Source organism: Helianthus annuus, chromosome 17, assembly GCF_002127325.2.
Source record: "Helianthus annuus cultivar XRQ/B chromosome 17, HanXRQr2.0-SUNRISE, whole genome shotgun sequence".
NCBI lineage: Eukaryota > Viridiplantae > Streptophyta > Magnoliopsida > Asterales > Asteraceae > Helianthus > Helianthus annuus.
The window spans coordinates 50,760,833-50,826,910 of record NC_035449.2 but is presented as its reverse complement, the minus strand read 5'-3'; the positions used below and the strand labels follow the sequence as shown (position 1 = coordinate 50,826,910).

Here is a 66,078-nt window from a genome sequence, read left to right as displayed (position 1 = left end):
TTCTCTTTCTCTCTTCCACGCATCGCGTCCTCGCGTACTCTACAATCGATATATGTGTATAAGTGTAAAGTACAACTATCTATAACTAAATACAAACAAGTCATTGTGTGAGAACCTAGGAATCTCGTGTCTCCTATGTGGCTCCTTTGTGAAACCTATTTATATCGCACGCTACAAGTTTTGATCGCGCTCAATCGCATCGCAAACTCAAAATCATTATGATCGAATCTCATTCCAAATTTCTCTCTGTCTAGATGCCTTCCAACAACTCTACCTCGAGACGAACAGCTAGGAGAAGAGCCAGACGAAGCGCCGACAAGAGGATTGCCTCGCTTGTGACCAAGGAAGTGGTCAAGCTCATTCCTCAAATTGTCGCTCAAGTGCACTCTCTCAGCAACTCTCGAACCACGGAAGACGTCAAGACGGAAGCACCGCAATCTGCTTTTCTCTACAAACACTTCAAAGCCTGTGATCCGATGGAATTCACGGGTGAAGGAGGTGTGACCCAACTACTCCAGTGGTTCGATTCTATCGAAGTTACCCTTCGTCAAAGTGGGTGTCCCGATAGTTTCCGTACTACTTGCGCTACCAGAGTATTTCAATCGCGAGCACTCGACTGGTGGACCACCGAACGCAACAAACGTGGGATCTCTGCAGCTTATGCCCTCTCCTGGGATGAGCTGAAGGAACTCATGAAGAAAGAGTACTGTCCCCCTCACGAAGTCCAGAAGCTAGAAAATGAATTTTGGGAAATCAAGCAAGACGAAGGTGACAATGCTGGCTACACCGCCAGGTTCAAACAGCTTAGCATAATCTGCACAAGCCAAGTCAACACTTCAGAAAAAGCCATTCCAAAGTACATCCGCGGCTTGCCTGAGTGTGTGGGTAATTTTGTCGAAGCTGCAAGACCTGCTACCATCGAAGAAACTTATCGCTTGGCTGCAGAGATCAACGACAAACGAGTCTTGGATGGATTCTACTCCAAGAAGCCTGTCAAACAAGCTCATCAAGCAATCATCATCAACTCTTCTGACGATTCTTCCAGTGAATCTACTGATGATCCTTCTGAAGGCTCCACTAACGATGTCTCCAGCAAATCACTAGACGAATCCGCCAACGACACTGCATCATCTCAGGAAGCTCAGCACAGCTGTAAATGAAAGACCGTGAGCCCAGACTCTTCAACAACTGGAATGTCGCAACCAGAACCTCTCTGAGCAGTCCCAGTTTAACTGAAACGTGCTTACAATGGACCCCATCCCCTGTGTCTCAAGTGTACGTATCATCACCCGCCAGAAGCTAACTGTCGTTACTGCACAAATTGCAACTGGTACGGTCATCTTACGCAACACTGCCACACGGGACCGCAGCTTTGAGGAAATTCAGCAACAACCGCAGTCTCCGCAGAAGTCCTCCACAGCAACGTCATTTTGTTTCTAATGTTGTTGTAATAATACGACTTAACGTCATTAATCTCTTTTATGTGTGGAACTTGTTTCATCTATCGTCGCATGTGGATTCTATTTCTCTTATTCTCGCGCACAAACTAAATACTCGCACTAAGTACTATGTAATGTATTTTACCCCTATTATGCGTTCTTGAGATAAAGTACGATAAACGTGCAAGAATCAAATTAATCACGGGTGCACACGAGATTATTTTGGTTAGTGCACGGAGATCGTAGTGAGTCTCAATGATGCCTTAACGTTCAGGGCATGGTTAAGCGTGGTGGATACGCTGCTGGTACTTCCTATATATAAGCGTCTTGACCATGTCTGACGAAATGTGACACCTATTCACGGGACAAAGGCGCATGGTTGAAACATGGCGGTGCTTCGCTGTGCTAAAAGTTTTGTGAAGAAAGTGCCATGTGGAGTTGGAACGTAGGCCTACTATACTATTGTGGTTATTTTCGACACACTAAACTATACATCGCAAGGCGTAACAATCTCAATCGTAAACCAAAGCGTGTACTCGCAAGACTTTTCGTAAGTCAACACGCACGCAATCACATTACCGCATGGAATCTATCTCGCAAAATCGAAATCGTATATTTGGTGTCTCGCGCTAACGCTTATTATGTGTTTAACCTCGAACGCTCATTATGTGACTCGAAATCGCAATCATATATTGCGTGTATCTCGCAATCTCTACCGCTACTAAGAATCGCTTGCTGAGAATTGTGTATTGTGAATCGCTTGACGAGTATCGCACGTCACTCGTCACTTCTCGCTGTAACGCTTCTCGCACCTATCTCATCGCTTCGATATCCCCAACGCTCATCGCTATTTCGTGTTATCTGTGTTAGTTGTGTTATGTTAGCACTCATGACCTCGCTTCACGAGACGAAGCTAATAGAGCTAAGACACGGTGGTGTTTTAGCCGTATCAGCAGACTTTCGTGGAAAAAGGCCATGAGGGTGAATGGTAGTTAAAATTGTGGTGTCATTAAATCTAATCGAATCAAATGTCTCCATCGCTTGCAACGCAATGACTGTCGCTTATCGCTCGACGGTTGTCGTTATCAATCGACGCTATCGCTCATCGCTTTTCGCGTGTCGCTTATCGCTTTTCACTTATCGTCGCCGCTTTCGACTATTGGTTATGTTGTGCTATCAATCGATTATTAACCTCACTTGTATCGCTGGACTGAGTTCGAAAATGACTTCATTGCTCAGTTCGCCCTTTCAAGACTTGATCCAACCCTTCTCGTTTGGATCGAGTCATCGCAATTCTGTCTGTACTATGTCGACACGTATGACACCGCCTCACGAGACGGAAGCCATATGAGTAAAACATGGTGGATACGCCGCTGGTACTTCCTATATATAAGTGTTTTAGCCATATTGTAGAACTTTCGTGGGAAAGCGCCATGCGGGGCCGACCTCCAATTTAAAAATTTTGGGTAAATTTAAAAGGCTTTGCTTACACAAATTTTAAACTTATTTTCTTACAAAGACTTTTCCTATAAAACTTTTCTTTCCAAAACCTTTGTACAAAACGAGATTTTCTTGTGACACCAGTGTGACAATCGACTCAAGTCACCGCCGTGAGGAGAGAAAATTCGTAAAAGTGAGTTTAGTCACTTAAAGATCTTTCAGTAACCTAACAAACCTTTCTCATCGTGCTGGTGTGAACAACGCTATAGCTAACGCCGTACCGTGAGAAGTTTTTTTCATAAGCAAGTTTTTCCTAATTAATCGACTTTTCAAAAATTTTAAAAATCACTTTCGGTGTGTGTTATCATCTTTTGTCCTCCTAATCACCCTACTCGCTGCTATCACCGGTTATCGCACACTCTCGCTCGTCGAATCTTAATCGATCGCTCGCCTATATAGACGCTTTTAATCGCTACTCTCATTCGCATCAACTCTTACAACCCTAATGGTGGATTAATTTCGGGACGCAATTTCCTAAAGCAGGGGAGACTGAAACAACCCGCACTTTCATATGGTGTTACTACTCGATATACTCGTTACGCCTAGCACCAGAGATTCGGATCATAATGTACCCACATCAGTTACATCACTTTATCGCAATTTTTTCGCATATTCTATCACTATCACATCACGTTACACTTGCTGACAACCACGAAGATGTCATGTGAGGACCAATTCTACCCTCCTTGATAGCCGTGATGTGTCGCAGTGCAACTTATTACCTAAAATATATATCTAACGTTCACGATGGCATTGGGAAAAGACCTAATCTACCATCCTCGATGACCGTGAAGCGACGAAGGGAAATCGAATACTCGAAACGAAACTCAGTTACCGTATCGCAAACTTTGGGTAATTAAGTATATAATATATGAATACGTATACACGACCATTTTCGTGATTAATTATAATAAATAAATAAATAATAAATAAGTATATGGAAGCGTATAACCAAAACTATCGCAACGCACAAACACGTGGATCGAAACACCTCCGAACGGACAGGCCGTCCGAACGGATGGGCCAGCCGAATGGCTGGGCTGGCCGAACGGCTGGGCCAGCCGATCGGATGGTCCAACCGATCGGACGGGCCATCCGATCCGGACCAGTTTCCCCTCCTCCCCTTCCTCTCTTGCCTATAAATACCTCACTCACTCACCATTTCCTTTGATGAGAAGCTCTCAGCCGACCAGGACGCTCTTGACCCTTCACCTCTCGATTTCTCGCATTTTTGTAAGTTTTCAACTCGAATCTTGTACTTCTTTGATCTATATGCACTCCTTCACCTTTCTACATTTCAAATATCAACTTTTAACCATGAAATCAACGGATTTAGGGTGTTCTAGAGTGATGTCATCAAGAAGTTCTTATGAACTTCAAGTGTTGGCATCATTCCACCAAGAACAACTCAAATCCGAAGGATTTCCACAAGAATAAACAACATTTCACAACAGACCTACACATAATCATGAATAAAAGGATTGAAAGATGGCTTTCCAACTTTCTTTCAACTCTTTTGCTCTCAAAGCACTCAAGAACGATGGAATCGGAGCTTATACCGAGCTTCTACTCATTTCTAGTGGCGTGTTGGTCCAAGATCTGATTTCTAACAATGAGACGACCAAATTCGGGTTAAACATGGAAAAAACCGCTAAGAACGGCTAGTTCTGATGGAATGGGGTGATTCCCGGCCGTTAGAGCAAGTCGGACTTGACGGAATTTCAGTTGTTTAGCACGTCACAGCAACGTCTCGACCAAAACCACCTAAAAACCTTCAAAATATTGTCGAATACAGCTGGACGGGCCAGCCGATCGGGCAGCCCAGCCGATCGGACAGCCCAACCGATCGGATAGGCTAGCCGATCGGACAGGCTAGCCGCTCGGACAACCCATCCGATCGGACAGCCCATCCGATCGGACAGCCCGTCCGAACGGGCCAGCATTCTAATGGATTATCGTTCGTTCTTGCTCATCCCGTTTTCCCTTTAACGCGCTATCAAATGCTCATGCAATCGGTCTGTAATCAGGGTACTCCCAGACACTTTCCCGTCAGTCCAACCAAGCCGTGATTAGCATAACAAATACGCATTGTGAGTATACTTGAACCCTTTTCGCTTATCCCACTTTTGGGTGTAACATACTTTCTATCGAAAATCACATCAAATGCTAAAACTACTTATCACTTGCGAATGACATACATGCATAGATATACGTGATGCTAGTTGCATATGTTCTAGGACTTATACTCGTGACGTCCCACCACGACTAGTATAGTACTATTGCGCCCGATGGGGTCTAGTTATGCCATCGAAGAATCGAGCATCGAGGACTTAGCTGGTAGTATCAGTTTTGTGAGTATATATGTCGTGTATTACGCTTATGCTTGTGGAAATTCGTAACACTTTTTAGTCTATTATGCTACTACATAACAAACCTGTATACTCGCCAATACTTTTGTATTGACATTATTTTAACGTATGTTGTAGGTTTAGTTGCAGTCTACATCAAATCAAGCTAGGAAGTCTAGAAACTCACTTAAAAGTGTATGTTGTCGGATTGTATTGTTCGAGAGGACAAGAAATATGTGATACCTTATGTGATTGTATTGTTTATTAGTATGGGATAATGAAAACCTTAAATACTGTCGCAATATAGTTGTTGATTCTCTTGAACAATCTGATTCGCATAGTGCCACGCCCCGATGATTCCGCCATCAGTTAGGGTGTGACAAGGAACCAGTTGGAACTTTGATGTGAATTGGTATTCAAAGATACAAGGAGTTAAATTGATACAAATATCCTTCTCCTATAATTCAAAAAAATTTGGCCAGTGTGTGTCTAACATGTAAATAGACTATTGATGAGCTCAATACCATACCAGTTCGGTAAAGAAAATAGTGAAACAGAAAATAACAAATAACATGTACCGATCACCGTACTTATATTGCTGGTTCAGTACCGGTATGGTACTTGCTACTTTACCGTTTTGGTATCACTTCCGTTATTTTCTTTTGCTTTACTTGAAAAGTTCAATCCGAATGTCTACTGCCAATCTATTCGAACGCGATATTCCTAATCGGTACAAGAAGGAATTTAGAAGAAATAAAGAGATAATTGAAGTTTTCTAGTAATTAATTCATATGAATTTTCATACCTAAACTCAACACACAAGCTCATTTATAGGCCTGAAGAGAAAAAGGAAAATAATCGATACTCAAAGCGGGAATACAAAAAAAAGTTGTACCGGTACCATGCTCATCCTATTCTGCACCATTAGAGATGAACATTCCAGTTTTTTTCAGGTTTCTAGATTGGCCGGTTCTTGGTCTAATTGGCTAACGATGTGAAAATAGTTAAGAAGTTTCCTAAGGAATTGATTATCGTGACGAGAGTTGTTAACCTCTTTAGAAACAGGTTAAGTATGGATTACAAGCAAGAAATTGCAAGTTTGTAGGAGGATTATCAGATACATCTACTTATCTCATTATGCTATGCAAACAAACAACTTTTATTATTTAATTCGACTATAACCTAGTTAATTAATATAAACCATAATAATTAATTGGAAAACAAAAGGCTGAACATATTACCATAGAAAATAATAGAGGGCCACAATGGTCGTAGGTGCATGAAACAAGGCTTTGAAAGCGGTTTTGTAAAATAGCCAAAGGAAATCTATATATAGTATCTTAAACCTACGCATTCTCAATATCATTCCATTCACCATCATCATTTTTTAAATCTAACAATCATGTCTTGCTACAAGGGAAAGTACGCTGGTATCATCTTCATTCTCCCTTTATATTCTTTGATTTTTTTTTTTTTTTCAAATGCTATTTGTCGTTTGATTTTTTATTATCATCAATTCATCATCATGATCTGTGTTTTGGCAATTGTTATGGTGTAATATACAGGAATTTGTTTGTTTTCTTGGTTGTTTTTGGGTTAATTTTCTATTTCTAAGCATAGTGATTAAGCCTTAGCGATTAGTTTCATCCACGGACACGGCCTGCCTAAAGGAGGGAAGGGTGGGCGACCGCACAGGCCGCTGTCTCCAAGGGCTAAAAAAGGATATATAATTTTGAATTTTTTATATTTTGTTAAATAAATATTTTTGGGGGCACCACCCCAGATTTTCGGGGGAGGGCCCTGTGCCCAAGGGTGATCATTAACCGTCGAAACCGATCGAACAGTCCAAACCGTAAAAAGTCAGCTAGTTTGCAATACACATAGAGTTGTTTGACAATTTATGGTTTGAAACTTGATACCGCTGTGTAATCCGAACCAGCGGTTTAACATTTATTTTATTATTTTTCATTTCAGGAATAAAAGTTATGATTATGTATTTTATTCATTAACGATCCTTATTTTTATTTTTTTTAATTTAACACAATACAATATCGTGATTTGAAAAAAAAATAATATTATTTCGTCTATAACCATCATCATCATCATCATAGACGGTAAATCCCAACAATAACAAAGCTAAAGTAAGGTCTGAGAAGGGTAAGATGTAGACAGCCTTACCTATACCCCTTAGGAATAAAGATGCTGCAGTGAGACCTCCGACTCTATAGTAGTTTTGAATCAAGCCTTGGATACAAGGCACATAACACTCAATGGGACAAAGGCCGATTAGTGCATGTACCCCCTTGTCTTTCGGCTATCAATGCCACCAGATGATGCATGATTAACCGTCCCCCGCTTTTAACGTTATTTTCACGAAATTAAATAACGTTAAAATTAGTGCACTTTCACTTTTGCCCCTCCCCCCCCCCCTTCCCGAGGGCGCACACATATATACATTATATACGCATACTACAAGCGGGGCGTATTTAGTCTATAACCGTCGATACCAAACTGTCAAACCGTGAAAACGGGCCTGTTCAGTTTGTCATTTTCCAAAACCATTAGCGGTTTAGCCCAAAAATTTGGCTAAAACCAGCCCGAACAGGTCTGTGGGTTTCTCTTGTATCATGGAGGTGCTTGCCATAGATCTGATTTGATACACAAAATCTGGCTTAGTTTTATCTTTTGATGTTTGTTTCATTTGATCTAGTGTTCTTTCTTGAAATTAATCAAGATATTGGTTACAGTTTAATAAATCATAGATCATATTTAGCATGCAAATTCATATGCAAATAAACCATAGATCAAGGTGGTTTGGACCCATCAATGATTTTGAAACCAATATGTAATGAACTAATGGTTGTTGATCAGATGAGCTTATTGCCAATGCTGCCTACATTGGCACACCCGGCAAGGGTATTCTTGCTGCTGATGAGTCCACTGCCACGATCGGAAAGCGCCTTTCCAGCATCAATGTCGAGAACAACGAGTCAAACAGGCGAGCCCTACGTGAGCTTCTTTTCTGCACTCCTGGTGCCCTTCAATACATCAGTGGAATCATCCTCTTTGAGGAGACTCTCTACCAGAAGACTGCTGCAGGTAATCTAACATTCACATATGTTACATACATCAAATTGTCAACGTATTTTTTAACGGGCCAGAACGCGTTCTCAGAAAATGAGTTCGAGTCAAAATGGGTCGCTCTAAAAAATAACAATTTGGTTCGAGTCATTTTAGAAAAAGAAAAGTATCAAAATAAGTTCACGTCATATTATTTTACAGCAGCTAGTCAACAAGTTTTATGATAATAACCCGTTGTCTAATTGGAGTTGATCTAAATAAACCCATATCAACCCATTCTTTGAAAAAACGGACGATGAATGTGACCTCGATATTATTCTAACCTTGATGATATTATTACAGGTAAGCCGTTTGTTGAGCTAATGAAGGAGGCTAAGGTCCTTCCTGGAATCAAGGTTGACAAGGGTGTTGTCGAGCTTGCTGGAACCAACGGCGAGACCACTACCACAGGTCTTGATGGTCTTGGCCAGCGGTGCGCTCAGTACTATGAAGCCGGTGCTAGGTTCGCCAAGTGGCGTGCCGTTCTCAAGATTGGCCCCAACGAGCCATCCCCGCTTTCCATTATGGAAAATGCTTATGGGTTGGCCCGATATGCGATCATATGCCAAGAGAACGGTCTAGTCCCCATTGTCGAGCCAGAGATCCTTGTTGATGGACCTCATGACATCAACAAGTGTGCTGATGTAACCGAACGCGTCCTGGCTGCATGCTACAAGGCTCTTAATGACCATAAAGTGCTTCTTGAGGGTACCCTTTTGAAACCCAACATGGTCACCCCTGGATCTGACGCCAAGAAGGTTGCGCCTGAGGTGGTGGGTGAGTACACTGTCCGTGCCCTTCAACGAACCATGCCTGCAGCGGTCCCAGCCGTTGTGTTCTTGTCTGGTGGTCAAAGCGAGGAGGAGGCCTCGGTCAACCTCAATGCCATTAACCAGTACAAGGGTAAGAAGCCATGGAGCTTAACCTTCTCGTATGGACGGGCCCTACAACAGAGCACCCTCAAGGCCTGGGCCGGTAAGGAAGAGAATGTGAAGAAGGCGCAGGAGGTGTTCCTTGGTCGTTGCAAGGCCAATTCTGAGGCGAGTGAAGGGAAATACAAGGGTGGTGCTGCTGGCGAGGGTGCTAACGAGAGCCTTCACGTCAAGGACTACAAGTACTGATTTGTCACGGGTACAAACATATCTGATATCTCGTGGGCTTAAGCCTCGGGTCATATACGTTTTGGTTTTTTATTTTCTAGTGTTAGTAACGATGCCTAAAAATAAGCCCAAAAAGTGTTGGGCATTGGTCGAGGATAATGATAACCCGACCCGTTTTAAACTTCTTTTTTTATTTTTTTTTTCTTTTTATGGTCTGTACATATTCACAAATTGTTCAACCAACCATGTAATCACAACTTTTTGTGAATTATTGATATCCAAAAGAATTTATTAACAAACAAGAATGTTATGTTAGCTCGTGTCATGTTGGATTCTTATAATCACATAAAACAGAGAGCCCAATAGCATACCACATTTCAAGGCCCAAACACTTTTGGGCCTTCAACTAAAAAGCCCAATATCACTTGCAAGTTAATGTAGAAGTTATACTTTTATGTTGACTTAGTGTAGAAATTATAGTTTTGTAAGTATTGGATGTTTGATGTTACCTCCATGCCTAGTGTGGTTATTAGCAAAACAGCAAGTTTCCACCACAAATTTATGTTTTGGGATTGAGTGACACTAAATATATTTGTGATTTTGGGTAATGTGTTTTGTGTGGAATTTGAAGTGCAGTTTCGCAACCTAACGGCCAAAAGTCTAGAACTCACTTGAATTATTATTCGTACCGATTCGGACGTTCGAATAGACATTCGAATTGAACTTTTCAAGTAAAAGAAAAAAGCGGTATAAAAACGGTAAAGTACCGAGAAAACCCAGTACTGATACCAAACTCATCGTCTATCTACACGTCAGACACACAGAGACCAAAACTTTTTGAGATTTAGGAGAATGGTATTTGTATCAATTTAACTATACATTTTTAATCAACAATATAGCAAAATTAGGCGCAGCTTTGTAATGGACTAATGGGGAAAATGTACATGGACACCTTAACCAGATGTCCATATAGGATTTAACAACAATTCCTAGATTTTTAACGATAAACATATCACAACTACATTTTATAGGATTTAAACTCTCTAACTTTTTTATTATGAGACGCACACCTTAACCAGATGTCCACTAGAGAACACATAGGGGTTGTTTGGCATCCTCTGAATCAGTAAGCGTTAAACTAGTAAGAGGTCTAACCGGGTAAGAGGCTTTGAACCAATAAGTGCTGAGCAAGCAAGTGCTGTTTGGCTAAAGCTCTGAATAACTGTGCAAAATGACTATTTTAGTGGTTGGTGGGTGGTGATAGTGATTGTTAACGGTGGTGGGTGGTGGTGACGGTTGGCGGGTGGTGGAGGTGGAGGTGATGGTTGACAATGGTAGACCTTCTAAAAGGTTGTTGATATGTCCAGTCTCTGTTCCATCACTTGGGGAGAGACCTCCACGTTGGCGGCCACGTCATCGGAGGGCCATCACCCCACCCAAGTGATGGGCCTCGGATGTGGTGATGAGCCCCATCTTCTAATTTGATTGGTCTTCAATATCCACCTCAACATAATTAATTATAGAATGGGCTAGTCACCTGCGGAAATAAAGGGACGAAAGCGACGAGATGCGCATGGGGGCGGTGTGGACGACCCGCGACGGCCCGGTTCGGTCCCCCACCCATACCCAGCAGCCTTCAAACGACCACCAATCACACACGTGGATCTCATGATAAGTCACATGAGAATGCACCCTCAAATTTTATGAAAAAACTTTATGAAAGAGAGCATGACATTGCACCCTCTAAGGATACATATAATTACATAAACACATGTTTCTAATAATAAAGATAGATTTATTAGTTGTTCAACTTTTTTTATATATTAAAGAGTACCACAAACACTATCACATATCTTATCATACAATTGGGTTTAATTCAAATATAATACAAACTTACATAACCGTGAAAATGTCTAGTTGCACTAAGACTCGCCAGTTTCAATAGTTCATAGAGATATACCATTAGACCAAACCCTTTCCAAACTTGTCGCGATCGTCTCTCGGGCTTAAACAGTTGTAAGGTTCCGCATCGGTGAGCATCTTGACAACCTCCCTCATGCTCGGCCTTAGATTCGGAAGCTTCGTGGTGCAAAGCAAAGCAATCTTCAACACCCTTTTCATGTCATCGGCTAAATCATTTGTTTCGTCGGAGATTAACTTAGGATCGAGAAGTTTAAGGATGTTTTCACTGTTGTTAAGGTTGGACAAGGCCCAATACACTATGTCCTTTCCTTCACCGTACTCCTCCTCTATCGCTCTTTTTCCCGTCACCAGTTCTAGTAACACCACTCCAAAACTGTAAACATCGCTCTTTTCAGTCACTTTTAGCGTGTATGCCAACTCTATAAAACAAAAGGAAGTGTAATATGTTAGTACCTTTAAATTTTAAATAAACTAATAAATGACAATATTAACTCACCGGGGGCGATATAACCATGAGTGCCCACGAAACAGTTGGAGTCCGACCCTAAGAATTCCTCGTCCGCGATCCTCGCCACCCCAAAATCGGCAATCTTTGCCTCAAAATCTTTATCGAGCAAAATGTTACTCGACTTGATATCGCGATGCAAAATAGCAGGAGTACAATCATGGTGCAAGTAAGCAATCCCTTTTGCAGCCCCGCATGCGATCTTGTACCTTTGAACCCAATCTAACTCGGGCTGCTCGTTCTTCACAACTCGACCCAACGCCTCGTATAGGTTCCCATTAACCATATGCTCGAAAACCAAAAAGCTCGAATTCCCTTTCATCAAACAAGCGTAAAGTTTCAGTATATTGCGATGACGAATCTTCCCAAGGATCCCGATTTCGGCTGTCATAACTTGCAGCTTGTTCCCCTTCCCGATCTGCTTAACCGCGACCGTTAGCCCGGACCTTTTCGATTCGACCCGGTACACTTTCCCAGTACCTCCAACTCCAATCAACTTCCCTTCATCCAAATTGCATAGTTCATCCACATCGAATTCGATCTGATGGAAATTTTCGAGTTTCCATTTCGGGTTTCCAGTCCCTTTCTCCTCATCAAACCCGTGTTTGGTGTCGCCCTTTTCGCGACGCGTCTGAAGGTTCTTGTAACTAGCATACACTAACCCTCCTAACACTACCATCAAACTAAAGAGCAAGATACAAAACAAAAGTAGTTTGCTTTTGTCGATTTCGCGACGGTGATGTGTACCGTCACAAATGTCCAATCCTGAACTCACTCTCCGCCCCAAATCCTCTTTCGCGCAAAGCTTATCGTTACCGGCGAATGCAGCATCCCCTCCTATGCTTAAAAGATCAGACGGAACGCTTCCAGACAACTGATTAACCGAAAGATCAATCGAGCTTAACCTTAACCGCCTGAGCTTATCCGGGATCCCACCCGTCAACTGATTTTGCGACAAGTTAAGCGCATTTAGCGACGAAACACCCGCCAAACTGGAGGGAATGTTTCCGGTTAAAACATTTCCCGCCAAATTCAAATCAACCAGCTTCTCACATTCACCAATCTCAACCGGAATCGAACCCGAAAACAAGTTATGCTCAAGATGCAAGTAAGATAACTGCTTTAGATCCCGAATTTGCAATGGAATTTCACCGGAAAACTTGTTATTCGACAAATCAACCTTTTCAAGGCGTGTTAATTCCCCGATTTCGGCTGGAACTGAACCCGAAAACCCATTGTTGAACAGTAACAACTGTGTCAAACTGATGGAAACTCCGATGACCGGAGAAATTCGTCCGGTGAAGTTATTACCACTAACATCAATCATCTCAACCAAAGGCAAAGCCCATAACTGATCAGGAACATTTCCAGATAACTGATTCTGATTAACTCGAAACCTCAATAAAGACTTACATTTACCATAACTTTCCGGCAGCTCACCGGAAAAATTATTATCAACAGCCAACAGTTTCTGAAGCTTCCCGGATGCACATAAAAACTCCGGTAACCCACCGGAGAATTTATTTTCCGATATATCGATTTCAACCAACGGAGCAAACTTCGCGAAATTCTCCGGGAACTCACCGGAGAAATTATTCCGGTAAATTGAAAACCCCTTTAGATATTTCATATCTCCGAATCCCACCGGAAGTTCACCGGAGAAATAATTCGTATTACATTGAAACACAGTCAAATTCTGCAAATTCCCCATCTCCACCGGAAACTCTCCATGCATTTCGTTCTTCGAAATATCGAATTCTTGTAACAGGTTTAGATTACCAATCTCCGGCGGGATTACTCCGGTCAACTGGTTTTCAAACAGCTCAATTTTCCAGAGATTTCTCATTCTTGTGATCCCCACCGGAAACTCGCCAGAAATTTTATTTCCGGCGAGATCTAGCGTTCCTAAATTATTCAAATCAAATATCGAATCGGGTATTTCTCCTGTCAATTGACTACCCCTTAAATAAAGGAAATTTAAATTCTTCAAATTCCCAATATTTTCCGGTATACCACTCGGTTCAAAGTTATTATCTCCAAGACTGAGTGCGGTTAACCCGGTCAAACTCCCGGTCCAATTCGGAAACTCTCCGGTGAAGTAGTTATCGGAAATATCCAGAATCTCCAGATTTATTAACTTCGAAAGATCGGGTACCTCACCGGTAATATTATTCGAACTCACATTCAAAACTCTAAGATCCGTACAGTTGGCAATTGTCGCCGGAAGCTCGCCGGAGATGAAATTTGACGGGATCACGAGCGATTTTAAATTCCGAAGAGCTGAAATCGCCGGAGAGATTTTTCCGGTGAGTGATTTGTAATTCAGTGAAATATCAGTGACCCGACCCGTTTCGTTGTTACAGATCACACCATAAAATTGGCATGGGGAATCAGTGATCTTCCATGATTTTAAGTAATTTAACGGGTCTTCGAAGTGGTTTTTGAAGTCAAGCAGTGCGTTGACTTCAGGGTTTGACGATGAACCGGAAGCTGGCCGGAAAAAGATTCCGGCGAGTGAGATTATGAAGATGATTGTGATTTGGCGGGAAGAGGGTGTTAAGGGTAGTTTAGTCATTTTGATGAGTAAGGGTAAAGTGGTCATTTGGAAGGATGAGTTTTGTATAGTAGCTGGCGAGTTGCATTATTGGCCGTATACGTTGTAATGTTCTGAGAAAACAAAACATTAAAAAAGCATGGTTATCATTTCATGTACGATATTATATTTGAATTATTAAAAAAATAAAAGAAAATAAAAAAGAATGTTTCGTTACCGACATGAATTGAATTTCAATTAGTTTAAATTAAAATCGTTCATTTCTTTACATAAAGACTGTTTAACAAGGAATTCATGGTTAAGAAAAGCATGCATCAATTCAAATTTAATTTTTGTCAACAAAGCATATAATCCATTATTATCAAAAGAATAGATAATGGTTTAACTAACATACTTTATTATTCATAAGTAAATTATACTACTTTTCAACATTAACTATTTCTGATGAGCCGAGTTGGCTAGAACCGTGACTCGTTTGAACTTATAAAGCTTTGGACTTAACTTGTTTCAATGTCTATGTTTAAAGATTAATATCAACACACGATTTATCTTGGGGCTCGCTTTGTTTATGATTTATTGTTTTACTAGGTTAGTTCCCCGTGTAACACACGGGTTGAACAATCTAAACTATATAATAAATATTTCTTGTAAATGCAAACCAAAGATGGAGACGTTTATATACCAAATTGACACAAATGAGTTAATATAAAGATGATGTATGTTACTATTATAAAATTGGGAATATGCCACAGAATAGTAATGAAGTTTTAGGAGTGTTCCAATTAGGTCACTGATAAAATTTATTGTTCCAATTAGATCATTTTACTTTATTTTGGTGTTCTAATGCTAGAGATTTTACCTAAATAGCAGATCATAGTCCTACATGGCATTTATTTAACTTTTTTTTAAAACATGATGACATGGAATAAAAAAAAGAAATATAATAAATCAAAACCCGAAAGGATCAAAATTACAAATCGTTGAAATTTTATCGTTAGTTGTTTATCTTAATTTATAACTTTTTAGATTTTTTGAATAAAATATCACATTTTTTAATTTTTTTTTGCATTTGTTTTAACTTTTCTACAATTTTTTAAAAAAAAATTTAAGCCTGTTTCGCATTTTTTTCTAATCCATTTGGCATTTATGTGCCATGTCAACAAATTTTTTAAATAAAAAACCTAAATAAATGCCATGTAAGATGGATGACCTTCTATTTAGATAAAATATCTAAGATTGAAACATCAAATGGAACTTGAATAACCTAATTGGAACAAAAAAAAATTATGAGTGACCTAATTAGAACACTCTTGAAACTTGGTTACTATTGTACAAAGTTAACCCTATAAAATTTATCAAAGAAACATGTAATCTTTGAAAATGATACAAAAATAAATATATTATATTATATAATACTTATTTTTGTATTTACGTATTACATTATATTTAATGAGAAATAAAAAGTTACAATTATAATTCATTCATTACCGAAAATAATTTGAATCCAAAAAATATTTACATAATTATTAGATTTTTAGCTTGATTTTAGTGACGTATTGCAACATTTTGTTTTATATATATATTTAAAGTTAGATAGTAATAAAATATAAAAAATATGTTGAGTAAAGTATATGGATGATCCCTGTGATTTATCAAAATTTTGAATTTAATCTCTATTTTTTAAAAAATAAACGAACACTATAGATGGTTAGTAATAACAATCAAGTTATATATAGTTATAACAATATGACAAACAAATTAAGGACCTAAGTACGAACAATCAAGTTATATATTTAATTTAATAATAATAATACGACAAAACAAATATTGAACCTAACTATGTATAAATTTCTTAAAATAAACTAATAGACGATAATTAAAATCCACATAATAAATAAATAAGATATTTGAGTGTGTTCCCTTTTCATCAAACGAATTTTAAAATTTATGGTTAGATAATTTATTAAAAAAATATGTTTCGTTAATAAATAATTATGAATTTTTTTCTAGAAGAGATTAAATTAAAATTAAAATTAAACTAAATAATAATTATCTATAAGAGATTAAACTAAATAATATATATTTAATAGAAGGGTTATCTATAATTAATTAAAAGAGATTAATTAAACTAAATAATAATTATCCATAATACATGGCCTAATATGATGACAAGTGTCTTAAAATTGGTTTCTTTTATTATATAGTATAGATTTTGCATAAGTGCATATAAATCGTTTTTATACACAATATAGTATTTATTTATCTTGTTTTACTTATATATCGTAATACATGTTTATTTAGATTCACGGGTCTAGTCAAGCTTACTGAATATATAGAGCTTAAGTTCAAGCTTGTTTTTTAAGTTTATCTTGATTCAAACTTTTTATCTCAAATAGCTTGATTGTTTACACCATTTTAGTTATAACGTATGCATAAAAGTTAAATTTTGACATACTAGACTTGTTATGTGTTATTGAAAAATGACCTTTATTTATACCAACTATTAAGATTTATTAATAATTAAAGTTTTAAAATTTAGTTAGGTTGTGTCTGTAAGAGAGAGATGATGACATTGAGAGGTCCAATTTTTATTTATTTATTTTATTTTACTTTTTTTTTTGGGGGGGGGGGGGAGGGTATGTGTATATTATATATTACATTATATACTATAGGACAATGTAGATTGTGACGAGAAAATGAAAGATATCTACTTCAGAATTTGTGCATATCTTCTGTGGGACTTCAATCATTATTTAAGAAAATTAAACCTATTTGACGTATTTTATTATTTACTTAATTCAATTATTTTGTATTTAGCTATATAAAAGAAAAGGAAATTATGTTTTTATTTCGATGGCATTTTCCTTATTCTTGTTTCATTCATCACATATATTAATTGTCTTTTGTACTTCCATTTGTATTATATTTATGCTCGTGATGGTGCTATAACATGTCATAATAAGTTAATTAAATATTTAATTCAATTGATTAAATATTAATTAACTATGATAATAAATCTTGAAAAGCTAGTTATTGTTTTGTAACTATATAATAATATTTTGTAGTTGGCCTTGTTGAAATTCAAATGTTAAGAAACAGGAAAACGATAAACATACCGTCTACGGTTATGATTAGGATGGCTTTGATGATTATTAAACAATAATTTAAGATTAGATGGTTGTTGTTTCTGGATGATTGATGATTTGTAGCTAATATGTATAATAATTTAAGCATGAAAATAATTAAAGTTCACTTTTTTTGTTTTTAACAAAAACCTAAAAGTAAAAGGGTCTTCTTTTACGAATATAATTAGAAATGAGAACATTTCTTATGAAATTAGTAGACACAGGCCGGCCCTGAGAATTCGTGTACTCTGTTCAAGCTTAAAAAAAAACGCGCCCTTAGGTCTTAACGAAATTGGGTATTGGACTCACTAAAGGTCTAAACCTAATGCTAATGGACTAATACCTAATTTAAACCACAAGAATAGTTTTGTAAGTAGGTCTATATCAGTGTTTGTATGGGTAAACCCTATTAAAAAAATTTGTTTACATATACATATCAGGTTTTTTTTTAAATAACGTGCCCTTTGAATTATCGGGTCCTGACGATGATTCTCCCCGCCCACTCGCTTAAAACTATCACTAAAAATATATATTTTAAAGCTACACGAACTAATAAAAACCCTTGTATAACAACTTAAAAACATTGATGGTATTTTTATCAAGTAGAAGATTGTGGAAAGCAATGGTATTATAAGGATCTTAGCATGATATCCTCCTAAAATATATTATGCTACCCTGTGTGAGTAACGCCGCAGCCACCTTAGCCAGCTAGCACCCCCCCCCCCCCACACCGCCTCGGCTCCGCCAAAAAGAGGCGCCATCAGTGCCATCGTCAAGCTCTTAACGGTGCTAGAGGGAGACTTTATTGGGGGCTATGTGTATATACCAATAAAAAAATTGTTTTTTTTTTCTTTTTTTTTTCCTTTTTCTATCAAGTTAAAAGGGCTTTGTTTTATTTCAACCAATGCTAATTAAGGGTGGGGGCTTTAAAGCCCCTCTGTCTACGTGGCATCTTAAAAACCTCTAGGGCTTTATTCCATACTGTCCCTGTAATTATATCAATTTGAAGCGATTTTGTTGCACTCGCTAATTACATGCATATGTACATGCCATTTTCTTCGTTCGAATATAAATGTGAAGTGATTTTGTTGGTCGTTCCTTTAGATGTAAAATATTCATGTGTTTTATTTTATGTATATGCGTATGCTAGTGCGTATCGTGTCGTAAATCAAACTTTTTCACCTTGTATTTGCATTAACAAAATATTCGTTTGTGCAATATGCACGTTTCAAACTCTATAGAAAGAACAATGCATATATTCTTCATCTTATTTTCAACCTTATTATTAATTATGTACTTAAAGGTGTAAACGAACCAGGCAAAAAAAGTTTTAGCTCAATTTCAACTCGTGTTATTAAAGGTTTGAATGAGTCAAGCAGAAAAGTTTTAACTCAATTTCAACTCGAAAATAGTTTTATCAAGCACAAATTAACTTGACTAGGCCTAGGATTGCAAAGAATCGAACGTTCAGCGGATAGCGGATAGTTTGTGAACTGTTCGGCGGGAAGTTCGTTTGTGTTTGTTCGGTTAATAAATTAATGATCACGAACAATAAATTTTGTTCGTTTAGTTAAAGAAACGAATATGAACAGATGTCGCGTTTGTTCATTTTTGTTCGATAACATTCGGTAACATGTTTGTTTCAGTTCGTTTGTATTCGATAGTTCATTAGTATTTTTATTTTTTATATTTTATATAAATACTTCAAAACTTTCATTGATAAAACATTTAACAAATATTCGTATATTACATACCTTTTAATATATGTTTATTTGTGTTAATGAACGATTGTTTGTGTTCGTTTGTGTTTATGATGTTTCTTTTTCATTCGTTTGTGTTCTTTACCTAAAATTGATGAACGAACATGAACACATTCATTTACATAATAAACAAACACGAATATTAAATCTCGATCGGTAAGTGTTCGTGAATAGTTCGTAAACACGTTTACTTCTTAACAAACGAACACGAACGTTTTATTCGTGTTCGTTTGGTTTGTTTGCCGCCCCATGACTACACTCGTTTATTATTTACTTAATCGTAATTGTTATATGACATGATATACTATTTGTTCTATTTATCATAATTATATATCAGCATATTTCTAAAAAATCAATAGCAACATAGTAAACAAGTACAGATCAAATCAATTTTTGACAATTAAGAAAACATGTTGGTTTATCTCCGATTTTTCTATAAATATTCTTAACAACTTACACTTAACACACCTATATAATTATTAAAAATACATAACACTATTCCTCTACTTATAAAAGAAAATAGAATTTTATGCTGAATTTTTATCATAAGATAATAATTCTCATAATTAGTGATGTGTTACCAAATTTACCTTTAACGCACTAGCATTAGCAATCATTTAAATTCATGCTTCGTGTCAACTCCACATATTCAAAATTTAAAAACTCAAAAAACAAAAAAGAAATAAACAAAAATCGAAGCAAAAACAGAAGAAAATTTTCACCTGGAAACAAGGGATATTCATGGTGATTCTTGAAAGCAGAATTCAGAAGCTTATTGACTCCTTTGTAAATCTTGAATTTGAAATCAACCCAATTGAAATCTACTTAGGAAGAAGATGATAATCATTTATGGGAATTGAAGAATGTCGGTTTGAAGATAAAAAAGATGATTATTGGGATGGAAGAGATCAAGTGGATTTCTTGAAAAACAGAGGGAGGGAGAGAGAAAAGATATTATTATTAGTTTATGAATGGAAAAGATGGTGGGTTGGGGGCAGGCCTACTAAGGATTGAAGTGAAAGAGAAGGGATGAAATGAGAATGAAAGAAAAGACAAACAAAGGGCTACTAATAATTTGTTGTTTGAGATTCTTATGTATCAATGGATTTAGACAGGTGCTTCTTCATTCATTTAACTCCTTTTATTTATTTTTAGAGGGGATGTTTTTTTTTTAATCAATTTATGGCTTTTTTTACATCAAGAAAATCATGTTAAATTACATGACCTAGGAATATCATGAATGTAAAGTATTTATAACATAGACGGACCCCTAATAATTATTACATATCTACAATACGATCGAATATATAAACACTTTGATATAAAATGTCATAGAATGTAAACTAATAAACTTGTTCGTTTACATATAACAAAGACTATTACAACTATAAGCATACTACTTTTACAAAAATATGAAACCTAATTGAAATTTTTGTGTACTATCAAAGCACGAGCAATAGAGTGTTGTGGCAGCGTCTTTTTTTACACAACTACTTCCATCCTGTTGCAGGTACATCATAAACAGGGGCTTGATTCTTGGTTACGCTCATCGGTTGATACAATAAAAATACACCGGCTGTCTTGGAATTGCGTGTGCCGGTTCACCTACAAAATTAGTAATTCATTATATGTGAACATAACAAAGGCATGTAATAAATAAAACGATATGTAGTATATCACACCCTAACCGATGACGGAAACATCAGAGTGAAACAAAAATAAGATTGCTTGACACATCATAACACTAATTGTGATAATAATTAAATAAGTTCCAATTGCATAAATACTAACATGAAATACATTGTTTCAAACCAAACACATCAATTGTATCAAACATGAATCATGAAACAAAATAAAAGTTTATTCTTAAGGTGTATATCCAAATCCACCCTGATTGTGTTCTTCGCCATATCAACTAGCGACCTGCAACATGTATAAAATAATGGTCAACAAAAAGTTGGCGAGTATACAAGTTTAATAACATAGCATAATAATGAAAAGTTTAATGGTGCTTATATCCAACAAGATAAAATGTATATCCTGTTACTAACATACTACACAAGTATAAACTATATGTCAAACCAGAGTTTAAAGCAATCATGATTACCAAACAACATCGAAACGGAGATGGTGTAACATAGTTTACTTAACAATACCACTAGAATACGGGCGGGGCGTTAGTCCTATAGCGCTGTAATTGTTAAGGTAGGCTTGCAAAGTTAATGAGCATATAGACACGTGTAAGCATAACATGCGAGATTAACAAGAATAAACAAGTCTCATGTTTAATAGTGGATAAAGTGTGATTTGTAACAAGTTTAATAGTGTTGCGTGTTTTGTATAATTGTACATGTGGCACCCAAAGTGTATAAAATAGAAAATGGGATCGAGTATACTCACGGTTTTGCGTAGATTCCACTAAACCGAGAGCTGATTGGGGGAGGGTTGGTACACCGATGTTACCCTGAAATGGGTAAACGAAGGTGTGAGTATTCTGATGTGATAAGGGTTCGGATCAGACTTTAAAATACAGAAAAAATGTACGAAAAATCAAGTAACAGACCCTTCATGCGAATGGGAAGCCATTCGTGCGACTGGTCTGTTTATGCGTGTATGTATGTGTAAAACTCATTGTAAACTGATTTAATGTTGTACAGTAGTAATAATTGTTATAGAAAGTGAGAACAATAAATAAAGTAGCCAAACAGTCAAATAAGGACAACCCAGGCGTGTCATACGCAACATGGCAAATGTTGGAGGCGAGGCGGGGTTAACTTACTTTGTGACTAGCAAACTGTTTGGTGCTCATCCGTGTGGTACGTAAATGAGGTGGTGGAACTAGATTGGAAAGTCAAGGCTCCCACAGTTCACACTTCGTCACAACTCAGATTCATCCACATTGAAGATGGTGAATCTGATATGACTTCAACACTTGACGTACTAATGAACTTAAATCGAATCAGAAAGAAATCGAAAACGTAAATATGTAAGTCAGTCCCTTCGTGCGAAGGGGACTGCCCATTCGCACGAAGGGTATTGCCATTCGTGCGAAGGGTGCAAGATCCGTTAAATGATTGTTTGATCCATCTAAAACAGAACATTTCTTGGTGGAAATTAACCCTAATGCAAACCCACAACTATGAACTGAGTTGTGAGCCTGGTGAGTACCAGATCCCAACTAAGTTTCGTAACAGAAAATAAAACAAACGATAAGAACAAGTTTTTAAATCAAAGTTTGTAAATCTTAGTTTGAATCTCCTATGTGGTGTGGTTTCACCATCAGTTTGCCATGGCAAACTCGTGAAGACCATCCAAGAGATGAATCAAACAAGATGTTTTTGAAGAAATGATAAAGAAATGAGATGAAAATGTAAGAAATGTAAAGGAAAATGAAAGAAAATAAAAGAAATAGTTACTGAATTGCTTCTGCTCGAAATGAAAGTTCAGAGCGTCTTGGAGAGTGTCTGGGCGACTGGGAAAGTGAAATGAGTGAGGTTAGGCGCTTATTTATAGGCTGAAAGGTGTGTTGGGACAAAAGGGTCTTTCGTGTGAAAGGGACTTGGAGCGACTGGGGAGTTTGGGCGAAGCGCCCATTCGTGCGAAGGGTGTTGTCCATCCTCTCGAAGGTCCAAGTTTGATTATTTTCATACTTTAGCCGGTTTTCAATGTAACAAGCATAATCGTGTAATGTACCAGTATATAACATGCATAATGGTGAACATGTAAACAAGCCTATAACCTAGATATGAATAAATACACGAATTTCATTATGATCAATAGTCTCGGATTACAAAGTTGAACCGAAATAGAGTACAATACAAATACAAGTTTGTAACAACCGTCTAATTTCTACTCGATTTTATTGGAATATATATAAAGAGAAATATTTTTAAATAACATAAGTACAAAACATAAGTTTTAAGGTTATGACCTACTAGTCAACCTCTAGCTAGTTTAAACGTTTACAATATGATTAGTACATTGTTTGAAACCAAAAACATTGTCTAAACAAGATTATATTAACGCGGAAGCATTCAAAAGTTCATGTTCGGTTGTTTAACTTGATGCTTGATCGCCATCCGGAAAGTCTCCTTCGTCACCTAAGGTCAAAACCACTTAAAATATTAGTTTTGACATTAATACGGAGTGTATAAACAAGTTCCAACATTGAATCGTGAAAAATAAAATAAAATTTCAATTTCTGTCCTGTCGCGTGTCGCGGAAGGCCTTCGGGTGGCGCGATGTCCCTCGCGTGTCGCGCCATACCCTAGTGGTCCTGTCGCGTGGCGCGGGGGGGAACGGTTTTCCAGCAGATGCAGGTTTTTGACCTGCATTTTCTGCCAGTTCCGGAAATCCAGTTTTTCGACTTCAATCGACCATAACTTTTGACTCATAAGTCCGTTTTAGGTGATTCTTTTTCCTATACGTCTGTAAATTAATTACTGACGTACCTATTACAATTACCATACCGAAAATTATATTTACGGGCCGAACGACCAAAAATTTCTAAACCATTGTTCGACCCACTCAACCTTTACTCATTTTGCTACCATTTCAATAGTAAGCCTAAGGCGCCTTGTACCCAACATCCGAGGCTTATCATCACCCGCATTTCTTACCAATCTCATGGCTTCATGCTATTGTGATTGTTATCGCCATCGCTAACTATTAAAACGCTAACACTACAATATACACCACTATTCGACCCGTTGGATCATCTTATGGAATCCTCCAATATAATGACTACCAAACGGTTTCTTGTCAATTCTTAACCTACGGATTTCAAGTAACGAACATAGTCGCTATAATCAACGCAACTTCTATTCTACAATATGACTATACATAATTTAATAACAATTCACTTAACGTAACGAGTCAATTTACATACCTTCAAAGTATGCCCTTCAAACGCAAGTCGCCACTGGCTTGCCAACTCGACGCTCCGGTGTCCTTTCCTATAGAGTTCAATCATTACACGTTTAGAACTCTTTTTAAATCATATTTCGCATATTTTGCCGAAACATCGCAATTATGCGTTTTAACTTTAAATTTCAGTTTTAGGCCTTCTTTGCGGCATTTATACAAGCACTTTAAGGGCAGAATTTTACATGATTTATTAACAAGCCCATAACTTGTCATATAGCCCAAATTTTCATCAATCAAACTATCTAACATAAATATTGACCTCTATAATTCTGAAATAACCTCACATATGTCAAATTACACTAGAACAACCCCAAATTTCCTAGTGTTTATCAAGTTCTACATAACCCACTAATCACCTATAATGGTGTCCATGGTTTTTACTAGAATCAAGCATGATTTCAACATGTACTTGTCTAGGGTTTACTCCTAGACATTTCAATGTTCCTATTTCATCTACATATCATTCATGCATCATCAAATTTCGAATTCCCTAAGTCATGAAAATTTCAAGTAGAGAATTTTTATCAAATTTCGCATACCTTATGATCTCGTTGCAATGGGGATCACTAGTGTATGCACGGATTTCGTTTTGGAACAGATTCAGCCCTTCAATTTGATGAATTAAGCAGGAACTAGGGTTTGGGGGTTCTCCTTGGTCGCCCTCTGTGTTCTAATCGACCAGACACACACACCTAAGTGTGTGCGTTTGGTGAAATTTTTGTTTTTATATTACAAGTTCCAATTTTAACAACTTTGGTCCCTTAACTGTTGTTCGATTATTATTTTAGGTGTTTTAACCCACTTATAAGTCACTACAAGACTTTTTGTCTAACTAGGTTAGTTTTATTCCTAGTTAGTTCATTTTGCTTATTTACCGACAACATATTTATAGTAAAGATTTATATTTTTGGGGTGTTACAAGTCCACCCCCCTTAAAAGGGTTTCGTCCTCGAAACCGGAAATACGTACCAAATAATGCCGGGTAGAGACGCCGCATCTCCTCTTCAGACTCCCATGTAGTGTCCGAACCCTTCCTATGCTCCCATTTGATCTTGACTTGATCAATTCTCTTATTTCGCAAGTCTTTAACCTTTCGATCTAGAATCTCTAATGGCTTTACTGCGTAGTTGAGGCTATTATCCACTTCGATATCATCGTAATGGATATAAGTTGTTTCCTCCGCTAGACATTTTCGCAACTGTAATACATGAAACGTGCCATGTATTCCACTCAACTCCTCCGGTAGCTCAAGGCGATAAGCTACCTTGCCAATCCGTTCGATGATTCTAAATGGCCCGATAAACCTCGGGCTTAGTTTCCCTCTCTTTCTGAATCTGATAACGCCCTTCCATGGGGAAACCTTGAGCATAACCATGTCGCCCACCTGGAATTCAATTGGTCTTCGTCTTTTATCGGCATAAGACTTTTGCCTATCTTGGGCTTCCTTCAAATGGGCTCGTACCACTTCAATTTTCTCATTAGTGGCTTGGACAACATCTTTATGGGCCAGTTCACGTGGTCCCACTTCACCCCAACACATCGGGGTTCTGCACATCCTACCATATAGCATCTCGTAAGGTGCCGTGCCGATGCTCGAATGGTAACTATTGTTATACGAAAATTCGGCCAAAGGTAGATAAACATCCCAACTTCCGCCGAAGTCGATGATACATGCCCGTAACATATCCTCTAGCGTCTGTATTGTTCTTTCACTCTGCCCATCCGTCTGAGGATGGTAGGCGGTGCTAATGAAAAGTTTCGTTCCCATTTGTTCTTGAAAATCTCGCCAAAAGTTTGAAGTAAACCGGGTATCTCTGTCCGACACAATGGATACCGGTACTCCGTGACGTGCCACTATTTCATTTGTATATACCTCGGACATCTTTTCCGAAGTATATGTTTCGCGTATAGGAATAAAATGGGCACTCTTCGTCAATCTATCCATGATCACCCATTTAACATCGAATCCCCGAATCGTTTTAGGCAGTTTGGTCAATAGGTCCATAGTGATATGTTCCCATTTCCAAATCGGGATTTCCAAAGGTTGCAGTTTTCCATAAGGTTTCTGGTGTTCGGCCTTGACTTGTAAACAAGTCAAGCACTTCTCCACGAATTTTACTACATCCCTCTTCATTCCGGGCCACCAATAGTTTTGTTTGAGATCGTTGTACATCTTGGTCGCACTCGGATGAATAGAATATCGGGATTTATGAGCTTCATCGAGTAGAAGCGTCTTAACCCTACAAGAATTTGGAACCCATATTCTTCCGGATCGAGTCTTCAACCCGTTCTTTCCATCCGACAAATCTTTTAACTGACCGATTATTCTTTCCTTCTTCCAGTTCTCCTCTTTCACTGCTTCTACTTGCGCTTCTCGGATACGCTCAAGTATACCCGAGGTCATAACAAGCTGCATCGACCTTACTCGTATTGGGACATAGTCCGCTTTCCTGCTCAGGGCATCCGCCACCACATTTGCCTTTCCGGGGTGGTAGTGTATTTCACAGTCAAAATCTTTTACCGTTTCTAACCATCGCCTTTGTCACATATTTAACTTCTTATGATCGAAGAAGTATTTCAAACTCTTGTGGTCAGTAAATATGGTGCACTTTACCCCATATAAATATGTCTCCATATTTTTAATGCAAACACCACCGCTGCCAATTCGAGATCGTGCGTGGGATATTTCTTTTCATGTATTTTCAATTGCCTCGAGGCACAAGCTATAACTTTGCCCCGTTGCATCAAAACACATACGAGCCCCGATAGTGAGGCATCCGAATAAACCACCAAGTTTTCGACCCCGTCCGGTAATGTTAATACCGGAGCTTGAGTTAACTTCTCTTTTGGCGTTTGAAACGCTCTTTCTAGTTCAACACCCCAAATGAACTTCTCCTCCTTCCGGGTTAACTTAGTTAGTGGCGACGCAATCTTGGAAAAATATTGAATGAATCTCCTATAGTATCCCGCAAGCCCTAAGAAGCTTCTAATTTTCGAAGGATTCTTCGGAGGGCTCCTTTTTGACACGGCCTCTATCTTTGAAGGATCTACCAATAATCCATCGGCGCTTATTATGTGGCCGAGGAATTGCACCTCTCGCAACCAGAAGGCGCATTTTGAGAATTTCGCATACAACTTTTCTTACCTGAGTGTCTCTAACACTTCTTGTAAGTGGCGTGCATGTTCTGCTTCATTTTTTGAGTATACCAGAATATCGTCAATAAACACAATTACCGATTTATCCAACCTCGGCTTGCAAACCCGGTTCATGAGGTCCATGAAAGCCGCGGGGCATTTGTCAGCCCGAATGACATCACGAGGAACTCATAATGTCCATATCGCGTGCGGAAAGCCGTCTTCGGCACATCTTCCTCCCTGACCTTTAGTTGGTGATACCCCGATCTAAGGTCAATTTTTGAAAACCAGTTCGCACCTTGTAATTGGTCGAATAGATCGTCTATTCTCGGAAGCGGGTATCGATTCTTTACCGTGAGTTTGTTTAACTCCCGGTAATCGATATACATGCGCATGCTTCCGTCTTTCTTTTTCACGAATAGCACCGGTGCGCCCCAAGTAGACACACTCGGCCTTATGAATCCTTGCTCGAGTAGGTCTTGAATTTGTGACATTAATTCTTGTCATTCCGACGGCGCGAGTCAGTATGGTGCTTTAGCTACGGGTTTCGCGCCCGGAACCAACTCGATTCCGAACTCTACCTCCCGTTCAGGCGGTATCCCCGGTAGATCTTCCGGAAACACATCTTCGAAGTCACGTACCACCGGTACGTCTCCAATCTTCAGTGACTCTTTCTCGGGCTCATTCGCGTAGATTATAAACGCCTTACATCCATGCTTCATGAGCTTGTGAGCTTTCAACATCGAGCATATTATAGGGTTACCTCCTTTTTCGCCATAGATGGTGACGTGTTTTCCGCTCGGAGATGTTAGCTTTATCTCCTTACGAAAACACACGACCTTTGCGTGGTGCTGAGATAGCCAATCCATCCCAACAACTACTTAAAACTCCCCCATCGACATTGGGATTAGATCTATCAAATATTCCTCATCATCGATGCTTAATTTGCAGCCTCGGCAAACATCACAAACTATAAAACTTTTGTTGTCCCCTATTTCAACTTCTAAGGGCACAGATAATTTTGTCAATACAAATGAAGGATGTCGAATAAATCCATGTGAAATAAAGGATTTATTCGCACCCGTATCAAATAATACACGTGCAGGAATCGAATTTATTGCGAATATACCTGAGACCACATCGAGTTCTGTCTTTGCTTCAGCCGTGGTAAGTTGGAAGGACCTAGCCTTCGGGTTTGGAGCTTCTGTTGGAGATTCTTTAATGTCTCTCTTTCCAATTAAGTCTGGGCATTCGGACTTTTTGTGGTCGGGCTGATAACATTTGTAGCAAACCAAGACTTTACCCGGGCATAGAGACGCCGTGTGCCCCGTTTTACCACATATGGGGCACGGTTTGTCTTTGAAACGACACTCACCATTGTGCCCTTTCCCACACACTTTACAACTTGGCGACCCGCCTTTAACATCCACCTTCTTTCCCGATTCCACAGTTCGAGCTTTCTTTGTAGGGCTTGGATTCACATCCTGTGCCCTTCGTTCGCCCCTCTCAATTTGTTTCTTCAACTCGATTTCCCGCTCCCGGGCGGTGTTGATAATTTCTGTGAGGGTTTCATACTTTGAGGGAGTCATGAACTCCCGGTATTCAGCACTCAGCAAGTTGTAATAGTAGTATATCTTCTGCTCTTCAGTGGTGACTAACTCGTCACAGAATCTCAGCTTATCCATGAAGATACCCATGATTTTATCTATTGATTCTCCCTTTTGTCTTAACTGGATAAATTCTTCTTTGATCCTGTTGATAACCGCCTTGGGACTGTGGTGCTTAAGGAATGGCACCTTAAACTCGTCCCATGTCATGACCCTTGCCGCCTCGGCTCCTATCTCCTTCTTTTTATTGTCCCACCAATTGTAATAACTCTCATTAAAATCCATAATTAGGATGATAATTAGTCAATAAGAAAACCCTAATTGAGACACCCAAGTAATTCTGCACTAACCCTAAAATTTTCAGAACAATTGGAATTAGGATCAGGGCCCCTAAAACTCAGGAGGGGGTTAAACCCTAGTGATAATTGTCTCTAAAATACGTTGTACAGATTGAAATTCGTTTTAACATTGAGTCAGCAAGGCTAGTCCCGAACCCAGCTAGCCTATATAATTAGACTGCTTCCCTTACGGACCGTAAAGGGAAATGGCATACGGTCCGTAAGCGTGTCCAAAAATCAGTATAAATAGCAGACATTGGCAATTGAATTCTGTGTTAGAAACGACGGCCAAAAGCTTTCTGTACGTCGAGTTATCATAGTATTATTACAATTAAACACACACGGGTCTCGAATTGCTGCCGCAAAACAGGGTAATAACTCGATCGCTATTACGATTCATTTTCCGACCGATCAATATATCCAATGGATGTTTAAGTGCCGCCCACATTAGGGTTATACTTTGTCGTTCGTCGTTAATTCGATGGATGTTTAAGTATCGCACTTTGTCGTTCGTTGTGAGAATTTGATCTCGTGAGTTATCGTAAATGCTGTATTGATCACTAACCCGGTTTTGTGTGCATTATTATTTAAATTAGGTTAACAAGGCTAAACCATATTCTGTCCGTATTAAATCTGCAATGTGAGTCATTCTCTTTTTATCAACTGTTTTACAATACTCCAAATTATTTTCAGAATTATAATTACAGTGATTAAGTTTATGTAATCACCAAATTACAGCCAGTATGTGGGGTATTATGCACATTACTACTGTTTTTATCACTTTAGGTGGGCGAACCTAAAATTAAGTGATATACGTCATTCATTGGGGCAGCCAATGGTGATATGACCATAGTCACAGATCCGGTCGAGTGACAAATACTGTGGGTAGTTGGTAGATACCAGAAACATATGTAAAAACTCTTAATACTGTAAATTATAATAAACGAGTCATTTTAATAAATAGAATGATTCACTCAGTATTTCCCGCTGACAAAATCTTTTTCAAACATGTTTCAGGTGATCTATTGTAATTCAGGAAAAGTGCTGGGGAGCATTTCAAGCTTAAGAAAGTGGCTCATTATAAAATAAAGAAATATGTTTTGTAAAAATAAAGATTTCTTAGTAAAATCTTGTTATTGTAAATTATCGGGGTTTTATCCCGAGTTGTGAAACAAAATAATCGGGAAAAGTTTTTAGCTTTTAAAAAGATCCTGATGATAAAATTCCGCTGCTAAAATCAAATAAATAAATATCACGGGAAATCTGTCCCGCGGCTCCTGAAACGGATCAAACCGGGGCGGGGGCCGTGACAGAAATAAGGTGGTATCAGAGCCACTGAGTTAAGCTAATTAAGTATTTAGAAATACTTAATTTTTCCTGATTACTATTATGTGATTATGTGTTTTATTAAACTGACTATGTGTTAGTTACAGTATGGGCAAACAAAAGCTGCAAAATATCTATCTTAAATTAGATAGATAAGTTAACGAAGAGGGAAGTTCATCCCAAACTAAATCTTCAAAACTCCCTACAATTCCTGAAGAAGGAATATTTGTGCGAAAAGCACAATATGAGAAACCGCTTTCTCCTAGAAAAAGGAGTATGATTATTAAGAAAAGTAAAGATCAAATCCGAGAAAAGAGGATTAAAAAGGAAACCCAGGAATTAATCAATAAATCACCTTGGGAAGACAAGCTAGATGAAAAATGGGCAAATTTGTATATGCTAGCCACTGTAGCAGAACATGCAGATCTTTAAAAACCCTAAGTCTAGTAATAGCACTTCCCAGTAAATAAATAAATAAATCCGAGTGTGTTCTTTCCTGTTATTTTGTACAAATAGTGTGCAATAAAACTTCAATGTTTATTTGTTAAACTTTGTTCCAAAGTTTTAACTTAGTATTTTTGTGCATTTTGCATATATGCTACACAGCATGAATGAGATATCTGAAGCCTTTCAGAACCTCAATCTTTACCCGGTGAATGTAGAAGTTTCCAAAGATTTTACTGGATACTTTACTGATGTGGAACAACCTATAGAATTCAATGCTCCACCTTTGACAAAGCCAAAACGAAAGAAAAGAAAGAATTATGTATGGGGTAGTCGTATACGTAGGAAAAAGCCAGCTACGAAACTTCCTAAAATAAACAACCCTTTAGAAAAAGGAAAAGAAATTGTACTCAAGGAAAGTTCTAAACAACAAGAGATGGAAACTGAAGTCAAGAAAGATTCTAGGCAAATGGAAATACAGTTTGAGGAATATTCTAAGGAAATAGAAATGGAAGTAGGACAAGGTTCTAGACCAACTCAGATAGAAATTGGAGAGAGCTCCAACCAAAACCAGGGAATAACTTTTCAAGAGGAAATAGCTTTTCTATTGGCAAGCTATGAGACTATTCAGCCTGTCAATACTAATGTTTTTACCTATCCTATTGAAAATCCACTCCCTATGAATCTTGAACCAGCAATCCCAGAACCAATAGTCCACTCCCAACCTGTAGGAATGGATGAATGGTGGACAAATGATTGGCAATTTCAAAATATTGTCAACGATCCTTATTCCTTTCTTCCACAATTCGATCCAGAACCCCTACCTAATCCACCAATGAGTAACGAAAATATGGCAGAACTTCGTCATTATGGTGAAGAATTGATGGATGCAGGAAATAGAATTAGGGAGATAGGGGGACAAATTGCCTGGAAGTATGATGAGAGGGAACTTCGTTTTTAGGATGACAAGTGACGAGAGATAGGAGGATGGTAAAACTATAGTTGTGTAATAATAAAGTAATAGTGAAATCAGTCTGTAACATAACTACGAATAAAACTTTGTAAAATATTTGTGTGTAGTGATGCATACTATAACAGATATAAAATGGAATCGAGAAATCGATAGTTTTGACTATACGTGTATTGTAAATTGTCTGATTGTTTGTGTATAATTGCTATTTATCAGATGGCAAATATTGGTAATGAACCGGTAAATGAGGTTAATCAGTCGGAGCAACATCCAGGGGATCAATATATGACTAGACAAGATATTGAAAATATTGTTGCTCAAGGGATAGCCAATGCTATTCCAGCATTCGTTGCTGCTGTAAAAAGTCCAATCGAACCACAACATATCGTTCCTAGTAAACGTACTTCTGAAGATAACTTCAGTAATAGTATAAACGGGGGCAATAATCATGTTAATCATGATAATGAATCCCAACACACACCGCTCCCTAAGAAACTGAAAGCTGCAACACCTGGTTGCACTTTCAAAGAATTCCTTGCTTGTAAACCCACTGAATTTGCAGGCAATGAAGGGACGACTGCACCACTGCGTTGGTTAGAGAAAACTAAAGCAGTAATTGCAATAAGTAAGTGTGCCAAAGATGATCAGGTCATGTACGCATCAAATCTGTTTAAAGAAGGAGCACTTGAATGGTGGAACACTGTGTTACAAGCTAAAGGAAGGAATAGGGCTTATGCTATGACTTGGGAAGAATTTAAGAATTTTGTAGAAAGAAAATTCTGTCCTGAGTATGAAAAGGAACAAATGGCAAATAAGTTCCTAAATCATCGAATGATAGGTGTGGATTGTCGTGGTTATACTTCGACATTCTTTGAATATGCTAGAGTGGTACCAACACTGGCTTCGCCAGAACCGGTACTCATTTCTCGCTATATTTGGGGATTAATTAGCGAAATTCGCAATATCGTTAAGGCTGCGAGACCTCGCACTATTGACGATGCCGTAGAATTAGCTAACACTCTGACTGATGAATTGATACGCACAAGAGATGAAGACAGGAAGAAGGAACTAGCTCAGAAAATTACCCAAGGATTTAGGGTGGGTAATAGTAGTAATTTCAAGAAAAGAGGAGCAGGGCAATCTTCAACTTTGGCATTCTGCAAAACTTGCAAAAAGAAACATTTTGGAAAATGTAATAAAATTTGCAATTTTTGCAAAACGATAGGACATCGTGAAGAAAACTGCAGAAAGAAATCCATAATTTGTTACAATTGTGGAGAAGCCGGACATTTCAAAACAGAATGTCCTAAGTTAGTCAAACCAGTAGACAACAAACCCAAGGCGACCGAAGGAGCTACTAAGAAGAATGCCAGAGCATTCCAGCTAACCACTCAAGAAGCAGAGCTCATCCCGGATGTGATAGCCGGTACGTTTTTAGTTCACGACGTTTATACAAAAGTATTGTTTGACTCTAGTGCAAACCAAAGTTTTATAAATACTTCATTCTGCCAAGCTCTTAAGTTACCCTTAACTACCATTAGGCAGATTTTTACAGTCGAAACTGCAGATGGGAATTCAGTAAAAATCAATCAGGTTCTGCAAAAAGTAGAAATAGAACTTTCAGGTCATAAATTTGCTGCAAACCTATTACCTATGAAATTAGCTGAATTTGATGTTGTATTAGGAATGGATTGGTTAATAGCCAACCATGCTCAAATCATTTGTGATAAAAACTCTATAGAAATTCAAGCACCTACTGGAGAAGTAATGATGATTACAGGAGATAAACCTCGAAAGCCACTGAAGTTCATATCAGTAATGAATGTTGCTAATTATGAACGAAAACAAGGAATAGTATATATGATTTCAGTAATCACTAGTACTAAAGGTAAAGAACTTAAGGAAATTCCTGTAGTCTCAGAATACCCAGATATATTCCCGGAAGATTTACCTGGGTTACCACCAGATAGGGAGGTAGAATTTAGGATTCATCTAATTCCAGGAACTACACCGATAGCCAAGGCACCTTATCGATTAGCTCCTACCGAAATGCTAGAATTGAAGAAGCAATTAGATGAATTACTAAGCAAAGGACTTATACAACCTAGTTCATCCCCTTGGGGTGCACCAGTGTTGTTTGTGAAAAAGAAAGATGGATCGATGAGAATGTGTATCGATTATAGAGAGTTGAATAAGGTTACAATTAAGAATCGATACCCATTACCTAGGATTTATGATCTTTCTGATCAATTACAAGGCGCTAAATACTTTTCTAAGATAGACTTGCGCTCCGGATATCATCAATTAAATGTTCAAGAAGAAGACATACCTAAAACTGCTTTTAGAACTGGGTATGGACACTATGAGTTTACAGTCATGCCCTTCGGGTTAACTAATGCACCTGCAGCATTCATGGACATGATGAACGGATCTGTAAACCATATTTAGATAAATTTGTAATTGTTTTCATAGACGATATACTTATTTATTCAAAAAGTCAGGACGAACATTGTCAGCACTTGCATGCACTCTTAACTTTGTTAAGAAAAGAAAAGTTGTACGCCAAATTTTCGAAGTGTAAATTTTGGCTACAAGAAGTGCAATTCTTAGGACACATGGTAAATCATGAAGGTATTTACGTAGATCCTGCTAAGATAGAAGCAATTACCAATTGGAAGGTTCCGCAAACCACAATGGAAATTAGAAGTTTTATAGGTTTAGCCGGGTGTTATAGACGGTTTATTAAGGATTTTTCCAAGATAGCAATACCATTAACTAAGCTAACCTGTAAAGCCATTAAGTTTGAATGGGGACCTAAACAAGAAGAAGCCTTCAGAATCTTAAAGCAGAAATTAACCAATGCTCCAATCTTAGCCTTACCAGAAGGAACAGAAGACTTTGAAGTATATTGTGATGCTTCAAGATTAGGATTCGGATGTGTGTTAATGCAACGCAAGAAGGTAATTGCGTACGCTTCCAGACAATTGAAGAAGCACGAGGAAAACTATACGACTCATGATCTAGAATTAGGAGCTATAGTTTTTGCCCTAAAAATTTGGAGACATTATCTGTATGGAAGTAAGTTTACTGTTTATACAGATAATAAAAGTTTAAGGTATATATTTGGGCAAAAAGAGTTAAATATGAGGCAAAGAAGATGGATGGAAATCCCGAGTGATTACGACTGTGATATCCAATATCACGAAGGAAAGGCAAACGTAGTCGCAGATGCCTTAAGTCGTAAGTATCATGAGAAGCAAAGGCGAGTCCGTGCTCTTAGAATAAATCTACAAGTAGATTTAATAGAACAATTGAAGGAAATTCAGGAAACAGCAATCAAGGATGATAGTGAAGGAATGAAAGGTTACCTAAAAGAATTAGAACAAGGAAATGATGGAATTTGGAAATTCCACAAAAGCAGAATTTGGGTACCTGAACAGGGAAATTTAAGATCAAAGATTTTAGAGGAAGCTCATAAATCTAGGTATACTGTACATCCAGGAAACAATAAGATGTACCAAGATTTAAGAAAGAATTTCTGGTGGATAGGAATGAAGAAGGATATAGCTAGATATGTTTCTAAATGTCTTACTTGTTCACAAGTTAAGGCAGAACATCAGAAACCTTCAGGTCTACTACAACAATTAGAAATGCCTGTATGGAAATGGGAACTCATAACAATGGACTTTGTTACTAAGTTACCCAAAACCAGAAAAGGTAATGATGCTATTTGGGTAATTGTGGATCGATTAACCAAATCTGCTCATTTTCTACCAATAAAGGAAACCTTTAGCATGGAAAGGTTAGCCAAGTTGTACGTAGATGAAATAGTATCCTTACATGGAGTCCCACTCTCCATTGTATCGGATAGAGATAGTCGTTTCACTTCCCGTTTCTGGACAAGCTTCCAAGAAGAAATGGGAACCCGACTCAATCTAAGTACTGCATATCATCCATAAACAGACGGACAAAGTGAAAGGACGATCCAAGCTCTAGAAGACATGCTCCGAGCATGTGTAATTGACTTTGGTGGTAATTGGGATAACCACTTACCATTAATCGAATTCTCCTATAATAATAGTTATCACTCAAGCATCGAAGCCGCTCCATTCGAAGCACTGTATGGACGCAAGTGCAGAACTCCCGTATGTTGGGCAGAAATAGGAGAAAGTCAATTATCAGGTCCAGAAATCATACAAGAAACCACTGACAAGATAACTCGAATCAAGGAAAGATTAAAGACTGTTAGAAATCGTCAGAAAAGCTATGCAGACAATCGCCGCAAGCCACTAGAATTCCAGATAGGAGACAAAGTATTATTGAAAGTTTCTCCTTGGAAAGGAGTAGTACGATTCGGTAAGAAAGGAAAACTGAGTCCAAGATATGTTGGACCATTCCCAGTGATCCAACGAATAGGACCAGTAGCTTATCGCTTACAACTACCAGAAGAACTAGCTGGAGTACATGATGTATTTCATGTATCCAATCTCAAGAAATGTCTATCAGACGAATCCCTGGTAGTACCTCTTCAAGATGTGGAGGTAAATGAAAAGCTGAAATTCATAGAGAAACCTTTACAAATAGAAGACCGGAAGGTCAAGTTTCTCAAACACAAGCGACTAGTACTGGTAAAAGTCAAATGGAATTCAAAGAGGGGACGAGAATATACTTGGGAACTGGAGTCAGAAATGAAGCGGAAATACCCTCATCTATTTCAATGAATCTCGAGGACGAGATTTTTCTTAAGGTGGGGAGGATGTAATAACTCTCATTAAAATCCATAATTAGGATGATAATTAGTCAATAAGAAAACCCTAATTGAGACACCTAAGTAATTCTGCACTAACCCTAAAATTTTCAGAACAATTGGAATTAGGATCAGGGCCCCTAAAACTCAGGAGGGGATTAAACCCTAGTGATAATTATCTCTATAATACGTTGTACAGATTGAAATTCGTTTTAACATTGAGTCAGCAAGGCTAGTCCCGAACCCAGCTAGCCTATATAATTAGACTGCTTCCCTTACGGACCGTAAAGGGAAATGGCATACGGTCCGTAAGCGTGTCCAAAAATCAGTATAAATAGCAGACATTGGCAATTGAATTCTGTGTTAGAAACGACGGCCAAAAGCTTTCTGTACGTCGAGTTATCATAGTATTATTACAATTAAACACACACGGGTCTCGAATTGCTGCCGCAAAACAGGGTAATAACTCGATCGCTATTACGATTCATTTTCCGACCGATCAATATATCCAATGGATGTTTAAGTGCCACCCACATTAGGGTTATACTTTGTCGTTCGTCGTTAATTCGATGGATGTTTAAGTATCGCACTTTGTCGTTCGTTGTGAGAATTTGATCTCGTGAGTTATCGTAAATGCTGTATTGATCACTAACCCGGTTTTGTGTGCATTATTATTTAAATTAGGTTAACAAGGCTAAACCATATTCTGTCCGTATTAAATCTGCAATGTGAGTCATTCTCTTTTTATCAACTGTTTTACAATACTCCAAATTATTTTCAGAATTATAATTACAGTGATTAAGTTTATGTAATCACCAAATTACAGCCAGTATGTGGGGTATTGTGCACATTACTACTGTTTTTATCACTTTAGGTGGGCGAACCTAAAATTAAGTGATATACGTCATTCATTGGGGCAACCAATGGTGATATGACCATAGTCACAGATCCGGTCGAGTGACAAATACTGTGGGTAGTTGGTAGATACCAGAAACATATGTAAAAACTCTTAATACTGTAAATTATAATAAACGAGTCATTTTAATAAATAGAATGATTCACTCAGTATTTCCCGCTGACAAAATCTTTTTCAAACATGTTTCAGGTGATCTATTGTAATTCAGGAAAAGTGCTGGGGAGCATTTCAAGCTTAAGAAAGTGGCTCATTATAAAATAAAGAAATATGTTTTGTAAAAATAAAGATTTCTTAGTAAAATCTTGTTATTGTAAATTATCGGGGTTTTATCCCGAGTTGTGAAACAAAATAATCGGGAAAAGTTTTTAGCTTTTAAAAAGATCCTGATGATAAAATTCCGCTGCTAAAATCAAATAAATAAATATCACGGGATTTCTGTCCCGCGGCTCCTGAAACGGATCAAACCGGGTCGGGGGCCGTGACACCAATCCTTGGCTTGACCCCTTAATTAACCCGTTCCGTAAGCCTCAACTCTTTCATTATCGGGTTAAGACAAAAGGGAGAATAAAACACCCCTTCTACGTCACTTAGCCATCTTTGGCATATTATCGGTTCGACCTCCCCGTTGTAAATTGGCGGTTTACACGCCAAGAACTCCTTATATGAACATCCTTTGCGTTCTCTGGATTTCTCTCTCATGAGGTTGACATTATCTTCCAACCTTTTAACTCGTTCTTCGACCAATGATAACACCGTGTTTTGTATTTTATCTATAAACCTGGATAGACTACCCTCAATTGCCTTTCCCACTTCTTCGGCAATTAACTCTTTCATTTGCTCGGTGCTTGTCAGCACCGGATCATCATCGTTTCTTTCCGTCATCTTTAAACTGAAATGTTTGCATCAATCATTAAACATTTCATTTATAACATAGCTTTATTTGCTTCAGTTTTGCCAAGTTCATAACTTGCTTGAACCGTTCACATTTGGTGCGCTTTCCGGGTTTGAATGTGTTAACACACTCTTCCCATGCACATTAATTCACATCTCATTTAATACATAAGATAAAACCTACTAACATAATTAATTACTTCTTACCGGACGATCGATCAAGCTTGAACCGAACACTTTGTTGACAACCTTGAGCTCTGATTACCAACTTGTAACAACCGTCTAATTTCTACTCAATTTTATTGGAATATGTATAAAGAGAAATATTTTTAAATAACATAAGTACAAAACATAAGTTTTAAGGTTATGACCTACTAGTCAACCTCTAGCTAGTTTAAACGATTACAATATGATTAGTACATTGTTTGAAACCAAAAACATTGTCTAAACAAGATTATATTAACGCGGAAGCATTCAAAAGTTCATGTTCGTTTGTTTAACTTGATGCTTGATCGCCATCCGGAAAGTCTCCTTCGTCACCTAAGGTCAAAACCACTTAAAGTATTAGTTTTGACATTAATACGGAGTGTATAAACAAGTTCCAACATTGAATCGTGAAAAATAAAATAAAATTTCGATTTCTGACATGTCGCGTGTCGTGGAAGGCCTTCGCGTGGCGCGATGTCCCTCGCGTGTCACGCCAGACCCTAGTGGTCCTGTCGCGTGGCGCGGGGGGAACGGTTTTCCAGCAGATGCAGGTTTTTGACCTGCATTTTCTGCCAGCTCCGGAAATCCAGTTTTTCGACTTCAATCGACCATAACTTTTGACTCGTAAGTCCGTTTTAGGTGATTCTTTTTCCTATACCTTTGTAAATTCATTACCGACGTACCTATTACAATTACCATACCGGAAATTATATTTACGGGCCGAACGACCAAAAATTTCTAAACCATTGTTCGACCCACTCAACCTTTACTCATTTTGCTACTATTTCAATAGTAAGCCTAAGGCCCCTTGTACCCAACATCCGGGGCTTATCATCACCCGCATTTCTTACCAATCTCATGGCTTCATGCTATTGTTATTGTTATCGCCATCGCTAACTATTAAAACACTAACACTACAATATACACCACTATTCGACCCGTTGGATCATCTTATGGAATCCTCCAATATAATGACTACCAAACGGTTTCTTGTCAATTCTTAACCTATGGATTTCAATTAAAGAACATAGTCGCTACAATCAACGCAACTTCTATTCTACAATATGAGTACATATAATTTAATAACAATTCACTTAACGTAACGAGTTAAGTTACATACCTTCACAGTACGCCCTTCAAACGCAAGTCGCCACCGGCTTGTCCACTCGACGCTCCGGTGTCCTTTCCTAGAGAGTTCAATCATGACACGTTTAGAACTCTTTTTAAATCGTATTTCGCATATTTTGCCGAAACATCGTAATTATGCGTTTTAACTTTAAATTTCAGTTTTAGGCCTTCTTTGCGGCATTTATACAAACACTTTAAGGGCGGAATTTTACATGATTTATTAACAAGCTCATAGCTGGTCATATAGTCTAAATTTTCATCAATCAAACTATCTAACATAAATATTAACCTCTATAATTCTGAAATGACCTCACATATGTCAAATTACACTAGAACAACCCCAAATTTCCTCGTGTTTATCAAGTTCTACATAACCCACTAATCACCTATAATGGTGTCCATGGTTTTTACTAGAATCAAGCATGATTTCAACATGTACTTGTCTAGGGTTTACTCCTAGACATTTCAATGTTCCTATTTCATCTACATATCATTCATGCATCATCAAATTTGGAATTCCCTAAGTTCATGAAAATTTCAAGTAGAGAATTTTTATCAAATTTCGCATACCTTATGATCTCGTTGCAATGGGGATCAATAGTCTATGCTCGGATTTCGTTTTGGAACAGATTCAACCCTTTAATTTGATGAATTAAGCAGGAACTAGGGTTTGGGGGTTCTCCTTGGTCGCCCTCTGTGTTCTAATTGACCAGACATACACACCTAAGTGTGTGTGTTTGCTGAAATTTTTGTTTTTATATTACAAGTTCCAATTTTAACAACTTTGGTCTCCTAACTGTTGTTCGATTGTTATTTTAGGTGTTTTAACCCACTTGTAAGTCACTACAAGACTTTTTTTGTCTAACTAGGTTAGTTTTATTCCTAGTTAGTTCATTTTGCTTAATTACTGACAACATATTTATAGTAAAGATTTATATTTTCGGGGTGTTACAAAGTTTCCAAAAATAGAATTACAACAATACTTTCTAAATAAGGAAAGTACAGAAATGCGAAGGGTTACATAGTACACTTACCATGATGTAATCAACTCTGGCACACGCATCCTAGCTTGAAATATGAATCTGAAATACACACCCAACTGGGCGGACAATAAGGAAATAATGAATCGACGAAGTAAATACAGTTCTGCATAAGGTGTAATAACCAATTATACAAAATAATAAAAATGTATAAGGTACACACCAATGTAACTCCTACCAAACTAAACAGCTTATCAACCATTTTTTTTTGTCATGAGCGACCATAGGCTCAGATTAAATTAGGTGTGGTTGCTTATTAAAAGTCACTTCAAACTCCTAAAGTAAACAACCTAATCAAGAATGCGTAATATTAGCTATGCCAATAACATTAAACACACAAAACATATAAAAGATTGCTATGAAACATATCACACAGGGGGTTATGGCTCCATCCCTACTCGTAGGAGGACTTTGCCAATTGTGACACCCCGATAATTATGGATCGAATCCTGAAGTGACACGTGTCTAGACATCCTCCACATAATGCAGAATGATGAAGGAGAGGGGTTAAAATCATAAAAAATCGAAAAGATTCGAGTTGAGGGGCTGAAAATATCAAAAACCAAAATTTTTGGTTCCACTGAGGTCATTTGCGACGTAAGGGGTATTCAAATATTTAGCGCACTAAAGTTCCTTGTGGACCGTATGGGGTATCCTTTGCGGTCCACAAGGAATCCCTTGATAGTCAGAAAATTGTTGGCAGCCTCCTTTGCTGCATTTTTTACACATGATCTCGCCATTGCCACCTTTCTATCCGGTTGTGCCACCTCCTTAACACTAATCCACCTTTAAGGACCTCAAGGGACACTTATCTAGACTTCATAAGCTCACGTTGGCTATAAGTACCAAGCTTGGGTCTCATTTTTACTCACACCAAAAACTCAAAACACTTAAAGTCTTGAGCGAGTTCATCTCTTCTGCTTTCAAGCCTCTCTTTGGGTTATTTTAAGAAGTCCTTTAAAGCAGGTAAGTTGTCCTTCCTTAGCTCTTTCCATAGAAGTCAGTTTCATAGTTTAGTTGTCCGAAAGTCCAGAATTGTCAACAGTTTGACTTTTCCAGTTGACTTTCGATTCTGACCACTTTGGGTCAAGTCAATTTCAAATTAAATTCACCCAAGTGATTATCATAATGTAGGGTATAATGCCCTGCAATTATATCACATGATCATCACGTCTAAATGGGTCAAAATGGCAAGTCAAATGAATTTATAAAAAGTCAAATTGTGCTTTATGCAAATATCAAAAAATGGACTTTTTAATTTATGTGATGTAATATTTGACAACAAAGTAGATTATTCAACATAAAAAAATATGTTCTAACATATTTGACTTGCCGCAAACCCATTTGACCATCCGAACGCAGACTTACACGCACGACTCGTTGAAATGGCATAAACCATATAAACGAGTCGTAACTGGTCAAAACCCTTTTCAAACATTTTTAAATCAGAATGTAGGGTTAAATAAACCATATTACACGAGACTCTTCACTTGTATGGTTATAAACCAAATTCTATTCGGTCAAAGCTTAATCTAGCGGAACCGAGCTTAAATCCATATTAACCGGTCAAGTCCAAAGGACTCATTGTGACCAGTAAACAATTCTAATGGAGTAGGTGAGTGTCTTATTAAATAGTTTTCTTATAAGCACCTTAATGAGGGCATAAATAAATAATGAAAAACGAAACTATGCAAGCACCTTAGTGAGGGCAATGGCATCCACTTGCTACACAGACACCACCATGCCTGAATACATAATATATATATATATATATATATATATTCAATGAACAATTTGACGAATTATCATTGAAGATTTATATTTGAAAGCATTAAGGAATCAAACTACTGATGTTTACAATAGTTTACATGCTTGTCATACATTCGCTACGGACTATGACAAGCATGTAAATTATTGTAAACATCAGTACTTTGAGTCCTTAATGCTTTCAAATATAAATCATCTGTGATAATTCATCAAATTATTCATTGAGTATATATATTTTATGTATTCAGGCATGGTGGTGTCTGTGTAGCAAGTGGATGTCATTGCCCTCACTAAGGTGCTTGTATAGTTTTGGTTTTCATTATTTATATGTGCCCTCACTAAGTTGCTTATAATTGAAACCTGTTTAATTATCATTTAGTTTGTTTTTTCTCTGATAAATTATGTGTGTTACCATTCTTAACAACAATTGAATACGTGAATGTCTTTAATTTTGTTTATCGGCACCCCGGTATAGGTTTTGTTGTATACGGAGTTGTATAAAAAAGACTATACTTTGGCATCATAAGCTATAGCGAACGATAGTACCGTACCGTACCGTTATCGTAACGCACCGAACCAATACCGACGTCGGTACCGGTATCGGGTATTACTGAAACGTGTACCGATATTCGTATTTATAATTTTCGATCGATGTAAAATGCGTATCGATATTTATTGGGCATATTACAACTTTATTTTTCGGTTTTCACACCAAGTGTTGATATCGTAACGTACCGAATCAATACCGGGTTTCCGCCGCGTCACGCGGAAGAAGCCCCCTAGTTAATATTAATTGTACAGTTGACAATGAGAAGCTTGTTCGTGTTAAAGAGTAGGGGTGTTAAAATATGTTAATAATCATAACATGGAAACCAATTGTAAGTATAGTAGCATCTACATTTTTTTATTTTTTATTAAAAAAATAAATTTATAAGAAATATTTCCTTTATACAACCCTTGTAACACATGAGAACTTAAACTAGTACATATATACATAATTTGTTGGGTTGTGGAGGATTTGACTAGCAGGGGTGTTCTTAGTTACACTCCTTCTGCATCTAGCAGGGGTGTTCTGTGTTACACTCCTTCTACAGCTAGCAGGAGTGTTCTCTGTTAGTGTAGTTTAAAGTCAACAACCTTAATTGTTCCCGTTATATATACTTCTCATTCATGTCTGTAAAATTTTTTGGGCACCTAATAAAGAGGAGAACTAGTTGTGGGAGTGGATGTAGGTCAGATTAGACCGAACCACTATAAATCTTGTGTTCTTGTTCTTGTGATTTAGAGTGTGTGAGTGTGTGTTTGCTTCCTGCAGATAGTTCCAGTGTTCGTGTGATTCGTGTTCTGGTCCTAACAACTGGTATCAGAGCTCAGGCTCTTGATCGATTCACACAAACTAGGTAAGAGGTGAAGAAGAACACTTACCTGTCGAAGAACAAGTCGTGATCTCGGGTTTCAGTCACAGTCGCAGACATAACATCTAGGGTTTATGAACCAGCCACCGCTAGCACAGTCGTGATGCGTGCGTAGCGTTATAGGTTTTTATGTATATTTTAAGCCCTTTTTAACACTTTAGTCAAGTTTTAAATTTATAAAACACCATATTTTACTAACACTAAACACACATATGGGCAAGTGCACCTATCGTGAGCGTACTATAGCATTGGTAAGATACCGAGGTCGTCCAAGGACACAAGAGCTTTTAGTACCGGTTTATCCTCAACGTCTAATCAAATCAAAATTTTAGAAAAAGATTTAAACATGAAAATAAAAACTAAAAATTCTGAAAATAAAAATAAAATAAAAAATAGATAGACAAGATGAATCACTTGGATCCGATTCGCCTTTAGTGTAACCTTTGATTATTTCCGCACTTTTGCACTTTTTAAGAGATTATCTTAGTTATAGTAGTAGGCCCCTCTTTTGAAGGTGGCGTTACCCTTAACCCAGTAGTTTGAGTCAGCAAGGATACAATCCTAAAGGGTTGGATTATTGAAAGATAATTAATTAAGTTATTAATGCGTAATGTGGTAGGCCCCTCTTTTGAAGGTGTCGTTACCCTCGGCTAAGTAGTTTGAGTCAGCAGAGATACAATCCTAAGTAGCTGGGTTAATGTTTTAATAGTAGTTTACATATGAGGGGATCAAGAAATTCGAACCCCCGCCATCCAATACAAGTGGGTATTGGAGGAGGTCCTACTAAGCTTTACCCAGGTCTTTGCAGGATCTATACACTGAACAAGGCAAGACGCTTACCAAACCATTCCCTTAACCCCCGACCAGGTAGCCAACACATCTCCATATAGACCGTGGAGATATGAATGGTGTAAATATTTTATTTTATATAGACTAAAAATAACGCCAAGACACCACGGACAAATGATAAGGAAGTTTCGCCTTCAACATAAGAAACTAGTTATTAAAGTCATTAATACATAACCAAATAAAAAGTGCAAAAAGATTAAAAATAAAAAGTATTACACTAAATGTTTGTCTTCACCAAGTGATGTAAGAGACTTAGGCAAACATGGCATTTGATTGTCAAGAACTCTTACTATCAATCTTGGATCCCGAGACTACTACACACACTCTATGATGGATGATGGATGATGGTGGTGGTGGGTGGGTGAAGTGTGAGAGAGGTAGTTTGCCAAGGTATGCCTTTGAAGTGAACCAAGCACTTCTATTTATAGCCTGCACAGAAGCCCCAGACATGGCCCCGTGTCCATTGGGCACGGCCCCGTGTCCATCCATCCTCTCTTTCTTCATTAAATGCAGTTTGTCTACATTAGTTGACCACGCCCTCGTGTCTGCTGGGCACGGCCCCGTATGCAGAAGCGTATCTGGACTATCAAGATTTGCTTGGATTCTGCGAATCTTAGCGTTGACCACGACCCCGTGTCCGGTGGGCACGCCCCCGTGTTGGGAAATAGATGCTTCTACAACTTTGTCTTTTCTGAAGACACTTGGGCACGCCCCCGTGCTCATTGAGCACGGGGCGTGTTCAGCCTTCTATTATCTTGTTTTTGCTTGGGAAGATGTTGTCGAGGGGTCGGGCATGTCACGTTTATCCCTTTTCTTGTATTATTGTTATATTTGGCTGCATTTTTGCTTCTTTTGTTCATTTAAGCTCATTTATCCCTGAAAATACAAAAGGAAGACAGAAGCACACTTTTTCCAACATTAGTACTAAAAAAGGTTAGTTTTATGCCTCATTTGATGTAATTTATATGTTGCATTTTACACACATCAGCCGCCACTGCCGTCAGTCTCTAACTCTAATTAGGGCTCCGATTTGAAGACATCTTCTACAGAAATCGCGACTAGGGTTTGTCAATCCAGTAGCCGCTGCCGCCTAGGGTTACAAAATTGAAGACCATTGTTGCTAGATATCACATCTAGGGTTCCAAAATCGAAGATTAGGGCTTTTGATTTTGCACTTTGGTGACTGATTTGTGGAGTGCAGAGAGCTGAGCACAGGAAGAAGAAAGAACTGGGCGTTCTTTTTTTTTATTTCTTTAAGGGAAAATTAAGTTCCCTTATTTGCAAAAAGACCCCTCAACCTTTGGCAAGGATCTTATCAACCCAAGAACTTAGAGAAACAGAATAGTACGCCAGTGATTAGGTGTCATTTGTTTCAGTGTTGATTTTCCTTTTAGTCTATTTTTTCGATTTTAGTTTCGTTTAGTTGTGTTATTTGTTATCATGGCAGAAGACGGGAAGGTGCAAATCGAAAAGTTTAACGGGAAAAAGTTTGGTTGGTGGAAGATGCAGATCGAAGCATTACATTGTCAGAAGGACTTAGATGTAGTGCTCGAGGATGAAAGGCCAGAAAAAATGTCACAAGCAGATTGGGATAGGATGGATAAGAAAGCCAGAGCAGTGATAACGCTTTCTCTATCGGAGAATGTAGTATTCAACATCCAGAAGGAGGCTGCAGCTAGAGGAATGATGGCAACATTATCAAATATGTATGAGAAGCCTTCTGCAGCGAACAAGGTTTATCTTATTCGAGAGCTTGTGAATACCAGGATGAGGGAAGGTGATTCAGTTACAGCGCACATCAATAACTTAAACTCGATATTATCTCGTTTGGTGTCTGTGAACATCAAGTTTGATGATGAGGTTCAAACCCTATTGTTATTGTCCTCATTACCCGATAGTTGGTCCGGAACCGTAACTGCTATTACGAGCTCTTCAGATACGAGTAAGTTTACGTTTGTGAAGATGCGGGATCTTAAACTGGGCGAAGATGTCAGAAGAAGAAATTCAGGTGGATCATCGGGTGATTTAATGCATGTTGGCAGAGGTAGGAAGAATAACAGAAGTAGTGGCAGTAAGAACAGAAAGAGGAGTCAGTCCAGGGCTCGAAATGATGTGATCTGTTGGAACTGTAAAGAGGTTGGACATTTCAGGAATCAATCTCCAAACGGCAAGAAAGAAGTTAATAGTGTAGTAGACCATTCAGATGATGAAGTTTTGATCTGTAAGGTGGAGAGCAGTGTGGATTCCTGGGTTATGGATTCGGGTGCTTCATTTCACGCTACCCACAACAGTGAAGCACTACGGAATCTTAAAATTAGGGATTTTGGTAAGGTACGACTTGCAAATGATGAAGTCCTAGATGTCACAGGCATGGGTGATATTGACTTAGTTACTTCAGTCGGATCTACTTGGACTTTGAGAGACGTGAGAGTCATTCCAGGCTTGAAGAAAATGCTTATTTCAGTCGGGCAACTGGATGATCAGGGTCACGAGGTTCAGTTCAGTAGTGGACAGTGGAAGGTAATTAAGGGAAATTTAGTAGTTGCACGTGACAAGAAGAGGGGCTCATTGTACATGGTCAGTGTACCGCCTAAGGGAGAGGTTATCCCAGTTCAGAAGAAGACCAAGATCCGGTTCACAGAATCTCCTGGGCAGAAGAAGGTTTGCTTTGCAGATGGTAAACCCAGAGTCACAGGTCAGATTCAGGTTGAACGTGCTAGAAAAGGTTCAGTAAAACCAGTCAGGGGCATTCGTGACAGTGGGAGCACAGGTTGTGCTTCAGTCAGAGTTACCAAACGACAGTGGGTTAAGAGAACAAGTATTCTAGCTATCAAAGTCTCTCCAGTTGATTATCTGCCTTATTCGGAGAGTGTTTGTTCTCAGGATGTTCCAGGATCGGGCAGTTCGTGTCAGTGGGAGCCGATAGGGACAGAGAACGAGTCAGAGTAGTGACTGATGAGTTGAAGCTCAGTGGGAGATTCAACCGGCCTTCAGGTTAACCAATGAGAAGGCCGCCCACAACTAGTGAAGATGAAATGTTTACAGAGGTACTTATGAATATGAAGTTGCATGAAGTGCAGTTTGAAGTTGTCAAAGCCTCCAAATGGGAGATTGTTGGGTTGTGGAGGATTTGACTAGCAGGGGTGTTCTTAGTTACACTCCTTCTGCATCTAGCAGGGGTGTTCTGTGTTACACTCCTTATGCAGCTAGCAGGAGTGTTCTCTATTAGTGTAGTTTAAAGTCAACAACCCTAATTGTTCCCCCTATATATACTTCTCATTCATGTCTATAAAATTTTTTGAGCACCTAATAAAGAAGAGAACTAGTTGTGGGAGTGGATGTAGGTCAGATTAGACCGAACCACTATAAATCTTGTGTCCTTGTTATTGTGATTTAGAGTGTGTGAGTGTGTGTGTGTGCTTACTGCAGATAGTTCTAGTGTTCGTGTGATTCGTGTTCTGGTCCTAACATAATTATAAGAAAAATGTATATCTATTATAATGCATTTTATGTGTACTATGAAGGCAAATTGTTCACAAGACCTTTTGATACTTAAACCTGCCCATTATCGAAGATGTTCGATTTACTCAAAGTAATTAACTTTGTTTGTGATCAAATAACAAATTAAAACCACTTATATATCGACATTCAAAAGAAACCCTACTTATATATAGATGAAGTAAATAGTTATATACATCTACATATATATTTTTAAACCAAAACCATAGGGTAGAATTTTAGAAATATTTCACCTATAATAATGTTTTTCCATAGTATATGAAGTTCATTCAACTTTTGTTAACTACACAAACCATCAAAGTTACAATTTTTATTGATTTTTGTATAAATATTAAAATAGCATTAATATATGAATAGCTCTTTTGACATGTCATTTTATTGAAATATGGTACTTAGCTTTAAGAAATTACACATCTGATTCTAGTTATTCACTCTTGGATAACCCAATGTAGTGGTATTCAACTAATTGAATAACGGATTCTTGAATTAATCAAATGTATGTTTTCTTACCTAGATTCAAATTCAAAGTTCATACCTATTTAAAATTTTGATTTTTGATTCGTATTTGAAACTTGAATTCTAAAAGCCAGATATGGAACTACAAAATCGAATAGGAAACCAATCTGTGAAGTAAACCCTTTTCATGGAAATAAACTATTATCATTTATCGTGAATCCGTGAAGAACCTGCACCTAGCGATGATTATTTAGATTTTGGCCCCAAATTAGAAGCTTTTGCATATATATAAAAATAAATAATTATAATAATAATATGTATGTTGGAAATTTTAGTGAAAACGAGTTTTTCACTAAATATTTTGGACATTAATAATATTTATATATGTGTTGTATAAATGATTATTTATGGTTTGTGTTCAAACTATGTCCAAATAGAGCTAAGATGAATGAGATATCGAAGCTTGAAGTTGTATGTTTGGAACAAACAAAGATGAATAAAATGGATTAGTTTTGGTCAACTTGTCCTATATTGGTGGGATGACAAAACTCAAAGTGGTTTATAAGGAGGAGCACTCCTTATATATTGTTTCCTTAAAGGCAAACATAGTGCGCTTTGAACTTCGCACACCGCCTTTGTATTTTTGTCCATGAGCGCGTGGTCAGATACATGGCGTATCCGCTTATGGCGCACCCTTGGATGGCGTAGGCAGATGCCATGGAATGTCGATGCGGCGTGAGCTCCTTAGGCGCATGGCGCACGTCATTGGCTAGGGCGGAGAGTGCGTATGGCGCATGAGTATGGATGGCGCATGACCGGGTGGCGTCCTGGTATGCGTAGTGGCATCCGTGTGATGCGCGGCTCCATATGGCGTGGCGTAAGATCCATGTAGCGTGATGCATGGACTGCCAACTCGGTTCAGGCAGTAATAGAAGTACTAGTTGGACAATAGCCATGATGCGGGTCCGCCTACGCGCATGCGCGAGCAGGAAACCTGGTCAACCACCAGTGAGTTAATAACTAAATGGTCTCAACCCATTTAATTCTGTCATGAATAGAAATGAGCGTTTCGAGTTGACCACTTTAATCCATTTAATTGAACCTTAATATTGTATGTTACAATATTAAAAATCTTGTTTAGTACAAGATTAATGAGAAATTAAAACCTATTGATTACAAGGTTTAATATCTTGTTTAATTGTCTAACTTATGACAATATTGATTGAGTTTTAATTAGCTCTTTATGTGTATGACTATATAAAGAATGAGGACTCATTCTAAAAATAGGAGAGAGATACACAAAAAGGAGGTTCATTTTGTTCCATGGAATTTTAGAGAGGAGCAATCTCTAAATTATCTTTTATCAACTTCATCTTTTTCCGTAACACCAAATTATACCAGGTGTAATCTCGGGCGTGAGTGTCATCTCCGGCAGTACAACTACTGCTTCGGTTGTTGTATCCTGGAAACAGACCGTTTGAGAGGAGGCACGGAATCTGTTTTAAGGGCCCCGTGTCTAACACGATCCTCAACCAAAACTGTCAACGACAGTTTGTTCATTCTTGCAGCGGAGGTTTGTACAAGATGGTGCGGTTGAAGTTCTTCCAAAGATGCTGGCTTGAAACAAGTTTGGTACAAGTTATTGTATTTATATTCGTTTATTTAGTTTTTGTAACTTGTATTGTACTAGAAGAATTTCCCATAAATAACGAGAGTCTCGTTATTATTTATTTTATAAATATTTTTAATAAAAGTGAACCTAGTTCCTACAATCTTAAAACAGACTTTCGTGAAGATTGTTGCTACAATCTTAAATCCCTTCTCTACGAGGATTTAGGTTCACGAAAGTTAAAATATTTAACGAGATTTTTGTTAAAATCTTGAAAATATTTTTGGGAAATATATATGTAGTACAAACGAGTCGGATTATTTTTATGATTGGAGTACAATCTTTAATCCGAATACCGTGTTACAAAAACGACTTTTTTATTCTAGTTTTGGAGTTCATGGTTTTTGTTCGTGTTTAGATAAAACCGAACATATACAAAATAATATGTATTTCAATAGGTTTTTGAAATACTAAATTTTCTAATGAGCGTATTAGAAAATTTTATTTTGTAACCTCTTTCAAATTAAATGTTTGTAACGTTTAATTTATTTTTTAATAAGCTTTTAGTAACCATAATTGTGAGATTAATGTTGGTTTTAAAAGTCTTAAATTTTTATATTTTCTAATTAGCATTTTAGAAAGTAATTATTTATAAAATAATTGTGTTAGAGACGTTGTTGGAAGAATAACAAGATTAAAACTTTTTATATCTCTAACGAGCGTGTTAGAATTTTATAGAATAATAAGTTTTAATATCATCCTTTATATTTAATGAGCGTGTTAGATACGATGATTGTGTAAAACTAACTTGTTAACAGACGGTTATATTTTCTAACAAGCGTGCTAGAAAATATACGTGTAGATTTTCTAACGAGCATGTTAGAAAAGATTATTATTTCAAATAATTACCGACGAGCGTGTTGGAGACAATTATTTTGGATAATAAACCTTGTAACGGTTTCGTCTAAACTATTAAATTTCTAACGAGCGAGTTAGAAACGGATTTTTCCACATACGTTTAAACGATTTTAATTTGTTTATTTCTAATGAGCGTATTAGAAATAGTTTATATTTTTTTTATAAACTTCGAAACAAATTTTGTAATCGATTATTTCTAACGAGCGTGTTAGAAACGATTTAAAGAGTTTGATAGTTGTTTATTTTCTAACGAGCGTGTTAGAAACGATTTAATGACTTTGTCAATTGTTTATTTCTAATAAGCGGGTTAGAAAACGTTTATTTTATATAAACCAAAAACGGCTTATGGCAATAAATAATCGTCTAATTTTCTAATTTGCGTATTAGAACTAGTTTATCTTATAACCAACTATTTTAACGATTTGCAATCGTTAATTTCTAACGAGCGGGTTAGAACTGGGTTAACTATGATAAACTATTTAAGATGATTTGTAATCGTTTTATATATTTTCTAACGAGCGTGTTAGAAAAGATATGTGTTCATTTCTAACGAGCGTGTTAGAAAACGTTCATTTAAGTAAACCAAAAGTGAATAAATGTATTTGTTTTATTTCTAACGAGCGCGTTAGAAGCGGTTTACTTTATAAAACCGAATATTTTGAATATTTGTTAAACATTTAAATTCTAATTTGCATATTAGAATTGGTTTTCATACAAACCACTCATTTTAACGATTGACAATCGTTATTATCTAACAGCGGTTAGAAATGGTTTGAATATGATAAACCATTTATTAAAACGATGTGTATTCGTTTTATTTTAAAACGAGCGAGTTTGAAATTGTTTTATTTGTTAAACTATTATAAGGTTTATTGTCTTGATTTGTAATCAAAACATAAATATATAGTTTAATATTAAAACACTTGCAAAAACGGGAAATGTTTTGAATGAATAAAACATGTCTTTGCGAAGTATAAGTGATTCGATACTTAGACGAGAAGTATAACATCTTGAACCATATAATAGTCTTGGAGATACTATTTTGTTGTAACATCCCGAAAAAAAATATAAAACTTTAAAATAATATAAAGTTTAAATAAATGAGAAATTACCCTCTAGAAATTTTTAACTTAGTTAACTAACAAGCCCAAGATTAAGTTACATTGGGGTTAAAAACAAATAAAAGCTATGTTAACAAGTTAAGGGGCCAATATTGTCAAAGATGGAATTTGATTTACTAAGTTAGTAAATCAAAAACAAAAATAACCCAAACACCCCCAAAAGCTACACTCTGGTCGACCAGAGAAACCCCAGGGGCGACACCCACCTCTCCAAACCCTAGTTCACAGGAAATTCTGCAAATTGAAGGCCTTAATCAGTTAGAAATCGAAATCCAAACATAGAATCGTGATCACCTTGTCGAAGGGATCCTAAGGTATGTTGAATTAGGTCATTTTCATTCGATTCAAAGTTCATGTATGTGATCAAAATCGAATGTAGAGTTTGATTATGTGTAGTCAACATGGAATTGGATGTAATGTAAGGTTTAGGGACAGACCCTAGATGATTTCTTGTCAAATTCTTGCATGATAATTGTATAAGATCAAAATCACCATAGTAGGTGATTAGCATGTTAGTAAAACTTGATGAACACTAGGATTAAAACTCCTGTTCTAGTGTAAACTGAAATTATGAGGAAAACTCTAAATTGTTAATGTTAACATATAGACATGTAGTCAAATTGAAGTTAATTTTGGTGATAAACTCGAGTCATGAACTTGGTTTAGATCATATAAAAATCTGACCCGTTAGGTGTTTGATAAAATGCCTAAAAGAGGGTAAAATGCTAAAAGTCGGGCAAAACGCAGATTTGAATACATTAAGAAATAATGCGTTAAAGCTTACGAAAGGGGTTCTAATTTTTGTTATAAATTGAACTCTTTAGGCAAGGAGTCCGGAACGTCAAGTGGACACGCCGGAAGTGATACCCGCGGAAAAGGTGTGCTTTAAAGGTACGTGACTTAGTCTCGTTAAATTATGCTTAAATGCTTTAGTTTGATATGTAATTGATGTTGTAGTGTAAAGGATGCGTTTGATGTGTCGTTTAAGTGATGAAGTACACTCGACTATCAAACGGGTCAAAATAAGGACTTGGTATTTAGTTTGGTCAGTCAATGAAGTGATGGTTTTCACTAATTAGCAAAACAGGTCAAAATGAGGTTTTCAAAAGAATCACGAGAGCAGAGACTTGAAGGTCTTATACCTTGTTAATGATAAATTGTACCATACTAATGATTTGGTGATATTAATCTAAGTATAAGAACCCGGGATATGGGCCAAACAATAATGTTAAAGGAAAAAGGGGTTGTTTGAAACGGAATGCTTGAATTCCGAATAATCAAGTATTAGCCCTAGAGGAATTGCAAAGCCATGGAATTGGCGTGAAAACACCAAGTATGTGAGCCCGGGTAATTGGGTAAATATGTCGAAAAGGGTTTTAAGAATGAAAAGAGGTGCTATGCACTCACACTAATGGGTTGAATAATGGAAATAAGGAAATTGTGAACCAATTGTGGGTATCTCGGTTTCCGCAATGTAAAATTTACATGGTTAAATCCGAAGTTTTATTACGGACTCCTAGGAAGAAGAATCGGTTAAATCGGATCAATGGGTAAAAAGTTATGATCTTCTAAAGTTGAAAAATAGTCAAAGAGCAAATGTGCAGAACCCACCGTAAATTACGGTCCCACCGTAATTTACGGTGGACATCAAAGGTGTTACGGTATGTCGCCCCTGTTTTACGGCAGAACCATAAACATTCCAGGTCCACCGTAACTTACGGTGATACCGTAATTTACGGTGGAACCCAAAACAAAAATTATATTTTGTTATTACCTTGTGTTGCTAGAACCTGTTTATACATAATGTATTAATGTCAAAACTAATGGTTTTAGTGTTTGACTCTAGGTATGGATAAATTTCTCCCGGATGGTGATCAAGCACTTTGTCAAGAACCGAACACGCATTTTGGAGCTTCCGCACTGAATATAATCTTGTCTAAACTTTAAACATGTCGTAAATACTTTTGTTAATAGTGTTTTGAATCCTTTAAACTAGTTGTTAGTTGACTAGTAGGGGTTGACTTTAAATGAATTATGCATTATCTTGGATATGCTTGGTATTTTCACTAGTGTGTATGGTTTAAAACACGAAATGCTTTTGAAATTCTGATTTTTATAAAGTTGTAAGAAATATTTAGTTAAATTCTGTCAAGATATTTAGGGTGTTACAAGTTGGTAATCAGAGCTTAAGGTTGTCAACAAAGTTTTCGGTTCAAGCTTGATCGATCGTTCGGTAAGAATTAACTTATTATGTTAACAAATTATGTCTTATATATGAATGAGAAGGAAATTAAAGTGCATGGGAAGAGTGTGCTAACACACTTAAACCCGGGAAGTGCACTAAATTTAAACGGTTAAAGCAAGTTGAGAACTTGACTAAACCAAAACAAAGGAAGCAATGTTATAAACGAAATGTATAACGTTTAAATGTAAACATTTCAGTTTCAAAGATGACGGATAAGGGAAATGACGAAGCGGTGCCAAGAGTCACCGAACAAATGAGAAAAGTGATTGCTGAAGAGGTAGGAAAAGCAATCGAGAACAGCTTGTCGGGTTTCATCGATAAAATCCAAAACACGGTATTATCAGTGGTGGATGAAAGAATAAAGAAATTGGAGGATAATGCAAATTTAGCTAAGGAGAAGTTGGGAGAGCGTAAGGGTTGCTCGTACAAGGAATTTATGGCATGTAAACCACCACTCTATCTATCACACCCCCCAAAATCCACGTGCGGAGTATCACCGCTTGGGAGCATGACTGACCAGGATCAAGCCACCAATCATACAGAACAATACATATAATAAAAGTAGTTGTCATTTAAACCAAACCAAATCCATATGAAAGGTGTTTCAAATCATAAGAAAGTTATCTTTGTTTAGCGGAAGCGTATAATCAAACCCAACATAATTAAGTACGAAGTGTCATAAGTGTTTAATAAGATAATCCCAATCCAAGCCCACAACGACCCGCTCCTCCATGTGCAAGCTCCATATACCTAACGACCTGCAAGGCATGTAACAGAGGATCAACAACTAGTTGAGCGAGTTCACAGAGAGTAAATGCGTAATAGTAAGTTCGTCTGTAACAGGTGGCTCTACTGGGCCGTTAGTACGTTCTATTGGTGGGGGCTTCCCATGTTGTATAACCACTAGACTATTTGTAACCATATGTGTTCTTCACAATCCGAGAACAGTAGTAAGTATAAGTTCACGTAGGACTTACGTGAGTATCCTTCACATCCGAGGATAGTAATTAAGTATAGGTATCCTTCACAACCGAGGATAGTAATATGTATAAGTATCCTTCACAACCGAGGATAGTAGTAAGTATATGTATCCTTCACAACCGAGGATAGTAATATGTATAGGTATCCTTCACAACCGAGGATAGTAGTAAGTATATGTGTACGTAGATCGCACGTATGTGTCCTGCACAACCGAGGACGATGGTATGGTAGTCTAGTAATAGTGTAAGTACAGCTCTATTCAATCTCAATCCTTCAATCCCAATTCCCGTGCCCTGGGAATCCCATGCCTTAGTAAGGGTGTGAACTCACCTTGGTTTGCTCGGTATGCTATGCTCTAGGGTTTATCAAACGTCTAAGTCCGTTATACACGACCTAGAATATGTTGCACATAATATGATGTGAGTGTTTGCATCCAATTAGGGTTTGCGAGTGATTGGTAACCAAGCAATTATGTTCTGTGTGTGTATTGTGTACATGATGTTATCACATAGAATGGTCACACATGCACGAACATACAATTGTGTTCAATATCATACGATCATATACATAGAATCATATATCACATAATCAGTTCATCGCATTCACATAATTCATGCGTCACGCCTTTGCTTCCACATCTCAGTCTAGCATTGAGGTTAATCTAATTGTCACCGTTAAGTTATTCAGCACTAGCAGCGTTATTAAACTTCACAAGTTTAACGAAGTCAAGGATTTAACAAAGTGTCATGCGCAGCTTAACAGATTAATCATCATCAATCATGCAGTTCATTGTTTCAAATTGTACATCACACAACACCAGACGGGGCCTTGCCATCCCACAACTCAGACAAGTGTGTAGGGGGGTTTCCCCTGTTTAAAAGTCGGATAGCATAAGGGGTTTTAAAAACTTGCACCACATAGCTTACACATGAGAATTTCGGACCACAAGGGTGTTAAAAACTCGGGTAGGGGTGTGGGGGTGTTAAAACTAGGACAAAGAGTTTCATCAAAGAAACTCGGACCACATTAGATTCATGAAGTTCGGACATGGGCTGTTCCTTGTAAACTCGGTCATGGCTTCATAAGTTCGGACTCCCTTCCCCCCATTAGCACAAACTCGGACCAACATTCAACTCATTAAACTCTGACATATGTTGGCCATTAAACTCGGACATATGTTGGCCATTAAACTCGGACATATATAAATCAATAAACTCGGACATATGTTAATCAATAAACTCGGACCATGCTACCTCTTATTAAACTCGGATCATCAACATAACACACAAACTCGGTTCATATTTTCATCACATAAACTCGGTTCATATATCCATCACATAAACTCGGTTCATATTTTCATCTAAACGCTCGGACTAACTTATCAGATCAACCTCAGACAATCACAATCGCAATTATATCAGTTACGTTTTCTATCATACGAACAGGAAACCCTAACTTCATACAATGCGATCATTGAAACTCAATTCTAAATCACAATTCCACATTTCTTGTATCTTAACATCAGGCAGCAATCACACAACATACAACATCATTTCACAATCCTTGGAATGAATCAATAATTACAGAACTATCATAAGAAATTAGGGTTTTTAACATGAATCACATAATCAAGGATCAATAACAATCAAACAATCACAAACAATGATTAAACAATTACCTTGATTCGATTCTAGATGGATTGGCAATCAAGCTTGATGCAAAGAACTTGTGAATCCAAGAATGATGAGAAGGTGGTTGTAGAGAGGATTAGGGAATGTGGGTGTACGTGCTTTGATTCTTGTGATGATTAGGGAATGATTAGTGAGAGAGATTAGGGTTAAGTATTACTAGAATTTCACTAATTGTCCTCTACATCCTCAAGTATTATATTTTACAATAGTACACCATCTCATAACAATTTCATAATTTCACCACCAAGTTCATTTATTTATCAATTTCACAATTATCAAACAACCATGCACAATTAAACAATCAAAACATATACAATTCCAAGGCAATCAATTGTGCAAATAAACGACTAGTCAATACATGAACGTGCAATAAATGCGAAATAGAATCTTGGAAATTCGAGTTGTCACATTATCCCCAACTTAAAAGAAATTTCGTCCCGAAATTTGGATTTGGTACGCACTCACTGAGGAAGCTAGATAAGCTGTATTGTTTACTGGTTTTCCTGGGGTGTCACATCATCCCCCCGTTGATTTGGAATTTCGTCCCGAAATTCAGTAGTAGTAGCTTCAGCCTCAGTAGTGGTTGCATTGGTTTCGAATAACTGGGGGTACTTTTCTGTCATCTGGTCTTCGCGTTCCCAGGTGTACTCTGGGCCACGTTTGGAGTTCCAACGAACTCGGACAAGAGGGATTCTCTTGTGTTTGAGGACCTTAACATCCCGGTCCGTGATTTCAACTGGTTCCTCGACGAACTGCAACCGCTCGTCGATAGTGAGTTCCTTGAAAGGAACTATGAGGGTCTCATCTGACAGGCACTTCTTCAGATTCGACACGTGAAATACATTGTGAACTGCACCGAGTTCAGCTGGTAGGTTCAGTCTGTAGGCTACTGGGCCTATTCTTTCAATGATTTCGAACGGTCCAACATAACGTGGATTGAGTTTACCTTGTTTACCGAATCGAACCACACCCTTCCAGGGTGAGACCTTAAGTAAAACCCGGTCCCCGACCTGAAATTCCAATGGTCTCTTACGCTTATCCGCGTAGGCTTTCTGACGGTCGCGTGCTGCCGCCATGCGTTGTCGTATTTGTGCAATCTTTTCTGTGGCGTCCACTACAATTTCTGGACCCGTAATCTAACTATCCCCCACCTCTGCCCAACAGAGAGGTGACCGGCATTTACGTCCGTACAATGCCTCGAATGGAGCGGCTTGTATGCTGGTGTGATAACTGTTATTATACGAAAACTCCACCAAAGGGAGATGCTTTTCCCAGCCGTTGCCGAAATCAATAACACATGCCCGAAGCATGTCTTCAAGAGTCTGGGTCGTTCGCTCAGACTGCCCATCCGTCTAAGGATGATACGCCGTACTCATGTCCAACCGAGAGCCAAACGCTTTGTGCATCGCTTGCCATAGCTCTGACGTGAATCGTGCATCCCGATCCGAAATGATAGAGGTTGGCACTCCGTGCCTCGAAACAACTTCTTTCACGTAGATGTCTACTAAGGTAGAAAACTTATCTGTTTCTTTGATAGCCAAGAAGTGAGCAGACTTTGTGAGTCGATCAACGATCACCCAGATAGTGTCATTCCCGCGCTGGGATCTAGGTAGGCCAGTAACAAAATCCATGGAAATTTGCTCCCATTTCCATTGAGGTATCTTAGGCTGTTGAAGTAGGCCTGCGGGTTTCTGATATTCAACCTTGACTCTTGCACAGGTCAAGCACTTGCCAACATAGGTGGCGATGTGGGCTTTCACACTTGGCCACCAGTATGTTGTTTTGATGTCGTGGTACATTTTATATGACCCTGGATGTACCGAGTAGCGAGACTTGTGTGCTTCGTCCATCACAAGCTCTCGTAGACCGCCATAAAGTGGGACCCAAATACGCCCCGTTACATAGTAGGCGCCGTCTTCCTTTTGTTCCATGCGTTGCCTTGAGCCGCGTAAGGCTTCAGCTTTGACGTTTTCGGGCTTTAATGCTTCCATCTGAGCAGTTCGTATCTGTGCGGGAAGACTGGACTGAATACTAAGCTGTAGCGCTCGCACGCGCTTAGGTAGAGTGTCTTTCCGACTGAGGGCGTCAGCCACAACATTGGCCTTGCCTGGATGATACTTGATGGCGCATTCGTAGTCGTTCAGAAGTTCAACCCATCTCCGTTGACGCATATTCAAATCCTTTTGCTTAAGAATATGCTCGAGACTCCTGTGATCGGTGTAAATCGTGCACCTGGTACCGTACAGGTAGTGTCGCCATATCTTAAGCGCGAAAACAACAGCTCCCAGCTCTAAATCGTGCGTCGTGTAGTTCCGTTCATGAATCTTGAGTTGCCGCGAAGCGTAGGCAATAACTTTATCACGCTGCATCAATACGCAACCAAGCCCCTGTATCGATGCGTCACAATAAACCACGAAGTCATCCGTGCCCTCGGGCAGTGAGAGAATAGGTGCGCTGCAAAGCCTATCCTTTAAGTACTGAAAAGCAGTTTCCTGCGTATTACCCCATCTGTAAACGACACCTTTCTGTGTCAGCATAGTAAGTGGCTGCGCGATCTTGGAGAAGTCTTTGATAAACCGCCTGTAGTACCCCGCCAAACCCAAGAATTGGCGTATTTCTGTTGATGTACGTGGTGCAGGCCAGCTCCTGATCGAATCTACCTTGGATGGATCGACATGAATCCTATCCCTGTTCAACACATGGCCTAGAAAGTGGACTTCACCAAGCCAGAAGTCGCATTTAGAAAACTGGGCAGTTGCTCCTTTCGAAGAAGTTTCAAGATAAGACGTAAGTGCTGCTCGTGCTCCTCCTGACTCTTGGAGGAGATCAAAATTTCGTCAATGAAGACAATGACGAACTTGTCAAGATAAGGTTTGCACACCCTGTTCATAAGTTCCATGAAAACTGCAGGCGCGTGCGTAAGTCCAAATGGCACGACTTAGAAACTCGTGGTGACCGTAGCGAGTTCTGAATGCTGTCTTGGAGACGTCCTCATCCCGGACTCTCAGCTGATGATAACCAGACCTTAGTTCAATCTTGGAGTAGTAACTTGACCCTTGCAACTGGTCGAATAAGTCGTCAATGCATAGAAGAGGATAACGGTTCTTCACCGTGACCTTGTTCAGTTCGCGATAATCAATGCACATTCTGAAAGTGCCATCCTTCTTTTTCACGAATAGTACTGGAGCTCCCCAAGGCGAAGAGCTTGGACGAATGAAGCCTTTATCCAAGAGCTCTTGTAGTTGCTTTGACAGTTCTTCCAGTTCGGTTGGAGCTAAACGATACGGTGCGCGAGCTATAGGTGCTGCTCCTGGAGCTAGCTCGACTTGAAACTCGACCTGGCGATGAGGCGGTAGGCCAGGTAAATCTTCTGGAAACACCTGAGGAAAGTCGCGTACAACTGGATGATCTTCCAACTTCTTTTCTTTTGTTGATGCGTCAGTAACGAGAGCCAAAATTGCGGTGTGGCCCTTCCGCAAACATTTCTGAGCCTTCAAGAAAGAGGTGATGCCAACCACAGCACCACTTTTGTCGCTTTGAACTTCGAGAGGTTCTTGACCAGAACGAGAAATGCGAACAATCTTTTCTTTGCATAGGATTTCTGCTTGCTGTTGCTGCTGGCGATTCCGATTTGCAGGCCGTGGGCTCCTGAATCCTTAGCTTCATGGCCCATCTTGAGACACCCCTGGCAACGTCCCTCGTTGTACTAACCACCGTGGTGTCTGTTGCATTAGTTACACATTAGGTGAATTCCCCGATATCCACCCTGCCCCTGACCACCAGAAGTTGGCTGACTCGGCTCTGGTGATCACTATTCTTGCGCTGCTGCTGTGCTTGAGACTGAACGGTAGCTGAACCCTTGCTGGAATACCCATCCCATTTCCGCTTGTTGTCACTAGGAGTAGCGGGAGTAGCAGAAGTGATAGCGGTAGTAATAGCGCTGATACAACTAGGCAGCCTGTTCTGTTCCACTGCCTGATCCGTGAGGCGATGAGCAAAACGCTGAATGTCTTGGTTACTGTCGAGGTTAGCCGATGTAGCATGGCTCTGAATCTCTGAGGCTAGACCCTTGAGGTACAATTCGATACGCTTGCTTGGAGGGTCCACCATGGTTGGACACAAGATGGCCAGTTCGTTCGACCGTTTCGTATGAGCTTCAATTTCTGACCCCGTCATTTTCAAATGGTAAGGCTCCACTTCCAACTTGTGGATGTCATCACGCGTGCAGCATTCCCTTTTAATGCGTTCTTTGAATTCGTTCCAGGGGGTGGCGTTAGCAGCTGCCAACCCTAGTATCTGTTCCTGCGCGTTCCACCAGGTTAGCGCGATTCCTTCCAACGTAACAGTGGCGTACTTGACCCTGCGAGCCTCAGGGCATTCACAAATCTCGAATACCGACTCGAGCTTCCCTAAACCAATGGAGTAGTCCCACTGCTCCTTCCGTGCCACTGAATGTGCTTGGACGACAGTCCATGAAGTTCTTGAATGTACAGACAGATTGCTGTGCGTTCCGACCCGTTGCGCGAGAAAGTTAGGTCAAAGTTAAGCGCGAGAGTTGGGTCACAAGAGTAGGATCTAACATCCTAGGATAGGTCTGGAATAGCAGGTTATACCTCCTGCTTGTGCGGCTGCAAGTGCCGCAGCAACTTGTTCGTTAATGAGAGCCGTCAACTGGGCTTGAGTCATGCCAACATGTCCAGACATGATCGAACAGTAAAGGTAGCATAAGTATGAATGGTTCGCGAGTAGTGCGATGACAGAAAAGTGTAGGCACATAGGTGTTCTTAAACAGTAACAGGTAGTGAGCAAAGTAATGTAAGCATACTACGAGCAAAGTTCTATGCAATTCTAGCAAGCAGGTAATAAACATAAACCTTGTTACCTAGGATGTCGAGTCTTGCACGTGGAGTGAAGCGTCGTTGTGGATCGTTAAGAGCACTGTTCTGGTTATAGTCTGGTTTTAATAAAAACGTTTTCCCATATTAAAACCAAGTTCTCTATAACCAATGGCTCTGATACCAATCTGTCACACCCCCCAAAATCCACGTGCGGAGTATCACCGCTTGGGAGCATGACTGACCAGGATCAAGCCACCAATCATACAGAACAATACATATAATAAAAGTAGTTGTCATTTAAACCAAACCAAATCCATATGAAAGGTGTTTCAAATCATAAGAAAGTTATCTTTGTTTAGCGGAAGCGTATAATCAAACCCAACATAATTAAGTACGAAGTGTCATAAGTGTTTAATAAGATAATCCCAATCCAAGCCCACAACGACCCGCTCCTCCATGTGCAAGCTCCATATACCTAACGACCTGCAAGGCATGTAACAGAGGATCAACAACTAGTTGAGCGAGTTCACAGAGAGTAAATGCGTAATAGTAAGTTCGTCTGTAACAGGTGGCTCTACTGGGCCGTTAGTACGTTCTATTGGTGGGGGCTTCCCATGTTGTATAACCACTAGACTATTTGTAACCATATGTGTTCTTCACAATCCGAGAACAGTAGTAAGTATAAGTTCACGTAGGACTTACGTGAGTATCCTTCACATCCGAGGATAGTAATTAAGTATAGGTATCCTTCACAACCGAGGATAGTAATATGTATAAGTATCCTTCACAACCGAGGATAGTAGTAAGTATATGTATCCTTCACAACCGAGGATAGTAATATGTATAGGTATCCTTCACAACCGAGGATAGTAGTAAGTATATGTGTACGTAGATCGCACGTATGTGTCCTGCACAACCGAGGACGATGGTATGGTAGTCTAGTAATAGTGTAAGTACAGCTCTATTCAATCTCAATCCTTCAATCCCAATTCCCGTGCCCTGGGAATCCCATGCCTTAGTAAGGGTGTGAACTCACCTTGGTTTGCTCGGTATGCTATGCTCTAGGGTTTATCAAACGTCTAAGTCCGTTATACACGACCTAGAATATGTTGCACATAATATGATGTGAGTGTTTGCATCCAATTAGGGTTTGCGAGTGATTGGTAACCAAGCAATTATGTTCTGTGTGTGTATTGTGTACATGATGTTATCACATAGAATGGTCACACATGCACGAACATACAATTGTGTTCAATATCATACGATCATATACATAGAATCATATATCACATAATCAGTTCATCGCATTCACATAATTCATGCGTGACGCCTTTGCTTCCACATCTCAGTCTAGCATTGAGGTTAATCTAATTGTCACCGTTAAGTTATTCAGCACTAGCAGCGTTATTAAACTTCACAAGTTTAACGAAGTCAAGGATTTAACAAAGTGTCATGCGCAGCTTAACAGATTAATCATCATCAATCATGCAGTTCATTGTTTCAAATTGTACATCACACAACACCAGACGGGGCCTTGCCATCCCACAACTCAGACAAGTGTGTAGGGGGGTTTCCCCTGTTTAAAAGTCGGATAGCATAAGGGGTTTTAAAAACTTGCACCACATAGCTTACACATGAGAATTTCGGACCACAAGGGTGTTAAAAACTCGGGTAGGGGTGTGGGGGTGTTAAAACTAGGACAAAGAGTTTCATCAAAGAAACTCGGACCACATTAGATTCATGAAGTTCGGACATGGGCTGTTCCTTGTAAACTCGGTCATGGCTTCATAAGTTCGGACTCCCTTCCCCCCATTAGCACAAACTCGGACCAACATTCAACTCATTAAACTCGGACATATGTTGGCCATTAAACTCGGACATATGTTGGCCATTAAACTCGGACATATATAAATCAATAAACTCGGACATATGTTAATCAATAAACTCGGACCATGCTACCTTTTATTAAACTCGGATCATCAACATAACACACAAACTCGGTTCATATTTTCATCACATAAACTCGGTTCATATATCCATCACATAAACTCGGTTCATATTTTCATCTAAACGCTCGGACTAACTTATCAGATCAACCTCAGACAATCACAATCGCAATTATATCAGTTACGTTTTCTATCATACGAACAGGAAACCCTAACTTCATACAATGCGATCATTGAAACTCAATTCTAAATCACAATTCCACATTTCTTGTATCTTAACATCAGGCAGCAATCACACAACATACAACATCATTTCACAATCCTTGGAATGAATCAATAATTACAGAACTATCATAAGAAATTAGGGTTTTTAACATGAATCACATAATCAAGGATCAATAACAATCAAACAATCACAAACAATGATTAAACAATTACCTTGATTCGATTCTAGATGGATTGGCAATCAAGCTTGATGCAAAGAACTTGTGAATCCAAGAATGATGAGAAGGTGGTTGTAGAGAGGATTAGGGAATGTGGGTGTACGTGCTTTGATTCTTATGATGATTAGGGAATGATTAGTGAGAGAGATTAGGGTTAAGTATTACTAGAATTTCACTAATTGTCCTCTACATCCTCAAGTATTATATTTTACAATAGTACACCATCTCATAACAATTTCATAATTTCACCACCAAGTTCATTTATTTATCAATTTCACAATTATCAAACAACCATGCACAATTAAACAATCAAAACATATACAATTCCAAGGCAATCAATTGTGCAAATAAACGACTAGTCAATACATGAACGTGCAATAAATGCGAAATAGAATCTTGGAAATTCGAGTTGTCACACTATCACGGAGAAGTGGATCCGATAGTGTGCCAAAGATGGTTGAGTGATCTTGAAGGGGTGTTCGAGAGAACCCACTGTGATACAAGTGACTTCGTAGCCTATGGCACGGGTCAACTGAGGGGCCAAGCAAAAGACTGGTGGGGTAATAAGAAAAAGGAAATTGGTAGCGAAGAAGCGAAGGCGATGACATGGGACGAGTTTAAGGTACCCTTCCTTAAACATCACAGTCCCAAAGCAGTCATCAATCGAATCAAAGAAGAATTTATCCAGCTTAGGCAGAAGGGCGAATCCATTGATAAGATCACGGGAACCTTTCTTGACAAATTAAAGTTTTGTGATGAATTAGTGACGACCGAATAACAGAAGGTGTATTATTATTATAATATGCTAAGCGCAGAGTATCGGGAGTTCATGACTCCCTCAAAATACGAAACCCTCACCGAAATCATCAACGTCGCTCGGGAAAGAGAGATAGAGTTGAAGAAACAAGTTGAGAGGGGCGAAAGAAGGACGCAAGTGGTTAATCCAAGTCCTACGAAAAAGGCACGCGTAAATGACTCATCAAGGAAGCAAGAAGGAAAAAGTAGCTCGCCAAGCTGTAAAGTGTGCGGAAAGGGACACAAGGGTGAGTGTCGATTTAAGGACAAGCCATGTCCTATTTGTGGGAAGACAGGGCACACGGCTGCATTGTGCCCGGGGAAAGTGTCGGTATGCTACAAATGTTATCAGCCGGGTCACAAGAAATCTGAGTGCCCGGAATTGTCCGGAAAGAGGGAAGACAAGAGTGCGCACACCGAAGCACCGAAAGCAAAA

The 66,078-nt window shown here is 38.4% G+C and overlaps 2 protein-coding genes across 2 annotated transcripts; one reads left to right on the top strand and one right to left on the bottom strand.

Moving 5' to 3' along the window:
• Positions 1–6,654: 6,654 nt before the first annotated feature.
• LOC110923455 (fructose-bisphosphate aldolase 6, cytosolic) lies at positions 6,655–9,782 on the top strand. The gene is made up of 3 exons (XM_022167541.2): positions 6,655–6,717; positions 8,159–8,386; positions 8,711–9,782. The coding sequence occupies exons 1-3, from the start codon at positions 6,690–6,692 to the stop codon at positions 9,526–9,528; spliced, it is 1,074 nt and encodes a 357-aa protein (XP_022023233.1). The 5' UTR covers positions 6,655–6,689; the 3' UTR covers positions 9,529–9,782.
• A 1,503-nt stretch (positions 9,783–11,285) lies between these two features.
• LOC110926200 (receptor protein-tyrosine kinase CEPR2) lies at positions 11,286–20,422 on the bottom strand. Its single transcript, XM_022169955.2, has 3 exons — positions 20,097–20,422; positions 11,927–14,602; positions 11,286–11,849 (listed from the first exon to the last, which is right to left on the bottom strand). Exons 2-3 carry the CDS (start codon positions 14,535–14,537, stop codon positions 11,470–11,472), a joined length of 2,991 nt encoding a protein of 996 aa, XP_022025647.1. The 5' UTR covers positions 14,538–14,602; positions 20,097–20,422; the 3' UTR covers positions 11,286–11,469.
• Between the last annotated feature and the right edge of the window lie 45,656 nt (positions 20,423–66,078).

Bases quoted from the DNA above. Each gene is read 5' to 3' on its own strand.
- LOC110923455 (XM_022167541.2), top strand. From the start codon at position 6,690: ATGTCTTGCTACAAGGGAAAGTACGCTG. The intron at 6,718-8,158 runs GTATCATCTTCA...GTTGTTGATCAG, and splicing joins CTACAAGGGAAAGTACGCTG to ATGAGCTTATTGCCAATGCT. The intron at 8,387-8,710 runs GTAATCTAACAT...ATATTATTACAG, and splicing joins CTACCAGAAGACTGCTGCAG to GTAAGCCGTTTGTTGAGCTA.
- LOC110926200 (XM_022169955.2), bottom strand. From the start codon at position 14,537: ATGACCACTTTACCCTTACTCATCAAAATGACTAAACTACCCTTAACA. The intron at 11,850-11,926 runs GTGAGTTAATAT...TTTGTTTTATAG, and splicing joins TCATGGTTATATCGCCCCCG to AGTTGGCATACACGCTAAAA.